Below are 71926 nucleotides of genomic sequence, written 5' to 3'. Positions count from 1 at the left end.
GCTGACCCTTCTGGCACAACATTTAATAACTGCAGTTTCCTTTGGAAATACAGTGTTTATTACAGGTCATTGCTATAGTACATGCCACACTATTCTTAGAATTCATGTGGTTCATGGTTGGCCCTTGCCAATTCCCAAGAAACCTGTATACCCACTCCACTTCAATAATCAAGAATGCCTGTTTATTGCTGTTTATTTCATCCTCATGATCTTTTCTTTTTTCTTTTTAAGATGTCAGGTGTTTTGCCCGAGCAGAAGACATTTCATGATGGATCTTTTAACAACTTATTTATTTGGGGAGCAATCAAGTTCTTGCAGCAACCCTCAGCATACTAATTTGGAAGGTGAGAACTATTAACATCAGTGGGACAAACTATAAGCATGGTTCAGATCAGGTGGCAGGCCCTAGCGATTTCAGTTGGTTAAGTAGCTGCATAAATATTTCCAGGAGAAGTGAAGGGTACTTAAAAGTGCTTAACTTTGCCTGGATGCGTCCCTTTGATGATTTAATTAAGGGAAGCAAGTGCAGAATGTATGCATCTTTTCTCTAGTTTCCACATTCCTCTACCAAACTCTAAAATGTCCCATTGATATGTTTATTTATTGAGACCACAATCCTGTGCACACTTTTCTGGGAGTAATTATTGAACTGAATTTGATTTCTGAAAAGACATGCATAACCTTGCACTTTAAGGCTACAATGCTGTGCACACTTACATTTACCCAGTATTTTTTTAAATTCATTTTCACCCTGCTTTTAAGTCAAAATTGGCTCTCAGAGCAGTTTCATAAGATGGACCTTGCTTTCATATTCACAATCTAAAAAAGGAGTATAGCACAAAAGGAAAACATATTGGGATGAAGGAGGGAGAAAGTGAACTCAGGCATTGTTGCTTGTGACAAGGTTCTTATAAATGAGAAGCTGGAATAGAAAACAGTCCATTGTGATGTGAAGTCAGAAGTTGCTGGTCTCTCCCATTTCACCCTCTTTCTCCCTGGTTATCCTTTCTACCACTATCCCTCATAATTGGCACTGAAGTGTCATTTTCGGTTCCTCCTCTTCAGTCCCTGCCCCACAGGCAATATTTTTTTGTAGTTCTACACTCCATCTCCTATTCCTTTCTCCCTCTTTTTGTTCACTGCTTTTGGCTGAATAAGCAATAGCACTCACAATCTGAACATCCCAAATAGACAGAACGATCAGCTTTTGACATCTAATTAACAGGCTATCCTATAAATCTAAAGCTGAAGCAAGGAACAGCACGGCTCACTTAAGTCAGTGGAGTATTATCTTTGAATAAAATATGCATAAGAACCATAGAGCACATGGTCAAGTTGGTTCCAGGGGTGCCAATTTGAACAAAATATTGGGAGGGCCCAGGTAAGTCCCGCCTCACATAATCACAAGACATGGCACATGCACACCATTTGAATGGCAATGCCCATCAATGTTGGAGGGGGCAATCCCCTCAAATATTTTATGGGGAGGGGACAAAGGGAGTTCGCTCCTATTCTGGGTTCAAAATCTGGATTTTTCAGATTTGGAAATATTGACAGATTTCCTCCTCCCCTCCCCCCCCCCATTTTTTTTTTAAAAAATCAGCTAGGTAAAGGTAAAGGACCCCTGACAGTTAAGTCCTGTCACAAACGACTCTGGGATTGCAGGTACCAAATGTCACTAGCCATAACTGCATAATGTGGAGGGCAAGGGATAAAAACTTTGATATGCAATGACATAAAAAATATGGGCCTATGGCCATAATAAACTATCTATCTATCAATGACATAAAAGGTTATGGCCAAAGACTGGGTACCATAGATTGGCAATATACAGCTGAGTGTCACCAAAATGCTGTGGAGGTCAGATTCTCCCAGTTTTACCTTGAATCTGCCCAAATCTTTGGAGCGCAACAGATGGGCCACAACTTCCACAAGGCATAGAGGTATTGTGGCAATGTAGCAGCAACAGCAACACCCCAACCAGTTCAGTTCTGTCCACAAGGTGTTTCTCAAACTTGGGTCTCCAGTAGTTGTTGGACTACAACTCCCACAATCCCTAACTACTGCTTCTGCTAGCTAGGGATGATGAGAGTTGTAGTCCTACATTTGGAGGGCCACAGGTTTCTCAGCCCTGCTCTAGATCAGGGGTCAGCAACCTTTTTCAGCTGTGGGCCGGTCCACCATCCCTCAGACCATGTGGTGAGCTGGACTATATTTTGGGGGGGGGGGGGTTGAACGAATTCCTATGCCCCACAAATAACCCAGAGATGCATTTTAAATAACAGGACACATTCTACTTATGTAAAACCACGCTGATTCCTGGACTGTCTGCGGGCCGGATTGAGAAGGCGATTGGGCCACATCTGGCCCACGGGCCTTAGGTTGCCTACCCCTGCTCTAGATTAACACACCATGCTACAATTGCACTGGGGTGGCAATTGTGGCACTTTGTCAACAGCAACATTTGTCCATGTGAAGTTTCAACTTCCTCTGGTTCCCCGACTTTAAAAGCAGGAAAAGCTACTTTTGCAACACAGAGACAATTCATCATATTGATTTTTGTTCAGCCCCACCAAAAGCAGCACAATTTATTAAGAAGGGGAAACAATTCCACTAGAAGGCTACTATTAGATTATAAGGTTATAAGAATCTTTTGATTGTGTGGGCATATATGTAATGCTGGCAACTGCTGTCCTAACTCTCTCCCCCAAATCCACAAACCATGAGTGCAACAGTTAAACCATCTTTCAGCCCTCAAGGAAAGAGTAAAATAAAAACTCTTATCGGGTAAAACAAAATATGCAAGCAAGTAAAACAAACTGTTTTCCTCAAGTGGTTTCTCAGAAAGGGCATGAAAAAGCTTTAGGAGTGAAAGGAAATTGGTAATTGAGGCTTTGGGTCTATTATATAAAGGCAACTGGGAGAAAGAATATAGCCTCTGAAATACAATGAAGGGAAGCTAAACAGCTAACTAGACTGTACAGACAAATGTGTGTAAACTGAGGCATGTCTCCCTCCCTCCCTCCCTCCCTCCCTCTCTCTCTCTTTCTCTCTCTGTGTGTGTGTGTCCAAGAGTAAGGAACCTGTATGCGAGCAATGAAAATCATGGTGATGCACGCAGATAGAGCACTCTAAGACAAGGTTCTGTGACTTACCTTGGGCAAAGTGGGACAGAAATGTTCTAAAACAAATGTCCCAAGAGACCTCTAGTCATGTTCCACCTTGGAACAAGACAAAATTGCTTCAAGGTGGCACTAGAGTGGAGGTCTCTCAGAGCCATTGTTCCTCAGCGTTTCTGCCCTACTTTCCCCCATATGGTATCAAGGCAGCTAACAGCATTGAGCAACACTATGAAATAAGGATTACAGCTTGACCAAATGGAAAGTAGGATTCTTGTGGGAGGCTAATGCAAAAGACGGGTTTGGGCAACACCCCCCCTGCTGTGATCTTGCATGGACTCAAAGAAATAGATTCCCCCTTCCCACCACCATAAAATACAGACTTAATTATAGCAGCATATGGATATGGGCTTGATTTTTTTATGTTGAATTCATAAAACATAAATTAGTTCCAGCTACTACTGTTACAGCGGGCAACATTTTTACTCCAGATAAATTCAACAGTGGAGAAAACAGTTTGGTTGAAGCTATATGTATATGAGACAATGATCAGCATCGTGCAGACTTTCAAGCTTCCAGAAAACATTAAAAACAATGTATTGATTTATTTATATTGGAAGATTTGTACCCCCCCCCCCACCAAAGTTTGCTTCTGAATCCCAGTTGCTGTAAACCACAGGAGGGGAAATGGCTCTTGTGTTCTGCATTTGGGGTTCCTATAAGCATGGTCTGTAGGTTGGGCACTGTGAGAACAGGATGCTAGACTAGATGGGCCACTGGCTTGACCCAGTAGGTTTCTCTTATATTCTCAGGGAGACTTGTGATATATTCAATATATAATAAAACAGATAGTAGTACAATGCTTTCTGGTAAAGCTGTGCTTCCCCCTTGGTTCTCTAACATTCCAGCTGCCACTCTGCAACTGAATGCCTTGGCCTGGAATGGACTGTTGAAGCAGCAGATGTTAAGACCAGGGCTTCCTCAATGAGTTACTTCTGCTAGCAACTCAAAGTTTCTAGCTGTCTGGCAGATTGAACTGAACCCTGATGTACTCTGAGGCAAGTCCCAGCTGTGCATGCAGTCCCAAGGGCAACACTAGAGAGGAGTCGGACAGTCCAATGGTCAAATACAGATTCAGGTCTGATGCAATGAGAAAGGTTTGAAGTCAAGTCATGAGGCCAGATTCCCATCTCTGAAGATGATTCAGAGTTGAATCCTAGGGTCAGTACCAAAATCGCAGTCCAGTTTGCTCAACTGGACACAGAGTTCCTTCTCTGCCTCCCAATATTACTGGGGAACCCCCAAGGGAAGAAGGCTCAGAGCCAAGGGGATTGGTGGTGGGATGATGATGAGTGGTCAGAGGGAGAAGACTGGGAGGAGGTATTGGACGCTGAAGAGGTAACAGGACTTAGTGAGTAGGTGGAGTCTGTGGAGAGAGCAGTCCAGATTCAGAGGCAGAAACTGAAGCAGGAGAGGAGGGAGGCCAAGAGGCAGAGATGAGTCTGGTTGGGGGGTCTCTCCCTCCTGCTGCAATAAGCACTCCTCTCCTCTGGTCTCCTAGAACCAGGAGAGGCATGAAGAGGGCATAGGAGAAGCTAGCCCCACACAGGCGCAGTCTCAAATTGCTTGGAATAAACCCTAGGGAGGCGGGGACTTGGGCAGCTGTGGGGAGGCAGGGACATTCAATCTCAGCACCTGCTTCATGGGGGCAAGACCTGCTGGAAATGACTTGCTGTGCTCATTAGGGATGGCCCTCGTTGGAGAGCCTGTTCATGCTAATAAATAGTTAACTCCAACTTGCTTGTGTGATTTACTGTCGTCTCTCTTCTGTCACTAGGCATTGCTAGTTTGGCCTCCAGTCTGAGCAGGCCCTTCCCTTGCCACAGCTTGCCACAATGCCGCTGTGTCACATCTTGGGAAGGAGGCAGCAGCAGCAGCAGCAGCAAGGTTGCCTTGTTTCATGCTGATGCTGCCATATCTTCTCATTTTAACAAGCCCATTTGCATTGTACACTTTCTTTCATTCAAGGCACCATGAGATCAGGTGTGCAATACATAGAATCAGTGCTGTTTTCATTACTGGGTTAGTAGCCTTTCTTCTTAGCTATCTGTTACTTTCCAAGATCAGCAGCCGTTGCTTTCCCAGATATTTGTACATCTGCTTGACGTGCAATTCCTTAGTCCCCATTTTCCACATCAGCCAAATATTTTTGTTGTTGTTGTCGTCAACTCTACCTCCTTTGGCTTCTACTATGGTACTTTATGCCAAGTCAAATTACCACATGAATGGATTGTGCAAAATTTTGTGGCTTTTTCCATTCAGCTTTCCAACAGATTCTCCATGAAAACTTTTTTTTACAAAAGATGGACAGCACAAACCAATCCATTCCATTCCAGGACAAATTCATGTGAAGATTGTTTGTTTGTTTGCAAAAGCCTGGACCTGGAAGGTTTCAGCAACTAACATTATCTTCTTGGGCAAGGTATTTTAAGTGGGTCATTTCTGACCAAATCCACGCACTCTTAGATGAAACTGATTTTCTGGATCCATTTCAATCAGAGCTGGTTTTGGTGCAGAAACTGCACTGGTCACCCTGTCAGATGACCTTTGCCAGGAGAGAAACGGGTGTTGTATGATCCTGTTGATCCTGCTGGGTCTCTCAGCAACTTTTGACACCACCTACCATGGTATCCTTCTAGACAGGTCTAAGCTAGAGGTTGGGTAACAGTTTCTGGGCGATTCTACTGCTCTCTGGGTGGCTGATTCTAGAAGGTGGCACCATATCTAATCTCCTAAGAACATGAGTTGAGCCAGCTGGATCAGACCAATGGCCCATCCAGCCCAGCATCCTGTTCTCACAGTAGCTAGTCAAATGCCTGCAGGAAGCCTGCAAGCATGACATAAGTGCAACAGAACTCTCCCCACTTGTGGTCCCCAGATACTAGAATTCAGTGGCATACTGGCTCCAAAAGTGGAGGCAGAACATAGCTATCATGGCTTATAGCTGTTGATAGTCTTGTCCTCCACTGATTTGTCTAATTCTCCTTGGTGATATGCTTTGGTGTCCCAGGGTGATATACTTTTATTTTCCATGCTTTTTATTGTCTAAATCAGCAGTGGGAACGTTTGGCCCATGGACATAATTTGGCCCACCAAGTCTCCCCATTTGGCCTTCAAGGCTGTTTTGGTGAAGCCATGCCCACCTACCCACTATATAAACAAAATAACAGGTAAGGACGTGGCAAGGCTGAAAGGGGGTTTCTAGGCAATGCCTATCAGCTGATCTTCAGTTCTTACAATGCACAGTGAAAGGAAGTCCTGACAAATAGCTGATAAACTTGCTTATTTTCTTTTTATTTAGCAAAATGCATATACCGCTTGGTAGTATAAAGTAAAAAGGTAAAGGTGAAGGACCCCTAGACAGTTAAGTCCAGTCAAAGGCAACTATGGGGTTGCAGCGCTCATCTCACTTTCAAGCCACAGACAGCTTTCCGGGTCATGTGGCCAGCATGACTAAATCGCTTCTGGTGCAATGGGACACCGTGATGGAAACCTTCCAGCTGCAGCGGTACCTATTTATCTACTTGCATTGGTGTGCTTTCAAATGGCTTGGTAGTAATAAAAACGTCTATGTGGCGATTGGCAAGTTGGTGGGCCCCACTCATTTGTCAAACGTGGTGTGTGGGTAGGTGGGGTAGAGATAAGGATCTGTCATATTGGCTGGATCCATTTTTGCACCCCTGATCTACATGAAGCTGCTGAATGAGATCACCCAGAGATTTTGAAAGGAGTGCTATTAATATACAGATAACACCTATGCATTTCATACATCTATAGACTGGGACATGGTCTGTTTGGCAAATTAGGATGGTGGGCATCCAACATGGATGGGAGCTGATCTTTGTTCCCATTCAGAAGAGGCACTGCTACCTGTTGCCCAAGTGCTTGCTGGGCGGGGGGGGGGCGTAAGACATGGCATGGCCATGACATGAGAAGCCCTTCTAAGCCCCTGGGGCCCTCAACCAATCATTGGCACTGACATGATCACCAAGTTAAATAAGCCATGTAGCTTGATAAAAATCTTGATTCAAGCCATACATGACAGGGGTGAATTCCCTGATAAATTGTAAATCAGTAGCTTCATGCTGGAGTTTCCATTTGAATTTCTTTGGTTGAAAGAGAACCACTGTAAGGTCAGCCGCAGGGTGTCTTCTTGGTAAGTTGAAATGATCTCCTACTGGCTTCTGGATATTGCCATTTCTGATGTCAGTGTTGTGTCTATATGCTATTCTGCGTAGACGCTGTCCTGTTTGTTGTACATACTCAGAAGGACATTGATGGCAGGTGATGACATATATTGCCCTGGAAGGGAGGCAATCTGTGAAAAGCAGAACCATGACTTAGGGAGTAAATTGTGTTCAGGAGTTATTCACCAAGCACACTTCCATGAGTGGAATCAGTTAATCCTGTGTCTTGAAAACATTTTACAGGAGTTGCTGAAATGACAACTAATTTACAGCTGTCATAAGGGGGAAAACACCCTATGATAAGATCCCACCCCTCTGCCCCCAAATATAAGGCCTTCTGACCTAGGTCTTTTTACCTGGTACAGTAAGTTTGAAAAACAGAAGTGTCAAAAGTGTGATTTGACAGAGTCCACATAGAGACAATATATAAGTAGCCTGTATACTCAAATCTATTGCCCATGTTTAAAACATGGAGTCTCGGGCAGTTCTGTCAGAAGTACCAAAACATTTCCTGCAATAGTTCAGGTTTTTTTGGAGAGTGATCTTAAAGCATTATTTATGGATGTAATTATTCAAATTATTATTAACAGACTCTGAGTGGAATGTGGTATAAACTCTGTTCCACTTCCAGATTGAGAAAGCTGTTAATATTCCGGGCCAGTCTTGGAAGCAGAGAAGGAATGCTTTGCAGCTTGCTCAAAGTGTAATCAAATTATGATACCCAAAAGGCTTCCCTCTCTTCCCCGTTACTCACTTCTGTCAAATGTTAACACTTCAAAACACAAGAGCTACTTTGTTGTATCAGATGAAAGATCCATCTAGTCGAACATTCTACAGTATTCACTGCCCCAGGGAAGCAGATGAGCAGGGCATGATGGGGGCTGCAGTCTGCTCTGATTGTGGGGTGTTAAGGGAGGGGTACTACATCATGCTCCTTCTGGGGTAGTTTGTCCACTGTTGCTTCCCACGTGCACTCAGGTCTCACCTGTGGCTCTTGGAAGCTGTCAGTGTGTGACTGTGTCCACACCCTGGAAAATGGCTTTGGTTGGCCAGCTAAGCCAGGTGCGAGTAGCCTGCATGCAAAGACAGGGTCCAGCGCATTGAGTGGACGAGACCAACAGTGGGTCCAACAGTAAATAAGGCGGTTTCTGCATGTGCTGTAGAGGGCAGTGAGGGGCACACATTGGCAATCCTATTAATTTATTTAAGCCATTTATACCCCACCCTTCATCTAAAGTGCTCAGGGAAATAGCAAGGCTTAAGAAAAGAGAAATCAAAGCACAACATCGCAATGAAGCAATCTGTCTAAATATTTTGGCAAAATAACCCCACTGTTCAGCAGAAGTCAAAGATTGATGGAAGAGGAAGGTCTTCAGCTGGCACTGAAATACTGCCAATGTTGGTGCCAGCTCAACATCTGATAAGAGATGGGGTGGGGGATGCTGGGGTGCCATTGCTGAGAAGGCCCTGTAAGCCTCCTTTTGCTAAGCTCAATTTTACTGCTTGTAAGTTTAAATGAAAGATTCGGAGTATTTGCATCTTTCTTTCTGCCCACTCTCCCGATAGCTGTCTGCGTGAAATTATTTGGATGCAACATGTCTATGGTGTTCCGCATCTCTATCCCCAAAAAGCCAGATTTATTTTTCTATAGGATTTAGTAAAGTTACACCATGGACGAGTGAGGCTCTGGGATGTGTGCCATGCTTCTTTCGTCCTTATGTGTCATTTATCATGCTGAAGTTTCAAAGGATATAGCGTCTGTTTTCTATTATTCCTGACGAGACACAAACATAGCCACTATACCGAACAGAACAGCATTTCAGTTGACACTTTGAACAATTTACAGGACATCTTCATCTTATTATAGAGTCCACATGGCAGAAAATAAGTGGAGCATCTCATTAAAAAAACCAAAGGAGAAAAAAAGCAACCAGTGAGCAGGAAGGAAGAGGATCCTGGTTTCTTGATTAAACAAATGAGCACTAGGCAGTGAGAGAACTTTGATTGCAGTGCTAGGCACCCCTTTTTACAACCATCTTTCCTTTGAAAGTTTCCAGGAGAGACAGAGTTATAGGCTTGCAAAGTACGCATACAATTAAGGCTCCTCAGATCTTAGGGGGCCTGTTATTAAGAAAGAAATTGCCATTGCTGAATTCCAGTATTTCAGTTTTCACTCTTCATTTCTCCAGCTTCCCGATTATAGATCCATTTCAGCCATGAAGGTCTTCCTTGTTTTCCTTCTTTTGCATGGACTGTGCTGATCCACACTCAGGAGTGAATTTGCTATTAGTAGACGAGATGGATTTTTAAAAGGTAAAACTTCAGCATTTTATCTTTGCTGAGATCCACAGCAATAAACATAAAATCTAATCGTTTAACTTATTCCAGTCTTCCCTTTTCCGGCCAATGAATTTGGGATTCTAAGTCCTGGCAAGCATGAAGAATGACACAACACCCAGGGCAGCAAAGCCACTTGTGCATTTTTCATAATTTTCTGCTGAATCATTTCAGATTGGTTGTATGCAATGTAAGGAGTATAAGGAAGGAACCTCTCCATCACCCAAATCCAAACTGGCTTGCCTAAGGGAGGGCTGCTTCATGTTTGATATTTTAGCACAATGTGATTGTACAAAGGGAAAGTTTTCTACTGGGAAACTCTTCAGGCTGGCTCAAGGCATTTTGCTGCCTAAGGCAGAGCAACACATGCACAGCACTCTATGGGATCACCTAAGGCAGAAAATTTACAGTGCATATGATCATTGCATACTCTTTTAAAGAATTTTGTACAACACCATTGGAGGGGAATTGTGCCTTGAAACATGGTTTATAAAGCATTTAATTAATAAAATATAAATTGTGCAGGTGCCTCCCTCCCTCCCTGAAGTACAATAATGATATATTAAATCGCCAGCAACCTGCTGCCCTTTTTTGTGACACCTTAAAAATCAGTTGCCTGAGGCAGTCGCTTTCATCTGTCCAGAGCACTCTGCATTGTGAGAATAAAACCTTTTCTTTCTGTTTCATGTCATGCACTCTCTTGCAGATTCCAAGATCATTCCTCAGGATTGAGCACCCGTATGTAAGAAGCTGCAGCAAATTGCTTTGACATGCACTTTTTTAATTGCTGCACTCTAATATTATTAAATATGTTACCAACATGAGTTTGACCAAACTGCGGGAGGCAGTGGAAGACAGGAGTGCCTGGTGTGCCATGGTCCATGAGGTCACGAAGAGTCGGACACGACTAAACAACAACAATATTAAATACATTCATGTGCAGGCCCCTTAATCAGGGTGGGGGGAGAATTAGTGGACTAAGGGAAAGTCATGGAGCTTGGGCTTCTTAAAATCATAGAACTGTAAATGGAAGGGACTCCAAGGGTCATCTAGTCCAACCCCCTACAATGCAGGAATATCAGCACATGGTAATCCATCAAATTTGCAGCATTGTCCACCTGGGACACACGAGAGAGACATAATTTGGTACAGCTTGGGAATTAATGTCCACAGGTGCAAGCCTTTTAACATTATTGGAGCATGTATCCTGTTAATTTTAATGGAGCAGAACAGCAAGCTAGCTGGGCAGAATGCACTGCAAGATCTGGTGCTGGGTTTTCGTGCACCAGAGAGAGTGAAAACACTAACAGGAATCCTCAAAACTCTGCAAAAAAATTTGGAGCAAATGTCTTCAACCTCCTTGCTATTGAGATTTTCTTTATACTTCAAACACAGACTTTAATTCACAGCTCCACTTTGCTGTGGCTCTTTGGAATGCAGAAAGCCAAGGCTATGGGTTTAAGTATCAGGAAGTAAAACCAAAATGTTTTGACATCTGATGTGAAAATAAACTGCTCCAAATTCTTTCTCCTATTTGTTGTGTGCAAACAGAACAGCTCACAGGTAATGGGCAAGTGAAATTGGTTCACAAGGTATTCTGTTCCATCCTGAAACAGGTGCACATTTTGTGTCATCCAACAAACGGCACCCTTTTAGACAAGTCTCCCAGCAAAAAGCAGCACCTGTGCACTTGGTAGGAAATCAAATGACTCAACCACCAGGTGCCCATTCCATGTTAAAGACATTAATGGGGCCAGTCAAGGAGGCAGGTGGCTACCACCTGATAGCATCATCCAGGCACGTCCACTGGCTTCTGCCTGGTGACTTCATCCCCTAACTTCAGCCTGCCCACTTCCATGAGTTTCTTCTAGTCATGAGTACAAAGGTAACAACTGGAGGACAGCTAGATGAATCCGTAGGGGGTACCAGTCCGGGTTAAACCAAGGTCCAAGTGAGTGCCAGGGGGAGTGTTGCACTTTCAAGGAAAGGGTGCTAAATAAAAAAAGAAGCCTGTTGTACTTAAAAGGTCAGAGTTCAAGGTCTTAAATGACAATCCCTGGAAGATTCCATGGGCAGAAGCAGCCTTTTGGTAAGCACAGCTCTGTTTCTGTGACTGGAAGCTTCTGTGAACGGAGCAAAGGAGATAGGAGCCAAGCCCTAACCTTCAGCACTCCCACAGAGCTTTCAACTGGCTACTGCACTTAAGTGCTCGAGAAGCAGTTGTATATCACTGGCAAAACCATTTCATTTCAGAGAGTTTTCCATGTTCAACTAACGCCAGAGAAAGTTGGAGGACGTAGTCTTCTCTATTTTTGGAATCTGCCAAGTGTTCCAGGTTTTATTTGGATGAAAAATGCTACAGACGTTTCTCCTGGCTTTGCTAAACTGAGTAAAAACTTGAACCTCCACACACAAAGAGAACAGAGGATTCCCAAGTGAGTTCTTTGAAAGATGCTTACAGTTCAGGAAAGCTGAACCCAAGAAACGGATTGTCTGGGCATACGTGTGTATGTGCGAGTGTGCAGCAACAATTAAAACATAGGCCTTTATCATTGCGGCAATGTATATATATATATATAACAAAATCAACGTCATTCCTTGATGGGAAACATAATTCCTTAATTATGCATTAGGCCAGGAACAGCCAAAATGGTGTTTTTTCAGTGTTTTGGGGCTATAACTCCCATAATTCCTGGCCACTTCGGTACAGGACTCTACAAAAATGTCTAGGCACAGGAATAGCTTTTTTCCTTGTGCCATCAAATTGTTGAATCTGTAGTTGTGGGCGGGAGGCCAGTTGGTGGTATGGGGTCTTTTCGCAGCACTGCTGTATTGTGAGAGGCATAGTGTTTTTTCTTTACATTGCAATGTAGTCAAAGCAAAATTCCAAGTATGGTTGATACTTGGCCAATAAATTATTCTATTCTATTCTATTCCCTCCCAGCACATGGATGCTCTTCCTGCATGTGCAAATGATTGCCGAGTTTGAACATATTACGGATTGGTTCTAGTTTAATGGAGCCTAAACACCTTGTGGAATATAAATGTCTGAATATATTGGGAATGTCTAGTACAGGGGTAGGCAACCTAAGGCCCATGGGCAGGATGCAGCCCAATCACCTTCTAAATCCGGCCCATGGACGGTCCGGGAATCAGCATGTTTTTACATGAATGTGTCCTTTTACAGTAGTACCTCTACTTACGAATAACTCTACTTTCGAATGTTTCTACTTACGAATGGAGCTCCGTCCGCCATCTTGGATGCGGTTTAGATAGGATTTTTTCTACTTAAGAATTTTTAGATAGGATTGCTTCTACTTACAATTTTTTTCTCCCAATGCATTCCTATGGGATTCGACTTACAATTTTTTTCTACTTACGAATGTGCGTTCGGAACGCATTAAATTCGTAAGTAGAGGTACCACTGTATTTAAAATGCATCTCTGGGTTATTTGAGGGGCCTGCCTGGTGTTTCTACATAAGCAGAATGTGTGCATTTATTTAAAATGTATGTCTGGGTTATTTGTGGGACATAGAAATTAGTTCATTCCCCCCCCCAAAAAAAAATATAGTCCGGCCCACCACATGGTCTGAGGGACGGTGGACTGGCCCACAGCTGAAAAAGGTTGCTGACCCCTGGTCTAGTATGTATAATATACACTGATAGATTTAACTCAATACCCTGCTTCCAGGCAAGACTGCAGTTCTAGCCTTGAGTTGATTATTCCTTTCAAAAAGTTATTAAGCTTCTAAATCTGAACCTGCTCATCTGAACCTGGATTAAACCAAAATGATCAAGGGTTGATGCCTCCATTCAACAGCCACTGAGTGGATCCTATGGGGTGGTGCATCAGGCAGGGAGGAGAACAGTGGTGACAGGCCTACAGTCTCTTGGGAAGATGCAACCACTGATCAGGTAGGTCCCCTTTTGTGTGATTTCCCAACTTGCTTGCCCAATGTCCCACCTGGCAACCAAAGAAAGCTCTGGGCCAGGCATCCCCAAACTTCGGCCCTCCAGATGTTTTGGACTACAATTCCCATCTTCCCTGACCACTGGGCCATCCAATCCAATTCACAGTGATCTGTGGCTGTGTGTACCTGACTCATCCAAGGCCCTCTGAGTACACCTGATCTGACTTGGGCTTCAGCTGAATCCGGTGCACTCCCTATCGCATTATGTAGAAAATACGCAGGACTAAAACTAAGACTAGCGATTTAGTGCATTTGATACTAAAAGGCTTTTATTCCTTATTAAACAAGCATAGACACCTGTTAACATTGTATGAGTAATTCAACACCACATGTAAAAGGTGCAAGATGCTTTAATGGAGTCTACAATCTACTATTAGTTGAAAACTTAAATTTATGTAGCCATTTCCTCATCTGGCTACAGATGCAAATAAAAAAAGCCCCAAACCCAAATAACAGCAAATCCAGATACTTCTTTATAGCTATGGCCTCTTTCTAAGATTCAGAACTAAACACAAATAGTCTCAAAGTTCAGGATGCAGCCGGCTTTTGTACTTCAGACACATCTTTCCTTTGATTCCTTTTATCTTCATACATGAAATAAACCGTACAAAGGGGAAAGAAACCAGAAACAAAGTACACCATAGAACTTTGATGAGTGCTGGAATCACACAGCATTAAGATGCTTTTGTCTCAAGTATCTTTAAAGCTTCCTACACCTTTCTAGTCCTCAAAAAAGCCTCCTTCTGCCTCTTTTTGGCATATCACAATCTTAAGGTGTACTGCTCCAAAATCATCACCTGAACTTTAAAATCCCTCTGCATTTCCAAATTATTTTATTTTATACTTTCGGCATATTCCAAATGCACTAACTCCCCCTTTTCATTTTAAAATAAATAAAAATTAAATGTATTTTTTATGAGTAGCTCAAATCTTGGGGCATTCTGCAGCACTGGACAAGAAATGCCTAGAATTTGGCATCTCGTGCTCAAACCACTGTCCTCAGATGGTTCTTGTTTCTCTGCCAATAAATGAATACAGGCTGTAGTTCCAGACTAGACTACAGAAGGATCTGATAACAGAGACACAGATTTTGTTTTCTTGTCAAAGAAATCAAAAGCTTTTGTGCAACCGTGTTTCCCCGACAGGCTGAAGGTAGGAGTAATGGACTGTTCAGGTTTTCGAAGCGCAAGTCATGAATCCGGCAGACAAAGGCGTCATTCTCTGCCTGTAGTCAGTAACTTGAGGGCTTTCTGTAGATTTTGCACAGCAGTGCTCACATCTTCATATTGCAAAGCACTGCCAGCATATTTGCAATATTTCTGGGCCTTGGCAAAGTCTTCGGGACTCAAATGAATTTCCCCTGTGAAAATCAAGAGAGAGGATTAAGAATCAAGGCCATTACATTATGCACATATTTACTTAACCACTTGAAATGCTTTGGAAATATCAATGGTGAATGCTAAAGTTGTCTGATACCCTTTATGAGTAAGCCAATACTTTGAGAGAGATTTGCCCTTTATCTGAAGCCACTAAGGAAAGCTTTTAAAAACGCCACTCAGTCAAGGGTAATCATGTTACAATATTCACAAAAACAAGGACAATGTCTCATGCGTTAACCTTACATTTCCTTCCCTCCCGCTCCAGACTGGAACACAACTAAGGCCATTCATGCCACCTTTGTGTAATTTGTCTAGATACAGGAACATCCCGTTACAAGATACACCCATTCCTTGATGCAAGATATGCACACCGTGACATTTCTGTCCTCAGGCTAAACAGTGTCAAATATGTTATTAATGCAGCAGCAATTTAATATAGAATGATATACTTCTGCCTATTTGTATTAAACGAAAATGTTAGGGAGGTGCTCACTTGCAACGATACAAGTTCTCCAGACTTAGAGCAAACTTGTGAAAGTTTGTTATTGTTAATGTCTCAACAGAGTATGATAAAAGCAGAAGGTAAGAGGAAAGGTGGGATAAATCCTCTGCCCTGTTTTGTCAGAGTGGTATTTAGCCTTTTTTTTTCGAGTTCAAAAAGAAAAAACTTTATTAATGTCAAAAGAAAAAGTTAAGAAAAACAATACAAACCAGTAATCAATAAAAACATATATCACATTTCGTTATTGAGTCTTCTTTATCCCTTTTTTCCCTCTCCACCCTTATCCCTCCCCGCCCTTATCCCTCCCCCCATATTTCTCCCCCTGTTTCAAGCTTATCCTTTTATACCATAAGATCTTAACATACCAAAATTCATTGAATTGAAAAAGGTAAGTAATATATACATGCTGTATTAACAAAGTTATATATCGTTTTAGTGAATTGTTCATAACAGAGTTGTTAGACGTCTAAGATTATATTTGGTTTTTCCAATTTTTCCTTAATATAGTTAAAAAAGGGTGCCCAATTTTTTTTAAATATCTTCTGAATTCTTTCCTCTAGTTTCTTCATAATGTTTTGCTAAATTATAATAATTAAATAATTTTATTTGCCAATCTTCTTTGCTCGGGATTTCCGGGGTTTTCCAATTTTTTGCGACTAATAATCTGGCGGCTGCTGTCGCATAGCTGATTACACACCTATCATTTGTTTGTATGTCCTCAGGCGTCATTCCAAGGAGGAACATTTCGGGACTTTTCTTAAAGGAATATTTTAGCATTTTTTTTAATTCCTTATATAGCATTTCCCAAAATTCCTTAATTACACTACAATTCCACCACATGTGGATAAATGTTCCAACCTCCTTTCCACACCTCCAACACAGGTTGTTAACCCCTGGGTACATTTTGGACATTTTTAGTGGGGTCAAGTACCATCTATTCTGCATCTTTAAGATGTTTTCCTTTAGGTCGTAATTTGGTGTAAAATTTGAATCTTTCTTCCACAGGTTTTCCCATATCTGCACTGGGATAGCTTTCCCCAGGTCTTGACCCCACTTAATCATGTGGTATTTAGCCTTTTTTTAAAAAAAAAGAAAGAAAAAAGTTTGCTTCATTTTGTTTGTGTCATCGTTAAGTAAGTCACCTTGGGCTGATGCTTGCCTGAATAAAGATGGCATATTAAGTGGTTAGTGGCAAAGAAACAAGCCTACATAAATAGGCTAAAGTAAGAAACAGCAGATTCCTGACTTTGGATCACAAATCCCCTAACTTAAGTATTAGCTGAACTATTACAACAACACAAAATGTTCACAAATGCTGCCATGTCTGAGGCTGCTTTAACAGGAACAAAGGCAAACAAACCAAAGGAGTTTGAGTAGGTGGGAAAAAATACCTGTTTATCTTTTATGATGTTCTGAGGTCAGGGAGACCAAGAAGGTATGGTGAAGAAAATTCTGCATATTAATGTACAGAACAATCTTAAGGTGGTGGTAGATTTGAAGGTAGAGAAATTGCCACTTCTGAAGCTCGGCCAGCTCATGCCAAAAGGCGGGTGTGGATTTTCTGTCGTTTTGTTTCCCCATTCAGCCTTTTAAAATTCCTCCCTTTGATGATAAGGGGGGGGGAATAACTATGCCTGTCCCAGGACTGGTGTACTTTTGGGGAACAAGGAAGCTTTGGACTGGTGGACCAAAGCCTTCCAAGATGAGGCCCGGTAGGAATGCTCCATTTTGGGCTCTCTTGTCTATGCAGCACTACCACAGATACAGAGACAACACTTCCCTCTAAAGGGGAGGCCACCATCAATGGACCCCCCCCCCTCTCCACTGGAAAACAGCTTCCAGCAGCCCCTTCAGCTGTTGCTCTTGGAAGTTTAAGATTTATTCCTTACACTAACCCACTAGAGTTTTATTTGATTTGTAGCTTGCCCCATTCCAAAGGCTTAAGATGAGTAATAGCATGTTAAAACATCTTTACAAATCCTGAATTTCAGCAGTTATATTGTCCTAATCCTAGCCACCAGCTGAAAGAGTATCTCACACAGCTTTTGGAAGATCCTCATATCTGAGCTTTGATAAGTCTCCAAGGGAAAGAATATTCTACTCATATTGAAGAACGTCCCCTGAGAGGATGACTCAGCACCTCTCTGTATGCCCTTAGTTCAAAACTGGCACATATTTTGAAAATTTAAGGCAGCAATCCCAGTCAATCTTAAGAAGTTATGACTAGTATGTTCTAGCTGCAAGTCTCCAGTATTATGTACACATGTGTTTTTTATTGCATTGCTTTTAATTTATGATTGCTATTTACCTTGGAGGATCTGTGTGGCGCTCAAAGGCAGGTCAAAATGTTTTATAAAAAATAATAATAGTATTTTGTGTGTACACACTACACCCAGGAAACTGCTTCAAATGTGGTAGAGTATTTTATACAGACAGTTTACAATTTAAAGCTAAGCCCACCACCAAACTAATCATGCCAACAAACTGACCAGTTAAATATATGTCAATTCACCATCTATTGTTCGACCACAGACAAATATTGGTAAATATTTCAAAAATCCACAATGCATATGGTGCTTGAAGACTTGGCCTGTTGTCTACTTAGGCCAGCTGCCTTTAAAAACTGGTGTTTCTTATTTCAATAATTGCTGTATTTTGCTAAACATCACAATCCTAGGCATGTTTACTCAGATACAAGTCCAATGAGTCCATTTGAGGTTTAGGGGCCATTCCTAATCCTGAATACAGCCTGGTGGGACTGAACAGAGTGGTGGAACAATGGCTGTGCAAAATGGCTGAGGTGGGGAAGGGTAGGCATGCCAGCCTGGAGTTGGTGCAGTGATTGGGCCCAATGCTGTTACTTGATGACAGCAGGAAAGGCTCAGGATCCAATGGATCCCAGGCTAGCTCCCTATGCTTGGTATACTCTGTTTCGGGGCTTTTTGCTGCCAGCAGGGTTCCCACAGGTGGCACTGTTTTCCGCCCCAGCGTTCTGCTGGCAGAAGGGAAAGGTGTGTGACAATGAAGTAACATTGGTGTCACCCTGTAGATGGTGGTTGGTAGATGCTAGCAGGGCTGGGAGGAAATATACATCTGTTTAATTCAAACTCACTCACCACTCCCTTGACTGGGGGGTTGGATTGCTCTAGTTAAGTGTGTTTAGGATTGCAGACTTGCTTGTGAAGTTTGTTCACAGCAGCCTTCCTCAACCTTGGGTCGCTAGATGTTGTTGGACTACAACTCCCATCATTGCCAGCCAGCATGATCGGTGGTCAGGGATGATGGGAGTTGTAGTTCAAGAACATCTGGGGATCCAAGGTTGAGAAAGACTTGTTTGGAGTGTTGTCTAAGATTCAGTTTTAGAGCAGCTGTTCAACAGAGGCATCAATCCTGCCTGGTCAAGGGTGCTGCTTTGAGAAACAGCACCCCACTAAATTGACACATGCATGTTTGAGTTAGGGTTTTTGAAAACCCTAAACAAACATTAGCCCCACCTTTGAAATAATTTGGGACAGGATCCAGGGTGGAACAGGATTTTCCCAGATCATCCTAGGATGTGTTAGCCAAACTCAGGATCCACACATTAAGGCCATAGGGCAAATGCATGGACTATAAACTAGCCATTCTACCAGAGCATTAAATGTCACACTAATTATTGTGTAAAATACTCAATCACTGTCAAATAGACCAAGTCCAATGCTGCATACACAGGGCTTATATTACTTTCCTAATTTAAAATATTAACACAGTTCCAATTGTGACGTGCACAAACTGATGACTGTTCAAGTTCACATTTAACATTTAGTCAATAGTGACCTCTCCTCCTTTTGAAAAACACAGCAAGAACAAATTACCCCAAAGACCATCTTGAGGACATTTTGTTTTTTCGTATTATGATGCCAAAAGCAACTTGAAAATCATTCTTTTAGAAAACAGCCAAGGCATCAGTCCAGTATTCAACTGATTTTCTGGAACAAAGCCTAAATTAACCAATCTAATCTTATTTGTACAGTACCTTCTCTATTACATGTTCTGTTGGCAACAGGCCTTATTTATTATTATTGAGGCCCACTTCAGATACCATTATAGCAACATTTCAGGAAAGGGTTTATAATATTTGTAAATGAAAGGGAGAGAAAACTGGAGTTATTTCAAAAAAATGAACATTTAGAAAGTTAGCTTACATGCTAGCTGCTTTTAAATCTGCATCATTTAAAAGGACTAAATTCTGAAATACCAAAAATATTGACACATGGGTGAAACTGTGCTTTATGCAGCCTGAAAGAAGCCAGACTCTCTTCAAATCCAAGGATAATATTGGTATAGTAGTTATATTCATTACTTGAAATGTGACAGTGCAGAGTTAACTTCCACCAAATATGAATCTGTCAGCTAGGCAGTTAAGGACCTGATATGGAAACTGAAAAAGCATTTAGATCAGGGATAAAGAACTTAGGCTAACAAGGAAGGAAAGCTTTTTAAAATGAAAACTGGTGTCTGACAAAACTTGTATCTATTTAAAAACTGGCTTCACACTTGCTCCTCTGAGATTACAGAATTTTCTTGAAAAGCGTACTTTTATTCCAAAACAGTAGTTACATTTATCTGTGGCTGCAAACAGAGTAATGTGGTACCTTAATTTTTTTTAAAAAAATTAATTGCTGGGACATAAGCTTTTGAAGGCTACAACCCACGTCATCTGATCCATTAAGAGAACTGCGTGTGCATCATCTCAAGTGCTAGATGCACAAATCCAGATCAATACCTGCTATCCAATACCCTTTTACAAATCCAGTTCCTGATTTTCCAGGTACACAAAATGTTTGTATACTCTATATACATCCATGCCTGTGACCTTCACTCCAGCTCCATCACCCTCAAATGACCCCGTCCTCCTTTTGCTGCCTCTTCTGCTTGGAACTGCATCCCAGGACACTTTGAGTGATGCTACCTCTATTGGTTCTTTCAAATCCCATCTGTTCAGCGATGCTTTTAGCACAACCCCCTAAATACTCTACTGTAACCAAGCCTAAATAGATGGAACTGAAATAAGGCATTCTTTTCCTGCTTACCCTTGTCTTTACTTTCCTCCCTTTCTGTTCCTTTGTATCAAATTATAGGCTGTAAACTTTATGGGCAGGGACATGCCTTTTGTGCTGTGTTAATGGACTGTGAGCATGGATGGTACAATAGCAATAATTACTGCATTATCACTTATTGAATAAAAACACACACGGGTATATTGCTGAAGGTGATTTGCACAAGGAGAAATAAAAACTACTTCCTATTGGTGAATGGGAGATTATGGAGTGGGTTCAGATTGTAGAACTCGGCATGTAACAGTATATGCATATGAAATTAAAGTGCAAGGGATTGCATGCCAATTACAACAATGATAGCAGCAGTAGTTCTTGTATAGCTAGACAACCCCAGGACTCCAAATCACATGTCTGCCAAAGCATTATTTTGTCAGGACATTATTGCTGGGCAGCTTTATGCCACACCCACAGAATGGCTGTTCTTGGAGAAAGGTTAGTAGAGAAATTCTGCGGCACATAATTTCACCAGCCCTGGTTTCCTAGTCAAACAAAAATAATGACAACACAGTATCAACATTCTGATTCTGGTTAATAACTTGGCAAATTAAACATTTAGTATGAACTAGCAGGCAGACAATGCAAAGCTGATAGGCCAATTCTGATGCCTGTACAATAGGGCAGCCTTTAACCTATACTTAACAGTCGTTAAAGCAAGAATTTTAGCCTCAGCCAATTTTTCAACGCTGGCGCCCTTCATCCTCTCCTCATTTTTATAGTCCACAGGACACAGAGGCTTGCTCTGAGAAAGTATTTGAAAACATACTCCTTAGTTAGCTGTAAAATTACCAAATATCCAAGGTCTACAGTGGTGGGGGTGGTTATATTTCTAAAAAAAATTGCTTTCACATATTATTATACCTTCAAGGCCACTTTCATAGCATATTACCTCGCAGACACAAGCTGAAATGTCTAGTCCAAAGAGTATTTTCGGTTACGTCGGCAAGACTTTTGCTACACTGCAAATGTAACTTGAATTCCCGATTCAAGATTATAATGATGGTTATAATCTTAAATACTCTTACTTGTGAGTAATTTCACTGGACTCGGCAAGACTTGCTTTCAAGTAAATAGATGTGCTTCTAGCTTTAGGTATGAAGCTCTGTTTTAATGCAGCCTACAGCCAATCCTTTTTGAATTATACAAATCATGGGGGTGGGGCTTACCTGTAGGTTGGACATTATAAAGCGAAGGATCTACTATGGGAATATTCTGCGGTGTGGGTTGAATTGTACTGCTTGTTACACCTGTGAGTAACAAAAAAGATAAGAGATTTGTATATTTATATCAACATTTGCAAATCTTTTGTCTTCCTATCTGACTTCACAGATTCACTGGGAGGATATTGTGTTCCAGACCATTTTGGAATAATAGCCCCATGTAGATATCTTAACACCAGCCTTCTGGGATTCATTAAAATAACACATGGTAGGTGCACACAACATTCTGTGGTGAACAAGTTTATAGAACTAAGTATAAGGGACCATCTGAGCAGCCTTCCTTTGGCTTAACAAGGGTCAGAAATCCCTGGTCTAAGACCACTTTACTGTGTTGAAAGAAAACTGGAAGGAAATTAAGAGATCCTCTTTGTTAGAACCTAAGTGAATGTTTTAAAAAGCCACAACAACCTTCTTACCAACTCACAATGCTGATAGTGTGAGCCTAAGCATATTTACTCAGAAGAAATCCCACTGCTCAGCTGTGCTTACTCCTAAGTAAGCGTGCGTAAGATTACAGCCTTAGTGTTTATATATGGGCATTTCAAATTTTCCATCTCTAAATTTGTTTAAACATACTAAGTCAAGATGATGTTATTTTATTTTTTCAGACATACCAGTGTTTAATTTAACCTTGCTTTTGGCTACTACAAACCTTCCGATTACATTTTCCCCAAGAAAATCCACATCTCTGTTGCCAAACCTTTCCTTTCATATGTATAAAAGAGAAAGAAAAAATAGGACCTGTAGGCCAAGATGCAAAGAGTTACTTTCTTTAAGCATGGCTAAGGTCTTGGTTGTGGACAGTAGGATTTGTGAGTTTTTCCTCTATGAACAGGAAAACCTCTTGTCCTATCACAAACCATTTCTTAAAAGTCTACTGAGTTGCAGCTTTCTGTGTAGCATTAACAGCTGCTGTTCAAAAAATACAATGTGTGCAGAAATAGTTGTACAGGTCTTTGGATCCGAACCATGCAATTCAAGTGTCAGTATACCACACCCCAAATGAATACATACTTTTTGCCTCTAATTGTTCTTGTGGTTACCTTTGCTTAATTGATAACCTAATTTTATTTAAATTACAGTCGTGCCTTGGAAGTTGAACGGAATCCATTCCGGAAGTCCGTTCGACTTCCAAAATGTTCGAAAACCAAAGCGAAAACTAAAGCGTGGCTTCTGATTGGCTGCAGGACCTTCCAGACGCAGCCAACCAGACGCCGCGGAAGCCCCGTCAGACGTTTGGCTTCCAAGGCAAAGTTCACAAACCAGAAGAGTCACTTCCTGGTTTGCGACATTCAGGAGCCAAAATATTTGGGAACTAAGCTGTTCGACTTCCAAGGTACGACTGTATTACACATTTGACAAAATCTAACAAATGAGACTAATGGATCATGCCCTACTGAACATAGGTACAACATTACCTGTGCTATGAGGCACTTCAGCGGGAGTGTTAGCTGGAGCATGTGCACCAGGTGGGATTTGTATGCCCGTGAAGTTGCTTGTGGGCACATCGCTTGATTCAAACGCAGAAGGTGAGTCAGATCCTGGGTTTGAAGGAGCAGGGGACCCAACTTCTTCATTTTCATCGTCTTGTAGGTAAAGAACAGAGGCATGTTTATTTCCCCCACCCCATTAAACAGCAGTGAAATTACCTGCAAATTTATACATATTTCCTACCACTGTCTGCAAATCAATGTCTTCTAGCCTAACCTACTTTACAAGATCACTGGGAGGATAAACAAAAGAACCACCCTGGAAGACTATATGCTCCATTACATGTAGAAGAGTGGGAAGGCAAAGTTTAGGCTAACAGATGACTTGAGGTACAGAGGATCAACATTCATCATCTGCACCAAAAATACTCTCTAACACTGCACCATGAAAGACTAATATCACTATGATTATTTTAATTGAACATGTATATCCCCAGGGAATAAGATGCTATGCTAGGGCATAGCAAAGTGCTTCAATAAGCCCCAGAACAAAACCAGATATAGAATGCCACGTCACAGTGCAAATATTTACAATATGGTTTTCAAGAATTACAGGGAGAATAACTCTTTTAGAAAACATGGAATTTTGTCAAGATACAGAAAGTTAGTTTCATTCTGTTTCAAGACTGACTTTTTCCACTTGCAGAAGGGAGAAGAAAGTGAGCAAGCAGAAAGGAATGGGGGAAGTCCTCCAGTACACTTAAACAATGCTGCTTTTCTTTCCCAAATGCACAAAGCAAGAATTATGAGACGTTCTTTGGGTATTTTGGAGTACAAATACATTTCCATATGAACTTTGGCACTAAAAAGACCCTAAACCTTCTGGGTTATGTGACATGTAAAATGGAACTACTGTATATGAACAGCCTTTAAATATGATTTTACCAGTTGTTATCCTACAGATAAAGTAAAAATAGCACATAAACACAACAGCAAAATAGAAAGCAGGTAATCTAGAGTATTTTAAATATAGATGGTTTTCTTTTTTAAAAAAGGAGTAAACATTCAGACACAGGTCTATGGTCAAAAACGTTTTCCAAGACAGCAAAGACAACCGTCTAATAATTCTAACGGAATATTTTTAATGCTATTAAAATTAAATGTGCAAAACACTCAGCAGTTTTCTCTCAAGCCAAGAAAATCAATGAAACCAGCCAAGATAATGTAGCTAGGGCCAACTAGAGTCTAAACAGATGCAATCATTAACAAGAGAGGAAAGGATGGCAACCCTCCTCTTCTGCATTGCCCAGCATATGCAATAAAAGAAAATGAAGTGGAAGATTAATACTTCTCAGTCATATTAGCACCTTTGCATCTACTGACCTAAACACTTGAAAGTGGGACTGACTGACTTTACATTGAATAATTATGCAGAATTACTGCTTGTGCTTCTTGTTGCATCATTTAAATGTAAGATGTTTAAAGATAAATAAAAACTATAAGCAATATTTGATATCACAAAATAGTTACTCACATTCCCCTTCCATTCCAGTAGGTCCAGATTGTGGTGTTTCTCCATTCTTTAGACAGTTATGAATATATGCTGCCTTCCACCTGGCATATTTTCTGTGTTGAACATTCTACAAAATACAGCAAGACATTTATTATTAAATTATTTGATTTCTTAGTTTGGGAAGCTTGGGGCTGCAAAATAATACAAGGAAAAGAAAGTTTTAAACTCTAAATATTTATAGTTATACCACTTTGCTAGAACCCACCAGTACAAATCCTTCTGATAGACCTTCTTATTCATGCTTTCCACAGAAATGGATTTTTATTTCTTTAATTAATTTAAGGCGTTTTATAGTCCAACTTTCCAGCAAAAGTGTTAAAGGAAACATAAAAAGGAGCAGTTGTTCTTACCGTAAACGGTACTTGCTCAAAGATTACCAGGAGTCTCCAAGCGGGTAGTGCTTGGAGCTCAGAGACAGGAAACACCCACATTCAACAGAAGACCTTCTACAGGTTCCTCATTTGAGAATAAGACTTCCTGTTTTCAGACGGAGACTGTGGCTACTGTGCCTGAAGCAAGGCCCTTGCACAGGAAGCAGATATTCTCATAGAGCTGGGCTACTATGCAGGGGTTGGGGCAAACTAGGGAGCAAGGGGCCACCGCCATGTAGTGAGCAATAGGGCTACTGCTGTTCACCAAGAAACAGGTGCCTTGGGAAGTTTCCTCCTCAGGGCTGTTTGCGGATAAAAATGGCGGCTACAACAGAGGCAGAAGATTCCAGTGACTGGGAACTGACTGTGGCTACCGAGTATGGCCCACACCCTTGCTAGGCCTTTAGTTGAATAGGTGGTGCTTTGGAGTGTGAAGCTGGCAAGGTGTCACTCACTGTGAGGGCTGTATGCATAAAAAAAGCCATTTCTGTCTGTCAGGAGTGGGGAGAGAAAAGACCGGGGGACGGGGACAAAAATGGTTTGTTTGATTGACAACCGTTAAACAATGAAAGAGAATATAGCAGGGGAGGAGGACAGAGAAAGAGAGAGAGCAAATAATCAGGAAAATATTCTGAGTTAGGATAAAGAGGTAACTAGCATGAGGTGTTCCAAACTGATACAGAAAACATACTGAGCCTAAATAGGAGAGGAAGTGTTCCCAGCATTACTTGCTTGGACACATCTGCCATCCATGAGATAACCAATTCTATGCAATACAAACATAACATCACAAAACAAAACAGCAAACACCAAAATGCAAAAATACAGAAATACAATACAGCAAAGAGCTTCGGAAAATCATTTCTCCCCTTCCTTCTTGTAAGACATTAAAAATCAGATTGAGTGTTGAACACTGGACAGACTAACTGTCAGGGATGCTGTAGATGCCTCCTGCACTGCAGATTCTGTATTGAGCAGGGGGCAATTGGATCCCATTATCTCAATGTTTCCTATTTAGACTCGCAGTCAAAGGCTCAATCCAGTATAATTTAGAAATGGCTGCCAATGGGATTTCTCTGTACCTAGTGTTTCCTGGATAGTGTATTTTCCCTACATTCCAAAACAAATGTCAAAGCACATTTCATAAAACCAGAAACTTTTTAACTTCGGTCTATGTTGATTGCTTCTTGATGTTTCCAACAACCTAATCTAGCATGGGCCTATTCTATAGAGACATTTTCTGTGGCTAAAAGAGCAATTTACCACATAAAATACTTTATTATATTAAAATTATAAAACGAGTTTTCGTGTTAAAGTCTATGGAAGGTGCTTAATAACTACTATAGGAGAGGGTTGGTAGAATATAAGGGTTAGGATCTGGATGTGAAGAGACTATGTTTCTGCTATGTTTTCTTAAGAAATAACTTTGGTATTAATGCCTGCCAAAACAGATTGCATGTTTTAGAACAAATCTATAGACTACTGAGCCTACAGATTTGTTCTAAAACATGCAATCTTTAAGTGACAGCATAATACAAGCCATGAAAAGACGAAATAGACTGGTCCATATTGTATTTATATCCCATGATGCTTCAACAACTCGATAACTTACTGCTTGTATGTCTATACTGATTTCACTTAAAATGATCGCAGCCTTGGTGATCAAAAACATCTGATTGTGGTGCTCGATGTACAATAGTTCTTTCATTTATGCTGCAGTCACCAAATGTTGAGCACGTATGTACAAACAAAGCCCCTGGTGCCTTCCACATAAACATCTGAAACATCCTTCAGGGTTTTTATTTGTCAATGCAATTGTTGCTTTTAGCAATATTGTTGCGCTTATTGGCTTGGAGCCAGAGAAGAACTGGCATTAGGTGGCTGGGGGAATCTAAAGCTAGAATTGTGAGTTGCTAAAAGTGTGACTGGGGGGAAAATGCATAGACACCAATCTCAGGGCTTCATTCTTTATAAAGACAATATGTTTTTCAGCCTCCCAAATCTTCAGTCCAAATGAGAAACAGCCTACAGGACTTATTGGAAAAACATAACTTCACATGTTTTTATTTAAAGAGGCTCCCACTTAGGGAAGGTGCCTTTGCCCCATTTTCAAATATTGCCCCCTCCTTTTGCACCACAGCCCACTCCATTCAGGAACTGTTTGACTCCTAGGAGAGGCTTTTTGGAGTGGAGGCTGCCAGCATGAGAAAAAACAACCTTTTCTATACCCCTTCCACTGGTTCCTCTCTAGGTCCAAGTCTCTTAAATAACAACATACTTGTGAAGTACTTTTTCTTAAATGACACTCGGACTCAACACTTGGGAAGCTGGAATAGGTATTGCTTTGAATAAAGCATGCTAGAATAAGGTCCTGAGATGGGCTTCCTTGCATCCCCCCTTTTGGCTATATAGCTCTTTTTTAGTTCAGCACTTTAGGGCTTGCAACACACTGCTAGCTATCCATTAATCAACAGACAATGGACACAAGGAAAACATTTCTGAAGCTTCCCTCTCTTTTCTCTCACTGTTCTGTAGCACATAAAACTGAAGCTTATTAGTTTTCTCTAATTTCTACTCTCCATGAGCTGGTTCTTTCCAAAATACGTCTTAACAGGAAACAGTCACAATAACAGGAATGCAGTCTAGTTCTTACGGATGCTGGGTTATTTGCTCCTTGGAACATTTGTAGCTGCTGAGGAGGGAAGGTCATGACTTTGAATCTCAATGGGAATCATCCCTCTAACCTCAGAGAGGCATTGAACGAAGAGACTAGTTTACTGATACATATTTTCTGAATGTGCAAAATAAAGTTACAATTTAGCTATTTTACAAGCATGTACTATAAATTATCTGGAATAGGCAGTATTCTACCACCAATACATTTTCTAACAGGAAATTATTAAAATGTACTTATGCTAACCACTTTGATTTCTAACTTTGGTTTTTGTCAAGATATGTTAGGATTTTCACTTTTTTTAAAAAAGCTCTTCAATCTCAGAGCTGCAGGCCTTTTTCATAAACTAACTTTATGAATTTTATACTTCTGCACAAGGCTTTCAACATTTCTGACATATTTTTCCATCCGGGCCTCTTAATTTTGACCATTTTGCACAATTCCTTCAAATTTATTTTCCGAAGGACATGCCAAAAATGGAACATCTTGTTTAGAATTTATCTGTTCCAGCATGCCTCGGACAAAACCTCCTGGTGAACATGTGTAAGCAAGAGAAATTAACTAGGGAGCTGGCACACATCTTTATTTTAAAGTAGTCTTTATGATGGTTTCCATTTCCCCCCTTTTATTAGGCATACTTAACTCTAATCCTGTTCAGCCAAAATAAAGAGTCTTTGTTTAAATAAGAAATCTGCCTTGAGAAGTTGCTCAAATTATATTTACCCCAGTTATGCACAAATTGCATGCAAGCCTCCAAACCCTCCTTTACAATCAGTGAGATCTTCCAGCAAAAGTGTGGCTAAAAATATATATATTGGGGTTTTTTTGGTTTTTTTAAAAAAAAACATGCCTAGAACATGATCTGACACATCTGCCATTCTTAACATAGGATTTACTTAGCTGCCATATTTTTCCTGGATCTCTAGGCCCTTTCATCAACTAAATCTACCACTTTGCACAAGGAAGTAACAACCTTTTACCTTAAGTACCCAAGGCTTATTGTTATATGATATCAGGATCTTCATTAACTTTTTAAGAGTTAGTGTCTCAAATGAGACTTTCTAGAGACAAGTCCTAATGGTGACCAATAGTTATGAAATGATCCTATTTCTTATATAAGTAACAGGTTTACAGGCTTAACATTGCCCTGGGCTCTGCAAGAAGGAAGGAAAATTCACAAATGCAATAGATAAACAAACAAAACGTATAAATGATGGCTCATTTCAGAAAGCTGAGTACACTTAACATGATAAAAAGATAACCAAAACTATTAACTGCCTTGACAACACAGAATACAAGACCCTTTTCTAAGTACCCTGCCCCTGCATAGCTGCCAAGTTTTCCCTTTTCTCGTGAGGAAGCCTATTCAGCATAAGGGAAAATCCCTTAAAAAAGGGGATAACTTGGCAGCTATGCTGCCCCTGTTGCCTTGAGTCCTTCAGGGCTAAAACAACACCTAAATAAATATAAAATTATACCTGGTTAGAGAAATGAGGGTCTTTAGCTTAAAATCAAAGCTATTATGAAGATCATAGTTGTATTTTTCAAAGATAACTGGATTCTTAGCCACTTACTTAAGATCTTTAATTTCTTTTGAAAAAGCATAATAGTATCATTAAGAACTAAAATTTTCATTTTGATTCACTTCATTTAGTTCCTTAATTCCGTCACTTCCTCCGATTTTATATACCAAATGAGAAGTGTGCAGAATGCTGGTTTTCTTCTTTCCCTCATTTTAAACCATTTGAATGCCGCTAAACTCTGCTGCTTTTCAGTCCTATTCAAATCTACTGTAAGAATTGCAATTAGCAGCTGCTATTCTGTGAAGAAAATAGTAAATTGGGATTCTAAGAACTGTGCAAGTTCTGTGCAGCCAAGTGGACTTCATGGCTTCTGTTTTTCAATCTGCTGCTCCCAAAGTCATATAGCAAACTTGTGTGTAACTCAGAAAACTTCCAAAGGCATTTTGTAATTCAAAGATCTGCTCTTCAAAGTCAAAAATCCAACTGACATTCCTGAACCTGAGGCAAAATAATCATGGATCATGGACTATATTCTAACACAGAAAAGCAACAATACAGCAAAAACTAACCTGTGACTATGTGCAACTGAAGCAAATGGAACAAGTTAGTCACAGCTAACTGAAGTCCTATTGCTCTGAATGAGATTTAGTCACGACTAAGTTTAGCTGGACTAGAAACAAAAATCTGTTTCTCTGTTTCATGCAATTAATGACATATACTGCTTAACTGTGTAACTTACCTCATCTGTTAGTTCTCCAAACACAGTCAGGACATCTATTAGAAGACTTGCGGTATAAAAAGACTTAATCATATTTCTGGGGGGGAAACAATTTTAGTTTCTCAGTAAGATTAAAAACAAAACAAAAATGAATCTTTTTTTAGATATCTGCATGTGAAAAGGCATTACTTCACCACCTCCCCAAGCAAGAAGAGGACAACAGATGGCCACCCCGCTCCCCAATGCTTGCAACCTCTTTCTGCAAACTTGATCATTCAGACCAACAGATCTTCTGCAACATATAAATAAATGAGGATAGGCTGGTCAATTGTTTATGTTTAACTGCAAGGTTACTTTGCTTCAATTTTATATTTATTTCAATTAGGTGTTACAGTATACATTGCATCTTTTTTCCACTTACTTGTGAAATTGCCCAGCTCGGTCTTCATTATCTGCATAAAGAAACATTTTCAGTGCATAATTCTCCACATGGGCACAGCCAACTATTTCCTGAGTAATAGCTTCATTATCACCCAACTGCTTCTTTGTCTGAGAAAATTTAAAGATATATTTGGTTATTTACTAGGCCAGAGAAATGAAACTGCAAGGAAATATTCTAGATTCCTAATTCTCGAAGATATAGCCTGAAGGCATCAACACAGCTGCAAGCATTCTCAGATTCAATCATGCTACTGTATGTCTTCAATGAGAAAATAAGACTAATTCTGTTCTCTCAACACCTTTCCTGTAAATACAAGTTAGCCATATGTTTGCATGTTCCCTATGCTTCCCTGTGCTGTGGAGGGTGCCAATATAGAGATTTCCTATTAGTCCTAGATTTAATATCCAAAAAATTGGTAAATTGGCTATGCCACTTCAGAGAGTAGGTAAGAAGTTGCATCTCTGAATGCTCTTCCATACAGAAAAATCCCTCCACAAAGGAAGGTGTTAAAGAGAAGAGTTATAGCCTAGATCAGGCATCCCCAAACTTCGGCCCTCCAGATGTTTTGGACTACAATTCCCATGTTCCCCGACCACTGGTCCTGTTAGCTAGGGATCATGGGAGTTGCAGTCCCAAAACATCTGGAGGGCCGAGTTTTGGGCCTGACATAAGGGCAGAAGAAATATGCAGGAGTTGGCAAGAAAAGGGCAACATCTGGAGGGCCGCAGTTTGGGGATGCCTGGCCTAGATGATTCCTTGACATGCTAGTTTTCTGTTTATAGAAAACTATTATTTTTTCTACTATTCTGCTATTTGATCCTTGTCCTGCATACAACACACACACGGGTTTCCTAGCTCAGTGAGAACCATTAAACTTGTTGCCTTTTTTAACGATTCCTCACTCATTGTTCTTATAGCTAACTGAGTCCCTTGCTATCTCATTTTATTTATTTATTAAAATTCATATACCACCCTTCATCTGAAGATTTCAGGGCAGTTCACAAGATAAAAATACAAGATAAAAGCACAAAAAGTTAAAATAACCCCATATCCCCCATTTGATCTGGCTATGTTTCTGCCACTATCTGAACAAATTACTCCTGACATGGGGATGCCACCAAGAAGAGACTTCTGTTACTTGCTGCAACTATTTTAAGAGTTGTTAGCCATGTAGATCAACATTATTAAGTGTTATTGGCAGAAACTTAGTGGTGACGTGTAACGCACACTCGTTCCAAATTTCTTATGTGGGAGATCTCCTCACAGCATTAAGCAAATAATTTTGTGTGCAGTCTATTCGGTGGGGGACATGTCGAGTGTTGGGGAATATATTTTAACAACTGAATATACATTGCAAACTAAGGAATGAAACACATGCTACAAAGGAAGCAGTGCCTGTAAAGGATAGGCACCATGCAGTCACCAAGTACCAGTCATCACCATTTACCCTCACTCTGTTGTTTTTTAATTGCCTAATGTTTTAAAACTTATTTAATCCATAACCATGAAAACTAGGAACCTTCTTTTTTAAAAAATGAAGCAAAACACATTCAGGATTTTCAAACAACAACATACCGTGCCACAGAGTCAGACTGTGGCTAAGCTGCCACAGTTCAGATTTCTAGAAGTTCTACGACACTTTTGCCTCCCTAACCCACACTTAATAAAACTTTGTATAAAGAGTCAACACTATATAACTCATAACCTGTGTCATAGGCAGGGAAGGTCAATAGGACTCAATAGTTGCCTCCTGTAATTCAGATTGCAACATTTAATATGAATAAAGAGCTAATGAAATGAGAATCCCTGGTTCAACCTAACTGCTCTAGTGACCTGAAGATTTACGGTAATGCTTAGTCAAGCAGTGCATTGCGATTCAAAGACCTCATTTCAAAGATGTTACAGAGTACAAGAAGCTTCAGGTTTCCTAATAAAATCAGCAAAGTAAATAACACTGTTACAGTTACAACAGGTGGATTTAGGGCTCCTGAATAGACTTACTGTTGGCATTTAAAGAAACCTTAGTTTCGTCTTACAAAACAAAAACCAAGGATATTAGACTACCCTTATATTTCCTGAGCTGCCAAGAGTGTACAGAAAACAGTTGGAGGGCAGTCTATTTTGCAAGCAGTACAGGAACAAAATTTAGAGGCCAGGCATCTATAAACTGGCAGCACACCGTGGGCAGTTTAGATCACATTCTGTTTCTTTGAATTAAGGATTGGGAACATGTCATGACCTCATGCAGTTCATATTCATCCCCTTGCCTCTTCCCTTGTTTATCAAGGATGCAGAGGAGGCAGCACACACTCCCATAGCCCTATACCAGGCATCCCCAAACTGTGGCCCTCCAGATGTTTTGGCCTACAACTCCCATGATCCCTAGCTAACAGGACCAGTGGTCAGGGATGATGGGAATTGTAGTCCAAAACATCTGGAGGGCCGAAGTTTGGGGATGCCTGCCCTATACCAACCAGAGTTACTCTGAATCAAGACCCACTGGTTTCAATGAGACTTTCTTGTAGTATTGAAGCATCAATACTCCAAACTATGGTTTGTATGATAATTGAAACTTTGTTATACAGGATCTATGTGAGATATCTAGCAGTCAAATCTAAACCTTACTGCAGTAAATAATACTATCAACATATAATGATATATTGGGCCTGATTAGTTGTACACTGCATTTGCTAAGTATGTTCTTGACGAACATTCACTAGCATTATGGTCAAATTATTCTCCGTAAAATCTTCTTTACATACACGTGCCCAAAACAACAGAACTACTTACAGCTTCAAGTTGATCCATGAGCTTGCATAAAAATTTGCGACACTCTGGGTTTTTACTATCAATCTTCATACCTGTCTGCATAGCATACAAACGGCCTGTAAAAAATAAAGCTTAATGAATGTCACTAATAAATACATGTACCTCAGTGTGATTTAAAAGCAAAATAGGGACCTGAATTCAAACAACTGTGCAACTAGTTTTGCTTCCCCATGGGCTTTCAGCATATATTTCTCAACACAAAAGCTCTTCTCAACCCATCCATTGAGTGTCATGCCGCATGGCAAACTTCTGAAGCTAGAAGGATCTTCCAAAACAGTTTGTGTGACAGCCTGCTGTTTGCTCAAGGGAACATATAAAAACCCCAATGGAAATGCCTGAATCCTAGAGCATATCTAATGAAGCTATTTGTATCCCAGCCATGTTCTCAGTAGATGTTCCAAATTTATGGAATGCCCTACTTCTGGAAGGTTAGCTGAAACATCCTGAATAGGACAAAGTGAAAAAAAGAAATGGAGGGGGTGAGGAAGTGAAGCAATCAGTGAGAGTAGGACAAAAAGAGGACAGGCAACACTGTGCAGTATATTGAGCTGCCTAGCTTTCTCGGGGAGTATTTCTCACCCTCTCTTCTCAATTCAGAGCACTCCAAAGTGGCCAAAAGCAGGTGACTGAAGCCTGCTTCATACCTCACATAGTACTACTACCTGCAGTGCCACCACCACTCATCTTTGTTCAGCTGCTGATGAAGAAACTCTTCAAGATAGTGGCAAATAACTGGAGTGACAGTTTCAGCTGGCATGATTTTGAACAAGAAATGAAATTATGCTCAGGGATGATGTAAAGAAATGAAATTATGCCCAGGGATGATGAATATACTCAGTGCCTCAGAAAATATAAGCAGAATCCACGGGTGTTTCAACTTTAAAATACTTTACAAAACCTACAGTACTTTGTATTTATGAAGCAAAATCAGGAAGACTAATTTCAAACCAGCATGTTTTTCTAAAAAATACATTTTGGCAACTTAAAGACAAACTCTTGCATTCAGCCACGTTTCCTAGGAGCAATAATAATAATAATAATAATAATAATAATAATAATAATATAGAAAAAGGAGCTGCTCTGGACTCCAATGTATAAAAATTAGCCTGACTAGAACACAGTACTAATATAATGGATATAAAACTTAACATTAAATTTTAAACCATTTTAAGAAATCAGTTTTTATGTCTACTTAAGTTATCCGTTAAGCACTCTTCGGCTGCAGTTCTCAAAGCAGTTTAGAGAAGTCACAAACTCATAGAAAGAAATAATAAATCACAGAGAGTAGCTTAAAATTCCAGCATTAGACAATAAAGTCTTAGTAAATATGACTGTCACCTAGCACTCAAAAGAAAATAAAGATGGCACCAGTTAAGTGAATTCCTAAGGTATGCCATCAATTGAAAAGGCCTTGTCTCTCATCACTGCCTTACTTCAGATGCTGGGGTGGTGTTTGGACTTAAGAGCAGCATCTTTGATGTGATCTTGAAGTCAAGAGGGGTTCATTTGGGAGAAGGCGAGGGTTACCTTTAAGGTACTTGCTCCCAAGCCATTCCTTTTAAACACTCCAAAACAATAGCTTTTTACGTAATGGTTACAAAACTTGGTTTTGTTTTTTGTTTTGAAAACCCCCCCAACAATTAAGAAGTGCTTGCATACAAAACAAAGTACTGTACAAAATCAAAACACTGAAAATTGAAGAAAGCTTTAAAATACACATGCTTATTACTTAGGAAATAATAATAATAATAATAATAATAATAATAATAATAATAATCTTATAGCCAGCATATACTGTGCTTGCTTGCTCTCAGACCATTCTTGGCTTCATTTAATGTTAAAACAAAGGTTACAGAATGTTTGTCAATCTAGTCATTCAACTGTGTTTCATTTGACTGTGTTCCAATATTGCGAGAGACATGAACACTTGGCAAGCGCATGTTTAAAAAAAACCCACACTGTGCCCCAAAGCAAACAATATATATCTCAATTTGCTACTCAAACAATGAAGTGGCAAGATTAAACATCTTAACTAGTATGCTCTGCATTAGTGACCAGCGGGTTAAAAAGAAATGTTATACAACATACATTGTCACACCATTGTTTTGTCATGGCAATATTTTTAATGAATTTATTAACATTAGTACGTGTTAGCCACAGATTCTCTTTGACAACTATTTGCAGCTTCCAAAACATACCCTTAATTGAAATCCTCATATTGGGAGTGCTTCGGGACAAGTGGCACAGCAGTCATGATCCTAGCAAGCAATCTAGGTTTGGCCAATGTCATAAAATTTGATTTTTAAGAACTAAGATCTCAAGATCTATGTGCTGCTTTAGTAATGTGCTGATACTGCCTACGTGTGGAAAGCTGTTCCAACTGCTGCTAAAGAGTTTACACACACTGAACACTAATAGCAAGTCTGAGAGAAATCACAACAATCTGGATAGATTTTATCTTTTAACAGTTGGCTGACAAGTTCTTAAAACAGTTTATTTCCCAAATGAGCAAACATTATTCTAGAGAATAAACATAAGTAATGAATAATGAAACAAATCTGATGTAAGCTTGTTCCTGGAGCATTTTCTGCCCTGCCGAGGTGGTGGTGCAAAGGAACATTTTCACAACTCACTGTAACTTAAAACCTGAAGTCATCAACTTATCAACTCCACACTGACTTTTAGGGTAAACTACACTTCACAAAAAAAGCCAAAAATGACAGCTCCTCCTGATGATCTCTCTTCTGGATGTCTTTCTCCAAAACATCTAATACAAGTTACGAAGTAACTTCAGACCATTACAATGCCTCTTTCTACATTCACACTCTACATACTGGAGTCAGTTCCAGAGGTTAGGAAACAAAACGTAATGCCTACAGGAAACAGGGTACATTGAAACTCACAGGGGGTTTCATTTGTTTCTCCCGGATCCGTCCCCCTACATTCTTGAGGGATGGGGATCAGGTGACGCCCAAACAACATTGAGTACCCCCACCCAATATGTGAACATAAGCACTTTTTGCGCACAATGGGTTTTCTCTATATCATGTTACTTTATCTAACTAAGCACTAAACAACAATTTTTAATCTCCCCAGGCAATTAATTAAAGGGCTGAAGTTCACCACCACTTATTCTGGGTGACCTGCACATCTCTATAAATATATACTGAAAGAATGTGGAGCAAATTTGGCACAAAGAGATCAAATTGTCCTTTCACAGGCAGTGCAAGGAAGGTGGCACAATGATCTCTCAGAAACTGGAATTCACTTCATGTCCCACCATTCTATGATTGTAGGTACCAGTCTGCCAATGTCTGCCCTGTCCCCAATTAATTCTAGGTAGTGTTTGAAACTGCATCAAATAACTTGCATATGCAGTTTGCGAACTATGAAGTACAGAACTAAGAACATGCTGTCCTCTAAATACAGCAGTTTGTTTTACAACACAATTGAAAAAAATGAGTTATATGTGCTACTATAAATGAAGTTTTGCATGTCTTCTATTCTAATTGATAAAGCGGACAGAATTTAACTATACTTCAAAAAGCAACCATATTCAGCTCTCCATCATACCTACAACTTCTATTCTCCATGCTGAACCCAAGAGAATGCACAGGGCAAACCACAACTACTGACAGCAATGGCTCATTATCTGAAAAATGATACACAGTCACTCAGAAAATCGGAAGGTCTGCTCTTGCAGCACTTACATTAAGCCAGGGATGTCCAAACTTTTTCCAAAGAGGGCCAGATTTGATGACGTGAACATGCGTAAGGGCCGACCAAAGTTGTTGAGCTTTTTTTTAGGATTGAAGTTATTTCAGGATTAAACCAACTGGCGGACCAGATTAGGCCCCCGAAACGGACCTTGGACATTTCTGCATTAAGCCAAGTGCTTTCTTTTTCCGCAGAAAAAAACCAGTTTAATAAGTTCATTAGCAACAATGAATGGATGCTAATTACAAATATAATGTAAGGCAAGCTTGGCAGTGTCAGGGAGTACAGCTATGTTTATTAAATAAAAGTAAAATAAGCATCCTAAACTAGATCACTATCTAGGACATTGTAACATTTTCCAAAGCCAAAATGTACATTTTCCAGTACAAATTGCTCTGACTGAAGATTTTCCAGAAAACACTTATCACAAAGCTACAATTCCCATAGTTCCCTGTGAAGAGGGACTGATCATGAAACCATTCTGAGAATTGTAGCTCTGTGAGAAAATAGGGGTCTTCTAGCAACTCTCTGCACCCTTAACAAAACTATAGTGCTATCAAAAATGCTTTAAGTGTACAGTGTGAAGGTGGCCACAGACTAATGGAGTCTAAACTGGCAGTAGCTAAACAGGAAAAAGATCTTTGGGTTGCTGCTCAATGAAAATGTTGATTTGGTGGGTGGCAGCTATGAAAAAGGCAAAGCTCGGCTGTAATTGCCCCCTCCCAGCAACCACCACTCAGTCTGCTTGGTTCTCCAGTATGCAGATTGTGGTATTATCAAACAAAGCCTCAGAAACTCACATCTTCAAAGAAAAAGCCCAGAAAGTAAACATTTGTGTAAAGGCTGGGATCTATAGGACAGCCCAGTGCCCTGGGTTCATCAAGTGTAGTTTGGGGGTGCTCCTCGCTCCAGTACTGTCACTGGAGGTACAGGTGGCTCCAGGTCCAGCTGTTTCTGGACAGGGAAAGCTTGGTCACAGTTATTCACACCCTAGATAACTTCCTGGTTCATGTACTAGTGTAGCCCATGCACTCCACATGGGGCTGCCCATGAAGACATGTGCACAAAAACTGGTGCACAATGCAGTGGCAAGGATACAGAGAGGAACCACTGGCTAGATGCACATTAAAGCAGTTTTTAAAAGATCTAGAATGGTTGCCAGTTTGCTTCCAGCCCCAATTTGAGATGCTTCTGTTAATTATTATTATTTATTACATTTGCTAGTTGCTTTATACAAAATCTCAAAGTGACTTAAGATAAAATATATACAAAAACAATTAAAACCCAGAAAATTTTAAAACAGTGTACCACACAAAAACTCTACTAATCTTATCTAATGACACAATAAAAAGGAGAAGTCCTTTTTGAGCACTACCACAAAGGCACAGCTTAGTTACGAAAGGCCTGGAATGAATTAAGATGACAACCAAGGTACGACTGTACTCACAAACACACAATGAGAAGCACACAACCACTTTGCGTTTTAACACTTGTATGGTGCTTTAAGAGTGTTCAAAGTGTGTGTGTCCCCAATGAAGTCTGCATCAGCCCTGAAAGGGTGGGGAGAAAGAAAGACAACTGTTGTTTCCCACCGATTTAGGTTTGATGAGGCCCTAAGCTACTGAAGGTAATGGGGCTCTTTATATATCCAGCTGTCCTTTGTCAACAACAAATTGTCACTGTTTTTTGTGTTGAATATATGCTATATATATTCATATACTGGTCCATGGGGTCATGAAGAGTCGGACACGACTAAACAACAACATATGCTATATAGTAATTTATGGACCTAATAGGTATCTAAAGCCATTTGCACATAACAAAATATGTATTTTATCAAAGTAATTGTTGAACTGAAATAAAATTAAGAAGTATACTAATAGTGAAATACAATTAAGAAGTATATTAATAGTTAAATAATTATTAAGCTCTAACTTAAAATGATTTTTTATTCAAACTTAATAATGCAAACACATTGGCATTTGGCAATAACAAAAGTTCCTTTAGAGACACAATTTACAAAGACTCATAATCTAGTCTTTAGAAACTTGCTATAACATGAAATATTTGGGGGGGGGGCAAGAGAGTGAGGCCCTAAGCTATAGCTTGTTTAGCTTATATGTAAATCCAGCACTGGAGGTTTGTCTGGGGCTGTGAATTGTGGGTGGACCCTGAACCAGAAGTTTCTTCACTCAGGACCTCCCGATGCACCCCACCCCCCGCGGCCACCCACCCCGTGGCAGCAGATTGTCCATGAGCACGCACATTCAGACGGCAGGATGGGCGGGGTGGCTGCCACGTGACAAGGCGGAGGCGGGGGTTGACTTCCCCCAAGGCCCCTCCCGCAGAGGCTGCGATGTTCGAAGTGGGCGGGGGCCCCACGGGGCCGTTTGACGCCCCTCCACTTACAATAATAGGCCACCACAGGCTCCCGCTTGTCGAGTTCCTGCGCGGTTCTCAGGAAGTGCTGGATGGGCTTGAACTGCGGGGGAAGCGGCGGGAGGCCCGAGGCCGCCATAGCGCTATGGACTCAACCCAAAGCAGGTAGCTCGCTAGCGAAAACCACCAGCAGCGCAGCCGCCGCCGTTACTACTAATCAAAAGCCCAGTCAGTTCCTCTTCCGGCGCGGCGACACAAGGAGCGGGCCCGGCCCCGCTTCGCGCATGCGGACTGGGGCGGAACAACGCGAGACCCGCGGCGTGGTTGTAGCGACATCTCGCGAGCGGGCGAACTGGAGCAAAGCAAAGGGGCTGGAGTAGGAGCTTCTGGAGAAACTTCCGGTTTCCTTTTGGCGCTGGACGGGAGTCACCATTTGCGGGGACGAAAAAAAGGAACGTCAAAGCCTAAAGAGGCACTTGCGCTGCTTTTTTTGTTGCAGCACTTAGAATGATTGCGTTCAATGTCATCAGAGCGGAAAGTGCGACGGCTTAATTTCTCTCCCCGACAATTTTTTTTTATACCTGATCGTTTTAAGGCCACGGTATAGGGGTAACTGTCAGGTTCTCCTTCGCGTACTCATCTTGGAAAACACCCTATGTTGAAATGCTGTGGGAGAGGCTCCGAGTCCAGGGCACGTTAAAGTTCATGACAGGCTGACAGAAAGTAACAGGCACAGCATTTTCCCTATCCTTGAGATACGGCAGATACGGGAACCTATAGCTATAAAGCAGTATATCGCTTAATGCCCAGATGTCTATACTTACTGAAATACTGCCTGAAATTTCTGCCAAAGGCACGACTGAATCCCAACACCGCAATTGTAAATGGCTAAGCCCATTCCTTGCCGACAAAGGTCCGTATAGTTAAAGCTATGGTTTTCCCAGTAGTGATGTATGGAAGTGAGAGCTGGACCATCAAGAAGGCTGATCGCCGAAGAATTGATGCTTTTGAATTATGGTGCTGGAGGAGACTCTTGAGAGTCCCATGGACTGCAAGAAGATCAAACCTATCCATTCTTCAGGAAATCAGCCCTGAGTGCTCCCTGGAATGACAGATCGTGAAGCTGAGGCTCCAATACTTTGGCCACCTCATGAGAAGAGAAGAATCCTTGGAAAAGACCCTGATGTTGGGAAAGATGGAGGGCACTAGGAGAAGGGGACGACAGAGGACGAGATGGTTGGACAGTGTTCTCAAAGCTACGAACATGAGTTTGACCAAACTGCGGGAGGCAGTGCAAGACAGGAGTGCCTGGCGTGCTATGGTCCATGGGGTCACGAAGAGTCGGACACGACTAAACGACTAAACAACAACAAAGCCCATTCCAACAAGCACATTTGCTTAATGTGTGCACACACACTATGCCTTCAAAGCACATTTGAAAAAAAACATTATTTCGCTCAAAGGTGTGCACAGGAAGCACCGGGCTGTGGGTGTGTCACTGCCTCCTCAGGATGTACTGTAGGGTAGCACATCTGCTGCCTTGGACATATCTTTCTTTGCCTCCATTTATGCTTTCTCTATGTATTTTGTACATAAATGTTTTCAAAATACCATAAGCCTCTGAATGTGCACTCCATCTAAAGGAAACTTTATCCAATAAACTTTCCCCTTTAACTACTTGCATAAGTGGGGAACTTGGTGGATCAGATTTGGGGAAGGGCCATAACCCAGTGGCAGAGTGTCTGCCTTGCAAGCAAAATGTTGGTCCCAGGTTCAATCTCCAGGTAGGGTTGGGAGAGACTCCTGCCTGAAATCACGGAGAGCCACTGCCAGTCGGTGTGTAGACAATACTGAGCTAGATGCATGGGCGTAGGCAGGGGGGCAGCTGCCCCCCCAGAAGCAAAAAATTATTGTATTTTACAGACCATAACCAGCACTTTTCCCCTCCAAAAACTGAAGTGGAAAGGGCTTTGCTTTAGCGAGAGCAGCTCTCCACTTGCTGGGGGGGGGGCGGAACACAGCTGTAACAAAAACACATCAAATAAATAAAGCAAAGTGGCTACCGGTACTTAAGCAGTTAAGACAATTGAGCAGAATATCCCTTCAGGCAAGGTTTGATAGCCACCACTTCACCCTATTGTTCTTCAGTGGGAGTTGTTAATGAGCATTCAGGGATCGCATTCAGAGTTCTATTGGCGATTTAATGAGGGTGCAGAGGATTCAATTTGACTAAGGTGGCTCTGCAAGGCTAAAAGGAAGTGAATAAGAAAGGGGGGGCTGTAGCTTTGATAGACACAGTGATGTTTATAAAAAGCAGTGGTGTTCCAGTCTGCCCCTCTTCCTGCATCTGTATAATGTAAATCAGGGGTGGCCACCTCCCAAGAGACTCTGATCTACACACAGAGTTAAAAACTGGGAGTGATCTACCCCCTTTTGGGGGGTTCAGGTCAAAGCTGTTGAGTTTTTTTTAAGGAAGGGAAGCCCTGTTTTGGGGGGTTTAGGTCAAACTTGTTGAGTTTCTTTTAGGAGGGAGGGAGGCCCATTTTTGTTTAGGGCTTCAGGTCATAGTTCAGCTTTTTTTAGGGAGGAGGAAAATTTTGGGTGAGCTTTTTTTAGGGGTGCCAGTGATCTAGCAGTGATCTACCACAGACATCCAGTGATCTACTGGTAAATCACAATCTACCTGTTGGACGTGCCTGCTGTAAATCAAGCAGAGAGAAAGCTGCTTGCAAGGCTCCTGTACAGGCGTGCCGGTATCTTCCTCTTGCTGCAGAGTTCCAGCATCACAGCGTCACCCAGCGTCACCCACAAATGTGAGTTATCCCTCTCTCTATTTCTTCCTTCCTTCCCTCCCTCTTCCATCCTTAATAAAATACTGGGGGGGGGGCAGATAAGCCCCACATAGAAAGCCCATCAAAATTGGGGGGGTGACTCTTTCAAATACGATGTCGTCAGGCCAGCTGGCCCTGTAGCCCCACCCACATTCCCACTTCGTGACCCCGCCCCTGAACGACCATGGCTTGCCCCCCCCCCTAGTTTTGATCCTGGCTATGCCCCTGGCTAGATGAACCAAGAGTTTGACTCTGCATAAGACATCTTCTGTTGTTCCTAATTTTGCTGGCCTTTTAAAGCCATGTGAACTAATGGGCACCTACATCCTACCCATCAGTTGTTTGGGTTGCTAACTGATGCTCACGGGAGAAATACAGTAGTGCGAATACTCACTTGGGGCTCTGCCAGGACACCAGGGGCCTTTATAAGGCTGCACCACCTGCTTCCCAGGAAGAACATCAAGGCATGGGATAGACCAACCTGGGCCCAAGTATTGGCTAGTAAAGAAGCAGCTGCTCCAATGCCTGTTTTCCTCTTTCTTCTTCCCTTTTTCCTTTCCCTTTTGTACCATATTAGAGTGGGAGCCTGGGGGCAGGGACTGTCTTATCTTTTAAAAGATGTACAGCACTCAGCAAATGTTGGGCACTTTATTACAAATGTTAGATAACAATAAGGGTAGAGGAGTGAAGATGACGAGACTGCTGCAATGCAGTGGGATTGCAGCAGGTGGGAGGGTAACAATGAGATGTTACCCAAGAGTGGAGCATGTTGTCAGAGTTGACCACCTTTTTCTGATGGAACACCTGTGCTTTTAGCATCTGGGTAACTGGTGGTAATTCAGCTGGTGTAGTTTTTCTATGCAGGAATGATAAACTTTTTACCTACTGAAAACCTGCCCATCATACACCTTGTTTCTGGCAGAAGGTCTGCCAGAAGAAAAATGGCAGCACTACAGAGCAAAAAAAAAGAAGCTGCTTCTAAGCACTTACGTTTTCTTTTCATACCATTAAACTCCTGTGGTTTTTGGTTGTTTGGTTTTGCAAGATAGGGACAGGGCTACTGTGCCTCTGTGAAAGCACACATGCTGCTTTTCATGCAACTTTTTCAACCAGGTGCAGAAATCAGGTTGGATTCTGACATTCTCATACTTCACATTCTTATTTTCACTGGAATATGCAGTACAGGAATAGATTTCGTTTAATATATTCACTCACACCATATTGTTATGCATAAAAAGTTTTATTGTACCTGAGATCATACATTAAATTGAAAATAAAGCAGCTTTTATGTATACGTACAAACATGGATGATATGATACAATAATACACACATAGCAATTGAACAAAATACATCAAACCATTTAAAGTAGGATTGTCAGATAATCCAGAAACAACAGCTGTCCAGTTCCTGTCACTTTAAGAAGAGTGCATTCTGGAGAAATCACCCAGTGGTGCTTTTCATAGCATTACCCCTGTTCATGTCTTCAGATCAAGCTGGTTTTAAAACAGTTGACAAACCATCCCTGTGGTGCAGGAATAAAACTGCTGCCACATATGCAAACCTAAGCAGAGCCCAGTATGGTTTCAAATTGGATTGGGAACCACATGTTGAGACTCCTGCATTGATGGGGGTTGGACTAGAGCAGGCATCCCCAAACTTCGGCCCTCCAGTTGTTTTGGACTACAATTCCCATCTTCCCCAACCACTGGTCCTGTTAGCTAGGGATCATGGGAGTTGTAGGCCAAAACATCTGGAGGGCCGCAGTTTGGGGATGCCTGGACTAGAGGATCCTCAGGATTTCTTTCTACTCTACATTTTTAGTATTCTAAGCCTAATTTTCTTAATGTGGTACTTGCGTAAAATGTGACTCCTATCCATGTAGAAACACAAAATATTCAACTATAGTATAAACTGAATTAGAACATAGGATCACAAATGCTATATTTTTATCTATATAGGAAAGATCACTAGACATCAATCTTGCACACCTTTTTCACCAACTAAAAAACAGTGGAGCTGATTTTGTAATTGTGGATTAAAGGGTTACCCTTTTACAGATTACTGTATTCAGATGTCAGATAGGAGCCAGTATGGGGCAGCAGCTTGAAATTTGTGTTCAAATCCCCACTTGTCTCTGAAGTTCATTGCATGACTTTGGGCATATCATAATCTTTCTCATAATCTAACCTATAGGGTTTGGAAAAAGTGCTACCCTTTGTATAAATAATGTTTCAGCTACTGGTCATAACTGTTCTAGGAATTTCCTCTGATTTTTTGCAAAGTAAACTAACTTTCAAATTCCTTTCTTTTAAAGTCCCTTTCTTATCTTTTATTTTAAATTCTAAGTTATGTACATAGATTGTCAAGAGGACATGGACCCCCTACGCCAGTGATGGCCAAACTTGGCCCTCCAGCTGTTTTGGGACTACAACTCCCATCATCCCTAGCTAACAGGACCAGTGGCCAGGGATGATGGGAACTTTAGTCCCAAAGTAGCAACCCCTGTGAACTCTTCAACAACTATTGATGACAGTAATAAATCAAGAAAAAGTATGGAAAGGTAGCATGTCCAGTGAATTGCCCAAGGTCACATGTCAGGAAAACGGCAGAGGTGTTTAACCTTATTTGAAACTAGTACAATTGGCAGGACAGTATTACGCTGCTCTGTCCATCAGGCTGATAACCTATGCTGATATAAAACACAAACGGGTGCTATGCCATTATTTCTGCTTATCTAAAACAGCAGGAAATACTGCATAAGGTCTCTTTCTCCCCACCATAGATAATTTTCTGTGCATAAAATATCTTTGGCAAGTTACTATACAAGCAAGGAATATAAAACATTCAGAGTGGAGAACATAAATCAGAGTCTTATATTAAAGTTAAGCAAGTGTTAAGGCATGAATTGAATAAGGTCAGCAATCTGTCTCAGAATTGTGGTTTTAAAGGCACATTACAAGTGGTGCTGGTAAATAGCGCAGATAAGTTTACTTTGTACAAAAATGACACATAACTAAAACAATTATTATACAGTGGAGTCTCAATATAGTAATTTATGACTGATGGTTAGAGCAACACAAAATGCTTCTTGTGTTGTTTATTGTTCTGCTTTTATGAGTATTAATTGTTAGTTCATTTGACTTGGGGGTTACCAAAAAACATCCCTGGCCTGCGCTAATTAGTTTTCTTCTGACTGTTCGCTGTTTGGATATTATGTTGCCAAAAGTTTTAGGGCTCTAAGGCCTCACAATTTCCAACTAAAGATATTTTAATTTAGTTTTTTACTGACCAATTCCACAGGTGCTTTGCTTTGATTCTTTATTGTCAGAAGCTTTTTTGTGACCCCTTTCTGAGACCACCAAAATAGCTCCTAAAAAATTGGCCACATCCAGTTTTATACTTTGGTGACTCTCTTTTTTGCATGCAGTCCCCAGAAGACTGACCATGGGTCAGTGTGGCCACCCCGGCTTAAATGATTACATGCAAAATATGGGATTTCTCCTTGATTGTAGAAAATGCAGGATGTTAGCTAATATAGATTTCATATATTTTAAATAGATTATTCCCCTCACTAATTTGCCTTAATCCATATAAAAGAATGTGTTCTACTTTGCCTTTCCAAAGTCAGTCATGTTATATACTTCTGATTTTCACTGTGTGATCCAAAGCCACAGATTGCCAACCTTTTCAGGGCACATTTAGATTTTTGAGTGAGTGCCATGCACACCCTCCCTCTGACCACTTCCAGTCAAATGAATCTAAACCTTTAAAAGCACATAGAGCTGAAAGGGTAAGTGGGAAAGAGTGTCACTCTCCCAACTTCCTCCTTCAGCTCTATAATTTTTCAAGAGGGAAAAGGGTAACCCTCCTCACCACCGCATGACCAAGAGGGCATATGGAGGGGGTGCAGTTCAGAGGCTTCATGGTCGCCAGGGGGAGACCTCAAGAGTACCATTACATCCACATGCATCCACGTTGATAACCTCTGTCCGAAACATTCACACTCACAACGTTATTTTTCTTTACTTGGGAACAAACCCCACTGAGTTCCATGACGCTTAGTTCCAGAGAAGTATTCTGAGGATTGCAGACTTAGACAAGGGAGTAAGCCCAGCAGGGTTTATTTCTGGGTACACATGCTATAAATTAAGGTGCTGCATACTTTCTTTTTCTATGTGTGTGTGTGAGATATATGAGAGAGAGAGAGAGAGAGAGAGAGAGAGAGAGAGAGAGAGAGAGAGAGAGAGAGAGTTAAAGAAGTCACAACGAAGAATTCCCTGTAGAAGTTTGCTGATATTTAAATAACAGTTTAAAGATGCAACTTGACTTTGTTATTTAAAGAAAGTAATTTTTCTTTCAAATGGATAACTCTGCTCTTTGTACAAAAAATGTGATGATAAACAAATAGAAATAATTCATTATAACACTGAAGTTACTGACTATTCAAGAAGCCCAACCTTCTACACAAGATCTCAAAAACCTCTGCAATACACAACATAATAGTAATCACAGTAAATGTGTACATAGCAATAAGGAAGATAGTCTTTTCAAAGTGTTCTGGTACCATGCATCTGGTAATATTAAACTTTTTATCAAGGCCTCCTGCATCACATCTGTAGAGTGGATTCACTTGGAAACCAAAGAGCTGACTCTGAAGCCAAAAGGCCACAACTTCAAGGATGATCCTTAACAGAACAGAAAGAATATAAAAAACGGTGTAGGCAGGTCTTTGGAGGATATCTTCCTGAGTGACGCTTTTACATGCAGCATAAAGGTGGAAAATGGCTCCTGGTAGCAGTACGGTCACTAGCTGTAAAGCCCAGAATACCTAAAGTGTAGCAGAAACTTGGCTGTCAAATCATTTATCACTATATTATACTACCTGATAACAGACATCAACCAGAGTGTCTTGTGGCTGCTTTTGTTTTTCAGAGGACATAGATAATCTTAAAATACTACTTTAAAAATAGCATTCATAAAAAAAAATCACTGTTATCATTCGCTCCAAAGGTTAGATTCACAGTTCACAGGGCCAGCTCATCATAGACCCCTGGTGGCGCAGGGCACCATGGCGCTGGCCCGCCAGGAGGGCGCCGCGAGCTGCGCCAGTCCGCTGCGCAGCTGCGCGCGGCACCCACCTGCCCACCGCGCTGGGAAACGGGGCGGGAGGGCGCCGGAGAGATTGTGCTGTGTCTGCCCACCCGCCACGCAGCAGCGCCGCGCTCACCCGCCCACCGCATTGGGAAACGGGGCGGAAGGGCACCGGAGAGATCCGGCGCACCATGGCGACAGGGGCGCTTAAGACAGCGCTGACAGTTCATTAACTTTTTCCTTTTAGCTGGTTCATTAGCATTTGATGTTTATCAATTTAATGATAAAACCAAAAGGAAATTGTTAGTTTTCTGACTTTCTACCTTTGGAAACTCCCTTCCATGTGTTGCAGAAGATTCTGTGTCATGTTCCGGGGCAGATATTTAATTCAGGTGAGGACAGCTGGCAATACTTTTTGAATCACATCTGTTGCCTATGGAATGAAGTGTGTACCAAATGACACACCCAATAGTCTCCTAGGACCTAATGTTGCTGGGAACATTGGTAGTGGTTGATAAGTCACCACCACACCTTCTCATTAAAGTGTCACTGTTAAGCTTCCTAAAAACTAAGGGCACAACCCTATATTCATGATAAGGCAACTGAGAAGCTATAGAATATGGCAGATGTGCTGGTAGTGGTGGATTGCTCTGTGAGTCAGTTTTAATGCAGTATATTTTAGCACTTGCACGATTGGTTGTGTTTGTATAAATACTTCATTTGTTGCTTTCATATACCAGCTTCTTCCATTAATTTACTTTTCCATGCTTGGCTTTCCATTTCAGTGACCTTCCTTTTGAAGGTGTTTTTTTTTTTTTTGCCAATTGTGTTATTGAGCTAGATCTGATCTATAGTTTGCATTGCCTGCATTGTATGAATTCTGACTGTATGGCTTAGCCCCCCCCCCATATATTCCTGGGATGCTTTTCTCCTTAAAATGCTTTTAGTGCCTATGTGTTTCTGTGTTAAAGTGTAATGAAAACATTCAATAGCTAGACAGGATGGCCTTGCCAGAAAGCACAAGGAGCATCAGGAGATGCTCAAGGTCTATACCAGGAGATGACACAAATATCAAGCCCCCACTCAAGGCTGCTTGAGGATGCTACCGGGGTAAGCATGAGTCAGCATGTGTTTATGAGAAGGACAGGATACGGATCTTCCTTATATATACTTGTGACCCCCCCCCCTTGTGTTTATGAGAAGGACAGGATACGGATCTTCCTTATATGTACTTGTGACCCCCCCCTTGTGTTTATGAGAAGGACAGGATACGGATTTTCCTTATATGGATTTGTAACCTGTGACCCCCTTGCGTGCGCACATTTACAGAGGAGGGGGAAGGAGCCCAAGAAGTGTATAAGAACCTTTGCAAATTTGTGTTTCTTTACTCTTGTCGTGAGCTGATCACCAAGAGTCTCTTAAATTTAAGAATTAAACTCTTTCTCTGAATGGAACTCAACCCCCGGTGTCGTTATTGACTGTCTCTGTCCTTGCCTGGGCGCAACTTAAGAACCCTTAGTAGCTAATAAGGCTACACTTTGAGGCAGAGTGAATGCCTCAAAGTTTCAATTCCTGGCATGTCCAGGTAGGGCTGGGGAAGATTCCCTGCCTGAAACACTGGAGAGTTTCTGCCAGTCAATGTCAACAATATTGAGCTAGGTAGACCAATTTTCTGATTTATTATAAGACAGCTCCTACGTCCCTTAGCTTCTTTTGTGTTGTTTTCTTGATTGTAAGCTCCTTGGAGCATGGATTTGTCTGATTTTGGAAAGTGCAGTGCACATGGATGGTATTATACTAATAATAAGTGCTTGCCCAGCTTTGGTAAGGAGGCAGGAGGACCCCAGGAACCCGTCAGAGCCTGCACTCCTCCTTCCTGGAGCCAGGGAAGTGCTTATCAGTCTCCTTGGGAAGGTGCCCTTCTCGGCTGTGTGCCCAATGCTCCCGCACTTGTACTGCCCTAAATCTGCCTCTAACAGAGCATATGTAAACATCTGAGCTAAGATGTAGAGAACAGTGCAAGGAAAGGGTCATCTTCAGCAGACATAACAGGTGTGTATCCCTGCTCATTCCCATTCTTCCTACTCGGGAGCATTCACAAAATGCAATGAAAGTTGAGAATTTCAGGACAGACAAAACACAGCACATGGTTAAACTATGGAATTTGCTACCCCCAGATGCAGTGAGGGCAACAAAGTTGGACAGATTTAAAATAGACTTAAGACAAATTTGTAGATGGTAAGGCCATCGGTGGCTCCAATGCTGAAGGCAACATGCCTCTGAATACCAGTTGCTGGTGATCACAAACGAGAAACTGCTCTTGTGTTCATGTTCTGCTTGTGGGCTTTCCCTAGGGATCTGATTGGCCATTCTGAGAACAGGAAGTTGGACTGGATAGGCCTTTATGCTGGTCTGGCATGTCACCACTTATGCTCTCAATTGCCTGCCTGCAGTCTGAAGTACGGTAGCACTGCTCAAAATGCTACTATCTCGGCCTACAACTTCACTCAGTGTCCTTAAATCTTTCAGGGACGTTTTGACTACTGTCATAGGCTACTTCCTACCTTTGACAAGAGAAAGAAAAGACTTACCGGTGGGGTTATAGGTCTGAATTGGTTGTAACAGAATAGATTAATGTCCCTCTTGTCTGGCTCACAGCTGAAGTGTAAGGCTTCATTGCCGTAGACCGCAAAACCCAAAACACCAAGGAAAAACATTCGGACTGAGCCAAAGAAGAGTGTGTGGAACTGACCGACCACTGTTGGAGGCCTAAGCTGTAAAGAATCACATGGAGGTTAAGTAGGAAAGAACAGGGAGCAGAGAGGAATCAAAAGCATTAGTAGTATTCAAGATGTATCTTAATAATGTATATCTATATAATATCTTTTGTTCAGATTTGTAGACACTTTCTGCATACCCTTCACCAAACATTAATCTGAAAGCTGTGTTGTACTGGATAACTGAGTCAGTGAGTAAACACACTGTCAGTTTCATTGACTCAAGTCCATCTAAGGCCAGCACTGATTTGAAGGGGGCATTTCCACATAAGAGGTGAGGTCTGAAGTACAGTAAATGTCAACTGATTTTCTCTTCCAATCACAGTCCCTCTCTGACTGCATCAGATGCCTGTTGGGAGGCGTTTTTTGGACCCTGGCCAACACACGTACGACCATGCTATAGAAGGCTCCCTTCACAGAGATTTCATCTAAGGGATTATTTTATAATGCTTCCCCTCCCCCTCCAGTAACCTGTGACTCATCACTCCGGGGACAACACCTATGTACTCCAGATCCATCCATTTCAAATTCCAGCATGCAGCTTCAGAAACTGGCAAACTTCATATATCTAGCTCTTCCACACATACAGACCAGCCATACAGGTTCCCATACAGTTCTGATCACTTACTGATGCAACAAATACAATGGTATCATTAAAATCAACTCTTATTTAGTCTTAAAAGTAATGTAAGCTTATATGCAGCATTTGTAAGACTTGCTGCAGAGCAAGAGGGAAATGCTGGTAATAAAACATGCTTTCTCTGAAGAAAAATGCCATTTTGTATGCTGGGGGTGTTGTTTTGAACCTCTGTAGTTCATAAATTGTTTGTGACCAACCCTGAAAACCTGTCCTCATAACGAGATTATTATTCTTTCTCTAGCACTTCTTATCCCATCCATACTTACACATCCTTCATAGAAGTTCTTGATGTAATTTAAAGACATGTCTTGTAAGATGTTCTCCTAGTGCAATTGTGGTATAATCCCTACGCCTCATTGCCAGTTTGCTGTCCTCAGGCTCATTCTGATGCTATTACTCTCTCCTGACCTTTCCTATGAAAAACTCTTGTCACTGCACAATTATATATTTATTTTTTTATCTCTGGGGCCCCAATTAACCTTACACTTTCAGGGAGGGAGAAGAAAAGGCCCAAACAAAGGCTGTGTACATGTGGCCTGCCCAATAATCCCCACTGAACGTTGTCAGCAAAAACCTTCACCCAAACCCCATAAACTAGCAGCCGGCGACACAATAGGATGGAGTACGTGCATTTGGCCACGGAATCCCCTTGTTGTGCTAGAAACACATGACCCTTCTGGCTTGGCTCCTAGGGCAAGTCCAGATGCCTTCTTTGCCCACCATTAATGTAACATAGCAGAAACAGCAGGAGCTAGTGCAGTGCCCTGAGAAAGAGATAGCCCGGGAGAGTTATTATTTAATTTTCAAGCAGACTTTATTTTGGGCTGGTGCCACCCGCACTGTTCCTGAAAGCACCCCATGTGCACTGGCAAATGCTGGCTGAGCAGACAGACTCATTTGGAAGCGCTGCAGAAGATAGAAGAAAAAAGCCTCCAGAAACTACATGTGCCTTGCAACACATTCCGGGTAAAATTAAGTTTGAGAATGAAAACGTCTCAGCTAGTATTGATAGTACTGTAGTAGCAGTAGTAGAATTGAATTGTTATTATTCATATTAAATGTATTAGCTCCCCGCCCTTTACAGGCAACTTATCATATGAAAGATTAGTAATGTGGGGTGCCTTCAGGATTTTAGTTTGAAATGAATTTCAAGCAACAGGGAAAGCAATTCTCCCAACCCTCTGAACTGACTTGCCATGATTCTTTTTCAAACATCTCCTCCACCTCTCAGGTGGCATCATGTTCTGTAAACCTTAACATGGTTCTTGAGATCTATGACCACCTTCCCTCATTACCAAACCGAATATGCCATTGAAGATTACTGGTAGGCCACTTTGATAGGATAACTTTCCTGAAAGCTTTCATGTATGGGAGGCCATACAGGCAGAGGGCCTTCTCAGTAGCAGCGCCTGCCCTGTGGAACTCCCTCCCATCAGATGTCAAGGAAATAACCACCTGACTTTTAGAAGACATCTGAAGGCAGCTCTGATTAGGGAAGTTTTTAATGTTTGATGTTTTGTCGCTTTATTATTATTATTATTCTGTTGGGAGCTGCCAAGAGCAGCTGGGAAAACCCAGCCAGATGGACAGGAAATTAAATACATACATACATACATACATACATACATACATACATACATACATACATTATAATAAACGTCGCCTTAGCTCCCTTACCTACTTTGACCCTGCTCGGATCTTGGTCTTCCTTCCCTCCACCGAGGCCTCAGATCACACAGGACCTCACAGCAAACTCTCCTGAGCCCTCTTTGCTCTCTGTTGGGCGGAGGCCGCCCAGTCCACCTTCCCTCCCCGGGCTACTTCCCTTTTCCCTTCCGCCCCTGGAAGCGAAATCTCGGAAGCAGGTAGGACAAGGGGAGACGCGAAATACGCACCAGCCGCAGCCCCGGCGTGGCGTTGTTGGGGGGCCCCATCCAGGCGCCTGTCTGCTGCTCTGCGGCGACCGTCCGGGGAGGCGCGTCGCGATCATCCTGGAGGGGAAATGCGCTCCTGCCCGAGCGGAGCGCTCCAGGGGCGGCTATCCCCCGCCCAGAGGACGCTCTCCCAAAGGGAGCGAGCCGGAGAGGGAGGGAGAGGGGCAGGCAGGCAGGCAGGCAGGGAAAGGGAGATCCAGCCTGGCAGCCGTCCAGGACGGAGGATCCCGCAGCCCAGCGCGTGGCTTCGGCTCTCCCGGGACGCTCATACAGTAGTTGTGCAGCCGGACCCAGACGAGTCAAGAAGGAAGGAAGCGTATCTCACAACACTTTCATCAACAGCCAGGACCGCGCAGCTTCTCTTAAAAAGCAGCTCCCCAATTCCAGATGGGCACGAAAGGGGGTATCAAAGCGCCCAAAGGGATCTGTTAGGACAGCCTTCAGTGCGAGGGAATAATAAAGGAGGACGCTGCCGAAGCTTCCTACGACCCAGGACTCCTTGAGGACCCATTAAATTAGATGCTAAAATCTATAAGTTCGAAAGCAACGATTATAGGTTCGAAATGGATAGACTGAGGTTCGAAGTCTTTTAACTCTTCCAGTCACTCTGATTATGATCATGGGATGGAATGAAGACGCGTTAGCTGAGGAGGGGTGTGTAGCGTTTCTCTAAGGAGAGCAGCATCCCTGGGCAAAGGGAGTTTGCTCAAAGAAGAAGGAAGGGGGGGGGGGAAATGACCCTGCGGGACCATGGCGAGAGAGAGGCATCAGGCAAGCTCCCGCCTCTCGGCTTCCGAACAGTAAAGTATGAATTTCCGTGACCTGCGTCCCAGGCAGCAGCGCCTCTTCGAAGAGAGTGCCAGCCGATTAATGCACCACCTCAATTCAGCAATTTATTGGCTTAAAACCAAAGGTCAGAAAAAGGCCACAAGTAGCAATAAAAAATAGCAGCAAAGGAGAAACAGAAGTATCTATCTCTATCTCTCTATCTTTATCTATCTATATCTATCTATCTATCTATCTATCTATCTAATCTCATCTATTTTGTCTGTCTGTCTGTCTGTCTGTCTGTCTGTCTGTCTGTCTGTCTGTCTGTCTGTCTGTCTGTCTGTCTGTCTGTCTGTCTGTCTGTCGCCGTGGGGTCCCAGGATGGCTTTCTTATCGTATAAGAATATACAACACTATGCTGTAGACGCTTCCATAGTTGCTAAGGTGTGATTTTGTGCGTGGCGCTCGCCACCCCCCTTTCGGTGTATGATTAACCCCCTACAACTTCCTTTTCATTGCAACACGACATTGCCCCCACCCGACTGGATTGGCTTCCTTGTGGCCTCATATCCCCAGTGGCCTCACTTAACTCAGGTGTGGTGCTTGGCTCACTTACTTCACTCTCCTGAGTCGCTCTAGTGAGATATCGAGGTACCTCCGCTACAATTTCATCTCTGCCTCCCCCCCGTCCCGTCCCGCTGCCAGAGATGCTACTCCTTTGACAGTAAAAAAGTTGAGGGAGGGAGGGAGGGAGGGAGGGAGGGAGGGAGGGAGGGAGGGAAGAAAGAAAGAAAGAAAGAAAGAAAGAAAGAAAGAAAGAAAGAAAGAAAGAAAGAAAGAAAGAAAGGGAAGGAAGGAAGGAAGGAAGGAAGGAAGGAAGGAAGGAAGGAAGGAAGGAAGGAAGGAAGGAAGGAAGGCGGCCTTGGAGCATGCAATGCAACCACACTCCACACACCCCAAATTCTGGGAGAAGAAGTCCTGAAGTCCTGCTGGTTTAAATCCTGGCAACATTGTGATGGAAAAGGTGGGGACTTCGCGGCCCTCCAGGTGTTTAGACTACGACTCGCATCTCCCCTGCCCATTGGCCAGGCAGGCTGTGGAGCCTAACAACATCTGGAGGGTCACAGGGCCCCGGCGTTTGCTTTAACCTTATCTACATGAGAGGTGAGGCAAGTCCTGTGCTGCCCTGCAGCGAGAGCGAGGCCCGCGTCACTCAGGGAATCGGCATCTCTCAATCTCCTTTGCCTCGCACGGGTGTGTGGCGTTCAAATGGCTACTGGCGGCTCCTTGGAGGTAGAAAAGTATCGGATGCCCATACACGCAACGCAGCAAACATGCAGACGGCAACGCGAGACCCCTCCACATCGTGCTTAGGAGGATGTGGGTTGATGTTGGACTGAAACCTCCGTCCTCCTGACCATGGATACCATTTGGAAGGGAATTTTAGCTCTTGGCCTTTCTTTTGCTTAAAAACAACACTGCACGGGGATGTGGCATCGCTGGGATGGGTGAATATTATAAAATGAACGAAAAGTGCGATTTTTGGCAGCCGCCTGGGTATACCTAGTAAGCAGAAGTGAGTAATCAAAACGGGGGTGTAATTAAAGTCATTTTCTTGGCTTGGGGGTTCTGTCCGCTCTTCTTTCCTCCCTGTTATTCTGCTCTCTCACATTTTCCACAGCTCCGGCGCCAGAGCGAGACAAAACGACAAGTCCTTTGCTAGAGGTTTTGGACAGCGCTACGACCTGACCAAGCAATCCTAAGGGATATTAACTCAGAAGTAAGTCCCATTGAGTCCAATGTGTCTTACTCCTAGGTAAGACACACCACTGCAGCGGCCCAGTTCTTTCTGTTGGAAACAATGTCTTATCTCCTTCACCCGTAACACACAAAAACACACAGGGTGAGAGTTATTGATCGTTTGAATGTGTGGAAATGAAATCCGTGTTGTATTTCATTATGACAAATCTGTTCCTGTCTGCAGAGAACGAGGGTGGGGTGGGGGGTGGGAGAGAGAAGACGCTTTAACACATGCGGTGCAATCCTAAAGCCATTCATTCATCTGGGAGCAAGGCACCATTGAACTTAATGGGATATACTTCGGAATAGGTATGTATAGGGTTGTGCCGACGTATGTTTAAGAAACGTGATGACCTCCCCCTTTTGCTGCTTGTGGTCGCACAGCATTAGTCCTACAGCTGGCAAGACCAAGAACTTTGCTCTCACACACAAGGCGAAGACTGGAAAGACTGCTGTCCAGGAACGCTCAGGAAAACAGCAAGATCTCGGTGTATGCAGATGGCTCGCAGCTTGATACCAGCCATGTTTACTCCAAATGGGGGTTTATTTCCGAAAGCATATTCAGGGGTGCAGCCGAGGTGGTCCTCGGGGTTCCTTCCAATTCTATGATTCTATAATGACCCTGTAGTTGATAGCTAAGACGGGGAGCGGCTCCGGAGCAATTTTCAGCACCAAGAGACGGACAGCTCCTTTTCCTCCGGACATTTGAACCTTCAGGCTAAAAAGCACCGCCTTCCGCCTGGCGCTCTCAGTCAGCCCGGCACTCTTGTGTCTGCAGCCCAGTCCTATGCAGGCTGACTCAGAAGTCAATCCAAAGGCAGTATGCATAGGATCGGAGCTGTCCACGTCTGCTGAGTTCACTAGGGCTTACTCCCAGGGAAGTGAGCCTAGAAGGGCTGCAGCCTTAGACGTGCCAGCCCGTTCCGCCTGAGTCCATAAACTCGCCCAGACAAGTCCAGCAGTTTGGAAACCTTTTGGAGCCGCAGCCTCCTATGGTCACTTCCCCCGTCTCTGTCGCGGGGAAAGCCTCTGTCTTTAACTTGGAGGAGCCGCCTCCTCCATTCAGCGCCAAGACACCAAGTTGGTGGCTTTTCTCTAACTGTTCGCTCCTCCTTGCGGAGGCGGACCCTCTCACGTATAAAGGACTGGTATTGCGCGGAAAGCAGGGGAAATCGAGTCCGGCTTCTGCCCGGCAGGAGCTGTCCAACCTCAGCTGCTCCACGCTCTGAAGAGAGGAGCAGAGTCGTCCAGGCTTTCCTAGAAAGAGGATCCGCCAGCATCGTCCAGCAGAATCGCGCGACTCTTTTCGCCTGCTTCACCTCGCAGAAGAAAGACCCAACAGACTGGATACCAATTTCTTGACTCAGATCCTACTTAAACAGCACTTACTTGAACAGAAAGCCTTTGGGACTTCCTTCTGCAGAAGCATCCCAGGAAAGCTTGCCCCGGCGGTCATCTGGGTTGTCCCAAACCCGGGCACTCCTGGACTGGAAGAAGAGACAGGTTTGCCTTTGAGCGCATCGTCCTGTGCCTGTCCATCTGGGAGTGCGGGAAGGCGCAGAAGTCTGGGCATCCGGAGAGAGCCCTGTTCCTTCAACGGGCAAGGCTATGTCGCTCAGTTGGACGGGGCTGGGCAGCAGCGCGTCCGCCTGGGGCAACCTGACGGCGGAGGGCAACGGCAGCGGCGAGGCGGACCCGGCTCTGGGCCAGGCGTCGGAGCGGCTGCCCCCGTCGCAGCAAGCCCGGGCGCTCTTCATCATCCGCTGCGTGGTGCCCTCGCTGTATCTGCTGATCATGGCGGTGGGCTTGCTGGGCAACGCCACCCTGCTGAAGATCTTCGTGGGCAGGAGCGCCGTGCGCAGCGTGCCCAACATCTTCATCTCCAGCTTGGCCGCCGGCGACCTGCTGCTGCTGCTCACCTGCGTGCCCGTCGACGCCTCGCGCTTCTTCCTCGAGGACTGGCTCTTCGGCGAGGTGGGCTGCAAGCTGCTGCCGGCCATCCAGCTCACCTCGGTGGGAGTCTCCGTCTTCACGCTCACTGCCCTCAGCGCCGATAGGTAAGGCGAGGCGAGGGGCAGGCGGAAAAGGAGGCACCGGGGAGGGGGGGAGGGAGGGAGGGAGGGAGAGAGGCAGACAGACAGACAGTCACAGAGTCATAGAACTGTAGAGTTGGAAGGGACCACGAAAGTCATCTAGTCCAACCCCCTGCAATGCAGGAATTTATTTTGGCAGAACCATACAGAGAGACACAGAGAGGAAGAAAGTCACTGCCAGCCACAGAAGACTGAAAGGGGGGGCAGGAAGAGAGAGATTATTTCACATTTAACCCACACCTAGGCTACTCCTGCAGAGGGCTGGACTAGAAGATCCTTTGGGTGCCTTCCAACTCCACAATTCTATGATTCTACGTTTGTCCTGGTCGGCGTCTCCTGTCTCTCATAGTTCCACGAGAGCCAGACGTCCAATGGGTGAATAATTTCCCGGTCTCTGGTAAAGGAAAACGCTTTCATGGGGGAATTTCTGGCCCTTGTTAAAGGCACGGATGCTCTGCTGGGATGGGCATCTGAGCAGGGCTTTGAACTTAGTCCGTTGTCTCAAATGTAAGGTTACCCACCAAGAAGGGCTGGATAGATTAGAGTTCTGCCTCCCTAAAGGCTCAGCGGACTGGATCATGTCTTGACTGCAAGGGGAAGGGGTCCCATCACATGCGTAGGAGGTGAACCTGGTCCTGTGCAGCAGCAGGTGTGCTCTCCAGAATTCCCACCCACCACTGGTCCCACTGCCTGAGGCTGATGGGCATGCAAGTCATACAGCATCAGACACCCTGCTGGCTGCCCATGGTCTGCAATGTCCTTCTCTGGACCACTGATTAACCACAGACGATGGGAAGGAACTGCTGCTCCTGTGTAGCTGTGCTTATGTTGTAGCAATCCCATTCTTAATTTTTTCTTTGGAGGTGAAGCATCTCTTAACACACACACACACACACACACACACACACACACACACACATGTTGCCATATCAGACATAAATAATGTGTGGAAATTGCTGAGACAATGGATTAAAGAGGGCTTATTTTATTTCATTCTTCATTTATATACCACCTTTCCCCCCAAAGATCTCAAGGTGGTGTACTGTACATGGTTCTTCCTTCCCCTTTTTCTCCTTACAACAGTCCGGGGAGATAAGTTAGGCTTAGAGATAGTGACTAGCTTGAGGTCACTCAGTGAGCTTCATGGCTGAGTGGGGATTCAAACCCTGATCTTCCAGGTCATAGTCCAACACCCTAACCATTACACCACAGTGACTCTTGGCAACTGCATGGAGAAACATGACCATCAGTCACAATATCTAAATGGAGCTTACCTAGTTAGAGAAAGTGCGATATTGAATCCCAAGTGATACAGGGGAGAAACAGGAGCCAATGGTTGCCTTTGTGCCCTGCATGTGAGCATCCCAGAGTCATCTGGCTGGCTGCAGGTGTAAACAGACTGCAGGACGCAAAGAACTTAGGAAGGATCTTACCCTTCTCTCACATCTGGAGTGCTGCGTTCAGTTATGGGTGCCACCTTTTAAGAAGGACATTGACAAATTGGAGTGTGTCCAAAGGACTGTGAGAGGTCCAGATCCAAGTCCTATGAGGAACACTTTAAAGAGCTGGGAATGTTTATCCTGAAGGGGAGCTGCCTTCAATCTTTTGAAGGGTGTCATGCATGACATGGAACAGATTTATTCCCTGTCATTCAAAAGGGCAGGACTGAAATCCACCATTAGAAATCACAGGAAATAAGATATAGGCTCAGCACCGAGGAGAAATGTCCTAATGGTACAAGCTGTTTGGCAGGGGATCAGGCTGCCTTGGGAGGTGGTGGGCTTTCTTGAACTGGAGGCATTTAAGCAAAGGCTGGATGGCACCTGTCAGGGATGCTGCAGGTGCATCTTGCTCTGTCGATCCATCACTGAATAGAGTAACTGGCTAGCTGACCCCCAGGCTCCCTCCCAATGCTATGATTCTATGAAATATTTGGTTCTTCAATGTACTGGGAACAGAATCTTCCACTCTTGATCTAAACTAAACACAGTGTGAGCCAAAGTTAATGACCAGAAAGTTCTGTGTAATACTCAAAGGACTGGGATGTAAACCATCCTTCCCCATTTATATAAAAAGCGAACCAGGTTGTTAATAATCATTAGTGTTCAGGACTTTATGCAACTGCCTAAATGCAAAGAAGAATCTCACTCCCTATGAGGTTGGCAGAATTAAGAATATACATAGACTCAAGGGAGAGTGGCGAAGATCAGCAATGACCAAGCAAGCATTTTGCTACATGTGCATCAAGTAGGGTTCATCAGCAATGCTGGCACCAACTTGCTTTCTTATTGAAACTGGACAAACTGTAGCTTAGGTAGGAAAATAGGTTGCAGCATATATTTGAAGACAGTGTGGGGTCACTTCCTTTAAAAGAATGAAGTATTTTCCAAAGTAGCAAGCCATAGAACTGAACTTTGAAAGGCAAAATAAAATAACATCATGCACTATATATACCATGCACACCACATTGTGAGTTAGTGGTTCTCCTTCAAATAAGAGTGAGAGGTCATTGTAGGCAGCCCAGAAGGCTCTCATGGTTGATGATACTGCAAGATGTCAAGCGGTCCAGCTTCTCTGTATAAAACACAATGCAGGAAGTGGTCCTCCCAGAGGTATTTTGTTGCTGTGCAATACCCAGCAAGGTTTAAGAACGTAAGATGAATCCTGCTGGATCAAGCCAATAGCACATCTAGTCCTATATAAGTACACAAGCACAACCTGATTAAAGAGCACTCTCCCCTCTCTCTGCTCCCAGAAACTGCTTTTCATATTTAACTAGCGTAGCTATCTGCTATGGATGCTTTAGCTGAGTTTCCTGCATTACAGGGGGTTGGACCAGATGACCCTTGGGATTCCTTCCAACTCTACAATTCTTTGATTCTATGAACTGTTACATGGGGAGTGGAATAAAGTCAGGGGTATATTTTTATTTCTATACTAGGCCCAGTTTCTCCTTAGTTCACAGTCCTCAATAACTCATACTTTCCTTTCTTGGGCACTGTTTGTTTTTTGTTTTTTTGGGTTAAAAGGAGACAATATCAATCCAAACAAGGTTTTAACAGGTGCCAAGATTCTAGGATTTTGCCTAACTTTACAGAATCATTTTGTCAATAGGAGTATGAAATTGGCATTTAGCTAGACAGGCATTTTTGCTGAGTGGCATTCACATTATGTTCTAAACAAAATGAGGTCCAAAATACTTTTTGTTTTGTTAACTTTCACTTATATATAGAACTAATTATTTTTTACCTGTTCCTTTACCACTCCGTATTAATTAATTAGTTCTGGACGTTTTCTGTGTTGCATGCCTTTTGGGAAAACATTCTTACACTTTTGTTTCCATGCTATTTAGGATTTATAGCCATGACTCATCAAAAATGTGCCTTCATCTGAATGTCAATTTCATTGAGAAACGGAAAGGCATGAAGTTCCACACAAAAAATGATTACTGATTTAACCTAACCATTTCTCTAGCCATTTCACATGAACCCTTTCAGATTATCTATAAACATATAAATCGTTTATTTGTGCTGGTAGTAGGGTTGCATTACTTCCCTGCAATTTCCCTGTTCTTCAAAGTGTCCTTTTGGAAAATGTATTTGTTTGTAAAAATGGGTATACTTAGAAATTAACCTTCAGGGTTTAGAACTACTCCAAGTAAAGTATCCTGAAAACTGACCATCCATTCTCCCGACTGGAGATCATTAGTAAGGGATTTGTTTAATGGAGCCACATACTTACCTATCAAAAAAACCCCATATAACTAAAAGGACACCACCCACAAACAAGAGGGAGGTATATTAGCAGGCTTGGGAGAATTCTGAGGTCTGCAGAAGTACAAAAAAACAACAACAACATGTTGGGAAAAAGTTGGAGGAAGCCCCCAAACAGTTCAGTAAGGACTGAGCATGCTCAGTGGGCATAGAATGTTCACTGCCTGTTGTTGGTAGGACAGAAACATTGGGTGGGTTAGGGACTAGAATGGAGTCTCTTGCATGGCCGGCTGGAATCTCAAATGGAATTCTCTTGCAGTTTTCACTTGTTAAGATACAAGACATACTAAACACATTATATGGCATATCTGTTTCTCTGTGAATGAGTATTGCACTTTCTGAGTGAGCAGAAAGAAGAAAAGGAAATGGAAAGGAGACAGCAAGCATCTTTCAGTAAGGACAGGTAATAGTTCATCTCATTGAAGAACAGAGATATTATGCACATTTCATTTATTCTGGCTCTCTATGGATCCAGGCTATGACTCTGAAATCTCCCCACAAATTTGCTTTGGCAAGCCTGTTTACTATCGCAGCCCTAGCCGTCAGCATTCTGCAATATCACAGGGAGACTTTATCTCATTCCTCCTTTTAAATTCTTGTATCTGCCACAGACCCTTTCAACACCCAGAGACGAAACATGTCACATGGTCCTATGGCATCAATAATATTACAAGGTTAGAAAACCAGCATTTTTTCCACCACGACTGGCCTCGCCTTTCAGGTATTTGTGCTTGCAAGCAACTGATATGTGGAGCTGACCTTCTTTGCTAGTAATTATGTCTCTAGGACATAGGCATTGATCTTGCTTATCTGAGCATGTCTGCTTCAAGACGCTTGATTCGTCTCTATGCAATTGGAAGAGCCTGCGCACGCAGCCAACTATATCAAACTTTTTAATGTCATTCGGAGAAGCATCCACGCTGGGGAACACTGATATGCTGAAACATTTTCACTTCCTGGCCTGAAATGTATCTGCTTCAGGGCACTGTAAGGAACTTGTTTAGCTTCTTGGCTTTGAAGTAGCCATGCCAGTCATGCAAAGGGACAGTAACATTGTGGCTGCAATGCAGGGGGTGCTTCCAGGGGCTGTGTGGGGTGGCTGATGAGCCCTTTGTCTTTTGCCACTCACCCTGTGCATTACATGGTCGTCTCCAGAACACAGCAGACCTTTTCCATGACCTGTTTGCAGCAGTGCGAAGAAAACTGCCTGATTGGGCTTCCTACAGCAAGCACAGGTTTTTCTGTAGGGGCTTCATTTCAGTTTTCAATCTGTGTGGGGGATTCCTTTCTTTAGTGACAAGATTCTCTGCAGGACTGAAAGGCTCATGTTTATGTCATTCATATTTTTAGCTGGTGCAGGAGCCCCAAAAGTTAAAGACACCCTCCCCTTTCCCACAGACTTGACCCAGCTTGCTACACCCCCCACCCCCCAACTATTTGGGCGGGGGAAGAAAGCATACATTTCAGGGCTAAAGCTGAATAACTTCCCATTTAATTTGACCTTTAGATATAATTAATGGGGCTGTGCACCCTGTGGCCCCCATCTGTGGCCCCTGGATCAGGCCATTTTGCCTTTCACCGCACTGGGAGCCACCCACCCCAGATCTGTCCCTGAAGCAATTAGGGGGAAAGGCTAATGGATTTTAAAGGTTTTTTATAAACACTATTTTAGTATACAATTAAAATAGGATTTGGAAAAGGTCTGGAGGGGTTGCACCAGCACTCTGCGGGATCAGATCATAGAATCATAGAGTTGGAAGAGACCACAAGGGCCATCCAGTCCAACTCCCTGCCACTCTGAGGGTGGGAAGAAGAGGTCTGACAGGAAAGGCACCCACCCCCCGCTTCTGCACAAAGATGCAGCCATCCAGTAGGCTTCTCTTTCTTCTGGTTACTCTGTCTTCTTCTCGCTTATGCCTGCCTCTCCTCCCTGCCTCTCCTCCCTGCCACATGACAGCCCCAGGTGGATATGGACTTGTTAGTTTGTAGTGGGGGAGGGAGAGAAATAAGGAAGAATGGGACTGAACAAAGCTGGCAACCATGGACCCTTGAATTCCACTCCAAGCCCCGAAAGAGCATGCACATTTTATGGGGAGTGAAACACTGCCTCAAACAGCCTTGAACATGCCACAGATCCCTCCAAATAAGCCCAATTTGTCTCAAGGTTAGGGCCTTGGCTGAATCAGGTGCACAGCCCTAATAACTGAAGATGTAAGAGCATCTTCTGTGGCTGCTCCCCCCCCCACAATGTATAGACAGTCCAGTCCCTTTGTGTAATTGTTGTTGTTGTTGTTTAGTCGTTTAGTCGTGTCCGACTCTTCGTGACCCCATGGACCACAGCACGCCAGGCACTCCTGTCCCGCACCGCCTCCCGCAGTTTGGTCAAACTCATGTTCGTAGCTTCGAGAACACTGTCCAACCATCTTGTCCTCTGTCGTCCCCTTCTCCTAGTGCCCTCAATCTTTCCCAACATCAGGGTCTTTTCCAAGGATTCTTCTCTTCTCATGAGGTGGCCAAAGTATTGGAGCCTCAGCTTCACGATCTGTCCTTCCAGGGAGCACTCAGGGCTGATTTCCTTAAGAATGGATAGGTTTGATCTTCTTGCAGTCCATGGGACTCTCAAGAGTCTCCTCCAGCACCATAATTCAAAAGCATCAATTTGTGTAATAAAATGGCATTTGTGCCTGTGGCATGCATATCGTCGCCCTGTCTTAGAACCAACACGTTAGCCAGAAATTTAAGTCTCCCCTGCTATTCCTAAGTGGTGCTCATGGACAAGCAAGAGCATTTTGTACATCCCTTAGTATTTAGGACTATTATTTGTTGAATGATTGTGTAAAAGTGTCATTATTGTTTCACTGTATCTTTAAGAGTCAGGAAAGATTTAATGATTGGGGCTCTGCAGCTGTGGAGCAGCTCTACAGGTGTTGCTGTGAAGCTGATGATGCAGGGTATATCAGGGGTGTTGTGTGTTGCCTCTGTGCTGGGCGTTTTCCCAGTGTGCTCTTGGTGGGTGGTTTGGTTGTGTGGGTATTTTGTATAAGCCTGATTTAATTTTTGTTAAATTTACTTTCTCCATTAAACCAAGCATTTGTTTAAGTCTTGGTCTCTATGTGTAAGTTCCTCAACCAGTTTCTGCTGATTTTGCTTTTAACCCCAACATCTTGGTTATGGGCCCAGTGGTTGAGCGTGGAACTGCACATGTTAGTTTTTGGAGAAAGGTTTAGAAAGGTTTTTTCCTTCTTTTTGCTGCAACGGTTTTGTGGGCTGGTGGTTGAAAAGTTCCAGCATGGCAGACCGTGTTGCTGAGGCTGAGAAGGCTTTAACATTCCCGCAACTAACGGCCGAGAACTACAGTCTATGGTCCTTTCGATTGGAAGCACTTCTAACTTCCCGTGATGTGTGGAAGTACGTGACCGAGGACCCTCCTGCTCCTGTGACCGATGCCTGGTCGAAAGGTGATGCTAAAGCAAGGGCATTAATTAACTTGTCTGTTAGTGATCAGCAAGTTGTGTATATAAGAAATAAGAAGACTGCCAAAGAAATGTGGGACAGTCTTGCGGCAGTGCACGTTAGAAAGGAGTCAGCGTCTGCCATAGCTAGTCAGATATCTGCTGTACCTCCAGCAAAATTAACTGTGGAAGGGGTAACAGCAAGATTGATGGGCGAGCTGGACAGAAGGGAGGCTTGTGGGATTAGCACTCCTATTTCTAAAAATAATGAGGAACGCCGTATGCAAGTCTGTGGTGATTCATCTGCTTTCAAAACTTCCAAGCATTGCTGGTTTTGTAAAAAGCAGGGGCACCTTGCGAGGGACTGCAGATTTAAAAAGCAAAATGCTTCAGGGTCCGTTCCATTTCGTAAATCACAGACAGCAACCCAGCAGTCGGCAGCACATCGTAAAGATGGACGCGAGCCGCGAGCGTTCCATGTTCGTGAATTAGGTCGTAAAGTAATTAAAGATGACACGTGGAAATCGTTTGTAGTAGATTCCGGGGCGTCAAGTCATCTTTGTAACGACCGAAGTCTGTTTGTTTCTTTCGAAGAGGAAATTGGCACCATTCATCTGGCCAACTCCGACGTTCTACAGTCGCTTGGCAGAGGTACTGTGAAACTTGACTCCTTAAACATCACAATAGCAAATTGCACTTACTGCCCATCAGTGGACAATTTATTATCAGTAAGTTGCTTTGCACGCCAAGGAGTAACTGTATGCTTCACAAAATCACTATGTGAGTTCTACAAAGGGGGAAAACGTGTATTGTATGCCAGAGAGTCTGAAGGTTTATATAGACTATATTTTAAAAAGCATTCACAGCCACCTGTGAACTGTAGAGTAACCCAGCCAAGTCAAGGGTTGAGAAAAAGTCAGGGGCTGAGAAATGTAAAGCCTCACTCCGGATGTATTCATGAGGCGCATAGACTTTTGGGACATTTAAATTTCACAGATGTGATAAAGACAGAGAAGATTGTTGATGGACTAAACTTGAAGCCATGTAAATACTATATGCAATGTGTATCTTGTTGTAAGAATAAGATAAAAGTTGCAAGAAAGGGTAAATGCTCAGGCAGGAAAGTAACAGAGCCATTTGAACGTGTGCATTGTGATTTAGTAGGGCCACTCCCTCCTTCCTTAGGAAATTCAAAATATTGGCTTACTCTTATTGATCAGTACAGCAGATATTGTTTTGTTTACACCATTGCTGAAAAGTCACAAGCACTTGAGAAGTACAAGATTTTTTGCAACTGGGTAAAAACCCACTTTAACAAACCTATAAAGCATTTGTTTTCTGACAGGGGGGGAGAGTTTGTTTCTGAGGAATTTTCACATTTCCTGGAAGCGCAGGGGACTGTTCACGAGTTGTCCTGCCCTAGAAGTCCTTGGCAGAATGGGATTGTAGAAGTAGTGCAACGTGATTTGCAGGCAGGTGTTAAAACTTACTTGCATGATGCTAATTTGGGGAAAGAATATTGGGCGGAATCTCTTCATGCCTATCTTTTTGTTAAAAACAGATCCTATCATTCTAGTTTAAATGTTACACCCTATGAAATGTTGTTTAAAAAACGCCCTAATTTAAAATACCTACGAATTTGGGGTTCAGACGTTATTATTCACTACCCTGCTAGACACAAGTTGGATGAGCGTAGTGTTCAAGGAAAGTTTATGGGCTACCAGCAGGGGGCGTACAGAGTTTATGTACCAGCAACTGGTAAATTTCATATTACCAGAAGCATGATTGAAACTGTAAATTGGAATAGAGTTGCTATTTTTCAAGATAGTGATGGTTTAGATAATGCTGATGAGGAGGAAGTAGAAGTAGAAGAGGGAGAAGCTGGAGCAGGGGATACTAGTGAATCTGAAGACGAAAAGCCTGTTGTGTCTGGTGATTTGTTTGAAAATTTAAAGACACAGACACCTAAAGAAAGGTTAAGTTCTTCTGAGTTTTCTGAAAGTAAGAAAAGCCCACAAGAGTCTCAACAGTCTGATGATAGCAATTTACAGTCTGAAGCTAGAAGTCCAAATAGTTCTACTGATTCTGAAGGGCCTAGCTCTTCTTCAGGACTAAGACGTTCAGACAGAAAGAGACAGGAACCAAGACGGTTTTCAAAAGAGCAGTTATATACTGTGTATGCCAATAAAGCAGTTTTTGAGCCAAAATGCTACAACGATGTTCAAAAATTACCTTTGCATGAAGCTGCAAATTGGTACAAAGCTATGGATGATGAAATAGCTTCTTTAAAAGAGCATAACACTTGGTCTCTTGTACCACAAACCCCAGACATGAGAGTTATTGATTCAAAATGGGTTTATAAAGTGAAAATGAATGATAAAAACGAAGTTGTAAGGTACAAGGCTAGGTTAGTAGCCAGAGGTTTCCAGCAAATCCCAGGTGAAGACTATGATTTGTGTTACTCACCGAGCGTAAAATATGAATCTGTTAAGCTTTTGTTAAAAGATGCATCCCAGCGTGGACATTCTGTCTATCATGTAGATATAAAAACTGCCTATTTGTTTGCAGATTTAGAAGAACAAATTTTTATGTGTGTCCCTGATGGCGTAATCGCCACTAAAGGAGTAGTGTGCAAACTAAATAAATCTCTTTATGGTTTGCATCAGAGTGGTAAAAACTGGCATCAGACTTTAGTGAAGGAATTGCTGGATTTTGGTTTTACACAAGGCAAGGCAGATAACTGTGTATTTACAAAAGAAAATGGAAATTCTGTGACCAAATTATGTGTGTTTGTAGATGATATATTAATTTCTACAAAAACTAAACATGAATATACAAAGATAGTGTCACTGTTACAAGAAAAATTTGATGTGGTAGAATTAGGCAAAGCTAAAAACTATATATCCATGCAAATTGAAGAAGGCAAAAATGGTTCTTATTTGATTCATCAAAATGCAAAAATAGATGATCTTGTTGAAATGTTATGTTTAAAGAATGCAAATGGGAAAGAAACGCCTATGGTATGTGGTTTCACTTTTACAGATGGCAATAACACGTTCTCTGACAAAACTTTGTATCGCTCTGCCATAGGCAAGCTCAATTTTATTCAAAGAGTTTCAAGGCCAGATGTAACTTATGCTTTTCATTTTCTGGCAAAATTTGTAGAAAAACCCACTACCCAATGCTTCAAAGCTCTTAAGAGAGTGGTGATGTACCTCAAACACACAAAACATTATAGGTTGGAATTTACACCATCTATTGACAAAGGTTTTGAAATATATTGTGATGCATCTCATGCTGTAGAGCAAAATAATTACAAAGGTACATCTGGTATGGTTTATTTTTATAATGGGTGTCCTTTTGAATGGAAAGCACAGAATCAAAGGATTAATTGTCTTTCTTCAACTGAAAGTGAGTTATATGCCTGTACTCAGGCCATCCGTGATATAGAGTGGTATTTACAAATATTTGAAGACTTAAAGATGCCAGTATCACTCCCAGTAAAAGTTTATCTCGATTCCCAGAGTGGACTTGCTATCCTGTGCTCAGAAACCAACACACAGCGCACTAGAGTGTTGAGATTACGTTTACAATTTGTAAAGAATTTGATTGCTGACAAAACAATTGTTTTTGAATATGTCCCCGGTGACAGACAAGTTGCAGACATCTTTACTAAAGCACTTCCAAAAGTTGCGCATGAAAGACATGTACAAAGTTTGTCTCTGTTTCACAATAATGAACTGCAGGGGATATGTTGAATGATTGTGTAAAAGTGTCATTATTGTTTCACTGTATCTTTAAGAGTCAGGAAAGATTTAATGATTGGGGCTCTGCAGCTGTGGAGCAGCTCTACAGGTGTTGCTGTGAAGCTGATGATGCAGGGTATATCAGGGGTGTTGTGTGTTGCCTCTGTGCTGGGCGTTTTCCCAGTGTGCTCTTGGTGGGTGGTTTGGTTGTGTGGGTATTTTGTATAAGCCTGATTTAATTTTTGTTAAATTTACTTTCTCCATTAAACCAAGCATTTGTTTAAGTCTTGGTCTCTATGTGTAAGTTCCTCAACCAGTTTCTGCTGATTTTGCTTTTAACCCCAACATTATTTGCATTTGATAGTTTCCTCTCTGGCCCATAATATACTTCAAGGAAGGGTTTCAGAAGCAAACAAGTTAACCACTGTGGTCTTTTGTTCATGAACATTAAATAGTAACCCTGCTAACCTAAGCTTTGGTCTGTAAGCTATACATGCATACAACTCTTGAGTTCTCATTTGCCCTTGTACGGCCCCAGAGCTTCTCTCCTGTGAGCATGTGATATTTTGGAGCCTGTGTTTTTTTCCTCTCTCCCACAACGCTCTGCAAAAGGCCGTCTAGATTTACATGGGGATTTAGACTTACTAAGGGGATTTCCTAATCTAATCAACATGCTTATCGGTTAACACAATGGTTAATAAAAGGAACAAATCTCCAGCTCCAAATTCCTGGACATCATTAATCATGTCTATTACTGCTGGGAAAGTGTTTAAAAGTGTTTTTGTATTTGTTTAAAGACAAATAAAAAATTGTAAGGAAGAAAAAGAAAAGAAACCTTGAAGGCACTTGCTGCTCGAGGGCTGAAGACAAATAGTTTTCATTACACTTGCCAGACTGGGGTAGAAATAATTGCAGAGAGCGGGGGAGCTTGTCTCTGTTATGCGAAGCTGAAATGCATGGCCTTAGGGACCAATTTATGGATCAACTGGGGTTAGTCCTCCATGTAATGAATTTTCATGAAGGCTTGCGATGGCATTATTTCAACATCCTGAAGTGAGTCAAATGCCAACTGTTCTATTGACGTTAGCTGCGCTTAAGGGAAACTAGTTTTACAGTTTATCTTTAATTTATAAAGGATTAATTTATAAAATAAAATGGGTAAGCAGGAGATCAAGCCTACTTGAACGTTGTGTTCCATGATGTCAGCGTCTTCTCCCCCACTCCCAAATGTGCTAAGGCTGTCAGAAGATACTCAGTGGTGAAGAGGTGGCACTCTGCACATGTTCATCATTTCCAGGGGAAGGGTTGTAGCTCAGTGGTAGAACCTCTGTTTTGCCTGCAGAAGTTCCCTGGTTTGATCCTCAGCATCTCCAGGTCCTACTGGGAGAGATCCCCACTTGAGAGCTGCTGCCAGTTAGTGCAGACAATGCTGAACAGGTGGACCAATGGTCTGAGTGTAAGGCAGCTTCCTTTGTCCTACTATATTATTACTTCACAAAGGCACAGACCTTGGTAATTTTGGTAGCATGGCACCCTGTCCGAGGCTGAAATTTGGAACTCCCAAATGAGTTTTCTTAATGACGGATCTTCTCAAACTTGTGCCCCTTTGACTTTGTGCCCTGTGCAGGGGAACCACCCGCATCCCCCTCATATCCAGTCAATTAGACCCTTCTATACATTGCTAAAGGTGGTGACTACATGTGTTTTCTGTAGCCAGTCGCTTGTTTGCTTGCTCCATCCTTCCCTGTGTCTTTCTCTGCCTCCAATTCCGCCCGCTTCCTGCAATACAGAAACAGATGGGGAATGTCTTGCCAGGTCTCTTGAATGGACATACGAGGCTCCTATTTGTTAACTGCAGGAAGCCACTTCCTTTCAATAAAAGCTGTGTTCTTTGAAAAAGAATTGACTCTAATTTTCCCTCATACGCTTTTAGGTACAAAGCAATTGTCAATCCAATGGATATTCAAGCACCCAATGCAGTCCTGTGGACCTGTATCAAAGCTATTGCCATCTGGATAATATCCATTCTGCTAGCAGTTCCTGAAGCAGTATTCTCTGAAGTAGCAAACATCAACGACGCAGATAACGTCAGCTTCACAGAATGCATACGGTATCCCTTGAAGGATGATTTGCACCCAAGGATCCATTCAGTGATGATACTTTTGGTATACCTCCTTATCCCGCTCACCATCATTAGTGCTTACTATTACCATATTGCAAGGACTTTAATTAAGAGTGCACATAATCTACCTGGAGAAAACAGTGCACAATCTAAAAGACAGGTAAGTGGCCCGTATGTAAGCTAGAACCTCTTATGATCATGCAAGCCAGGCCACTTATTATTTCAAAGTACTACCGGTAAGAGGCTACTAAGGTATTCCTACTTATATCGTTGCTCATATGTTACCCCTGAGAGCCAACTCCCTCCCCACCATCAACTTGGCTTGAGAAATACTGTACTGTACCACATTGACTGTCTGCTGAATGCCAATGAAAGAAGGATAAAAATGAAAGAAGGATAAAAATATTTGCTCAAGGCAGAATTCTTGCCGGACTTTGTAATTTAGACTAGTCTGAACCTGTAGTGGATTTTCACAGGTTCCTGCAGGTTCCAGCGCAGGATTTGCCTGGGTATAACATGATCCCCCCCTAGTGCCTAGGCTCTGCACAGCAATGAAATAATGTTCTGTGTCAACATCAAGGGGCCTCTGCAAAGGTCTAGCAGGGCTCCTGGATGTCAGGGGGCCCTCTGGATTCCAGTTATATTCTGGTCTGGAGCCCATTATTGATTGTGTTTCAGATTTCTTTGCTGTACTTTCCCCTACCCCAGCTAATAAGATACACACTAGCTGTTGCTTTTTACAAGTCTGAATTACATGTTTAATGAGAGGAGTACCGGTAGATATTGGTTTAGTAATGGTGATTGGTTTCATGAAAATGAAAGTGAAAACAGATGGAGTAGGCAGTTTATACAGCCCTAAGGGAAGCATTGGAAATAGATCACAAACCAGTGGACTGTAGATAATTTGCACACAGCTATTATAGGCTACTGCTTTGATCACTCTTCATTAGAAGTAAAGTCCACCCAAATCAATGTGTCTTGTTCCAAGAGGAATTGTTGTGGAATAATGTATTTGGACAAATACAATTTGCATAAAATTTGTATAAAATTCTCATATTTGTGAACAAAGTTAATGTAAGACTATAGTTATTAGTAGAATGTGCTGCACTATTCCACAATAAAAAAATTGCAGGACTTCGCTTTTTTTGGAGCTATTTAGGCCAATGGAAAACTATCCTGTAAATGGCAAGAAACCCTCAGAAAAGGGCTATTTCTTTACCTTTGTCCCTCTACTGAGTTCTCATCAGTAATCAATTGTTGGATGGTCCAGTGCTGCATACACAGTGATTCTTGTCTAATTGTGCCTCCGTGTATATCCTCCAATGCAGACTTCTTCATTTTTGGGTTCCAAGATGTTGGACTCTCAACTT

General features: G+C 42.4%; 3 protein-coding genes across 4 annotated transcripts in view; 1 reads left to right on the top strand and 2 right to left on the bottom strand.

Moving 5' to 3' along the window:
• Nucleotides 1–13926: 13926 nt before the first annotated feature.
• Nucleotides 13927–39769, bottom strand: VTA1 (vesicle trafficking 1). Of its 2 annotated transcripts, none has more exons than XM_088666226.1 (8): nt 39415–39769; nt 33394–33488; nt 30583–30710; nt 30183–30258; nt 24837–24942; nt 23291–23458; nt 21819–21899; nt 13927–15035 (listed from the first exon to the last, which is right to left on the bottom strand). In XM_088666226.1, the coding sequence occupies exons 1-8, from the start codon at nt 39665–39667 to the stop codon at nt 14890–14892; spliced, it is 1053 nt and encodes a 350-aa protein (XP_088522352.1). In that variant the 5' UTR covers nt 39668–39769; the 3' UTR covers nt 13927–14889. The 2 variants fall into 2 exon arrangements, with proteins under 2 accessions (XP_088522352.1, XP_034964749.1); XM_035108858.3 differs by having other exon boundaries at nt 39559–39769.
• Nucleotides 39770–46667: 6898 nt separating this feature from the next.
• Nucleotides 46668–52802, bottom strand: GJE1 (gap junction protein epsilon 1). The gene is made up of 3 exons (XM_088667447.1): nt 52764–52802; nt 50043–50225; nt 46668–47188 (listed from the first exon to the last, which is right to left on the bottom strand). The coding sequence occupies exons 1-3, from the start codon at nt 52800–52802 to the stop codon at nt 46793–46795; spliced, it is 618 nt and encodes a 205-aa protein (XP_088523573.1). The 3' UTR covers nt 46668–46792.
• A 3780-nt stretch (nt 52803–56582) lies between these two features.
• Nucleotides 56583–71926, top strand: part of NMBR (neuromedin B receptor) — an 18795-nt gene continuing 3451 nt past the window's right edge. Inside the window, exons 1-2 of the mRNA XM_035110578.3 lie at nt 56583–57427; nt 70368–70716. Of these exons, the coding sequence (XP_034966469.1) occupies nt 56979–57427; nt 70368–70716 (798 nt within the window). The 5' untranslated portion in view covers nt 56583–56978. The remainder of the gene's footprint in view (nt 57428–70367; nt 70717–71926) is intronic.

Source organism: Zootoca vivipara, chromosome 3, assembly GCF_965207765.1.
Source record: "Zootoca vivipara chromosome 3, rZooViv2.hap1.1, whole genome shotgun sequence".
Lineage (NCBI taxonomy): Eukaryota > Metazoa > Chordata > Lepidosauria > Squamata > Lacertidae > Zootoca > Zootoca vivipara.
Note: the sequence above shows the minus strand (reverse complement) of the source record. Positions and strands in the feature narration are given on the sequence as shown.

Coding starts and splice junctions, on each gene's coding strand:
- VTA1 (XM_088666226.1), bottom strand. CDS start 39,667: ATGGCGGCCTCGGGCCTCCCGCCGCTTCCCCCGCAGTTCAAGCCCATC. Junction 33,489..39,414: donor GCCCATCCTGCCGTCTGAAT/GTGCGTGCTCAT, acceptor TATTTTTTACAG/GCCGTTTGTATGCTATGCAG. Junction 30,711..33,393: donor TCATGGATCAACTTGAAGCT/GTAAGTAGTTCT, acceptor AAATTTTCTCAG/ACAAAGAAGCAGTTGGGTGA.
- GJE1 (XM_088667447.1), bottom strand. CDS start 52,802: ATGGGGCCCCCCAACAACGCCACGCCGGGGCTGCGGCTG. Junction 50,226..52,763: donor CCACGCCGGGGCTGCGGCTG/GTGCGTATTTCG, acceptor GATTCTTTACAG/CTTAGGCCTCCAACAGTGGT. Junction 47,189..50,042: donor TCAGACCTATAACCCCACCG/GTAAGTCTTTTC, acceptor GCTACACTTTAG/GTATTCTGGGCTTTACAGCT.